Raw genomic sequence first — 72,089 nt, 5'->3', positions numbered from 1 at the left:
AGTGGATACAGCATAGGACTTGCATGTGTAAAACTCTGGGCTTGATCCCCAGTACTGCATATGCTAGAGTGGTACTGTGCACCCCCTCCTCATGAAATAAATATGTCCTTTTACAAAAGTTCTTTAACTTAGTTGACTTAGCAGACATGAATAAAGTCCAACTGTACATCTGCTCAGAGTATGATGCAAATAAGAAACAAACCAGTTCTTGAAATACAGGACATAAAACTGATTATATGGTGTGGTCACAATATTGGTCTGCATATAAGCTCATAAATTCACACACACACATACACACACACACACATACACACACACATACACACACACACACACATACACACACACACACACACACACACACACACACACACACACACACACACCCACCAAGCATATATCATAAACATTCTCACAGACAGATACAACATTGAAAGAAACACAGTAAAATATAAATTCTGGTCACTTCTGGGTGGTTGGATTATGAGTGACTTTATTTTTACTATTCTTTTTATCATTTTCCTTGTCAAACTTTCCCATTCAATCTCTTCAGATGCATCTCTGCTGCTAAAGAATCCTTGATCCTTTTCAGACCCAGTCCAGCCAAGTTTCAAATTGTCCACATTCACCTCTGACTCACTGGGCTCTGAAGCTTTTTCTTACTTCTATTCATGCTTCATTCCTGAATCCCAACTCATAGGGTCAGACTGTTCTTTACCTTATGCTCTATAGAATAGCTTCCTTGTCTGGAATTTAAAAGATTTTAAAATATGACCTCAAAATCCTTAAACACTACTCCTATTGAGTTGTGGCATCTATGCTCCCCCACCTCCACCTCCCCTTGAATATGTCCATTATTTGACAGGCTGCTTCAATCAACTCAGTATCATGGAAATGGCACTGGATAGCTTAGGAAGTGAGACCATGAAAGGCAGTGCAGTTTCTAACTTGTTTTCTGGCATATTCACACTGGGAGCCCTCAGTCACAGTGTTAAGCCTGACAACTTTGAGGTTACTGAACTGTGGGTAAAACTGTCTCAACCTTAGATACATGGAAAGATCATGTGTAGGTGCTAAGCCCACTGATGTGAGTGAATGAATAATTCCAGATCTGTAGGGTTTTCTCTACCTTCAAGTCTTCCTGGTTGAAAGAAAGAACCAGAATCAAGCTGTTTATACTTTGCCCTGTTTGAATTCCTGATAGCAGAATCTGTGAGCTTAATGAATAAAAGGACTTTGGCTGCACCATCAAACTAAATACATAAAGTGCAGAATCTTCAAGAAAAAAATTGTTTTTTTCAGAACCTGGACTGGAGTTGGTGTATTGCACCAAAGTAAAAGACTCTGGGGTGGGTGGGTGGGGGGAAGAGCACAGGTCCTGGAAAAGGATGACAGAGGACCTAGTAGGGGTTGTATTGTTATGTGGAAAACTGAGAAATGCTATGCATGTACAAACTATTGTATTTAATGTCGAATGTAAAACATTATTCCTCCAATAAAGGGGCAAAAAGGAAAAATGCTTTTTTAAAATTTCTATGTTCAATATACATATATTTCTAGGTAAACCAGTGTTTATTTCAATGTATCATCATGGCTAGGGATCCAGCTGCTCAAACAAAATTCTTTCCATCTATGCCCTTTAAGTTCCTCTTCTGAATTGACCTTTATAGTGCTCACACATTATTTAGTGTATATATCAAGACATTTATTTCATTTTTATTTAGTCGCTTGCAGGCAGTGGGGATGGAGTAGTAAATAGGACATGCCAAATATCTGCCTTCTTAGATCTTGCTACAAACAAGCAAACAAATAATTTTTCTTCTTCTTCTTTTCCTTCTTCTTCTTCTTCTTCTTCTTCTTCTTCTTCTTCTTCTTCTTCTTCTTCTTCTTCTTCTTCTCCTTCTCCTTCTCCTTCTCCTTCTCCTTCTCCTTCTCCTCCTCCTCCTCCTCCTTCTCCTTCTCCTTCTCCTTCTCCTCCTCCTCCTCCTCCTCCTTTTCCTTCTCTTTCTCCCCCCTCCATTCCTCCCCCTCCCCAACTTCCTTCTCCTTCTCCTCTTCCTTCTTATCCTTCTTCTTTTTCTTACTTTATTAAGGGGTTAATGGTTTGAGCTATCTCCTGCTGAGATCTGGGCATCATAAACTATCGATACTTTAAGATCTGGGCCAGGAGATAGCTCATCTGCTGGACCTCATGTCTGGTCATGCTGAAGGACCTGAGTTCAAGCTCTGGAACCATATCGGAGCATCATGGACCATACCAGGTGAAGCTCCACAAATAATGCTATTACTCTTGTTTGTCTCTTTCTTTATAGCTCTCAATAAAAAATTAGGCCCCCAAACAGTGAAATAGTGCATGTATGAAATCTACGTGCTGCCAAGAAAACTTGGGGGAATAATTTAGAACTTTTAGGGGAAAAGAAGCATGCTTACAAGGAGTAAATTCATTGATAACAATGGATGGATCTATGAGGACAGTGAGGTTTGTAAAGAAATTAGTGTGTCTAAGAACTGAATGTATGAATTATACACAGGCTGATGATACGTTACTTACATTGCTTTTTTTTTTTTTTTTTACTTTAAGGGAGGGCTAATTATGCTGTTTGAGCTTTTAAGCATGTATATAAAGACTATAAGTGGTCCAGGAGGTGGCTCAGTGGATAAAGCACTGGATTCTCAAGCATGAGTTCCTGAGTTTGATCCCTGGCAGCACATGTACCAGAATGATGTCTGGTTCTTTTTCTCTCTCTCTTCCTACCTTTCTCATAAATAAATAAAATCTTTTTAATAAAACAAAAGACTATAAAATATACTCAAGATGACAGCTTGTGCAAATAATCACATATTCAAACTTAGAGGAGCTCCACCTACACTCTGAAAGTAGAAATGGAGGCCAGAAAAATAAACTCAGAGGTAGAGTGCATATCTAACATGGGAAAGGTCCTGGGTGCGATTGGCAGCACCAGGAATTAAAACAAACTTCAAAAATTATTTTTTAAAAACAAGAAAAAAAAAAAAACAGAAATAGACTCTGGTTTGTAAGGGGAATTTAAACCAGCTACTCTACCAAAGCATATGGAAGCATGGCAACCCTGCACATTTTTTTCCATTTCATCTACTTTACCGCTCAGACTTTGGGAATATTCCCGTAAGCTTGTCTGTGTGACTCAGCCTTGGGTCAGATGACTTCATGCTTCCATCTGACCAAGAGAAAGGAACATGATTATTTAACAAATCCATGATCCCCAGTTAGCATGCCAGGAGCCTTTAAGAGGGTTCATCTTGTGGCTTGGCACTTTGCACTTTTTCTTTTTTCCTTTAAAAAAAAAAATCAGAGCTTACAGTTGGCCTGCTTTCTGGCACTTCTTTTATCCCTTGAGGGTATTTTTAGGTCAGTTTGCTTTGATAGCTCATAAAAGACTATACAAAAGCTTGGCTAGTTTTCCTTATAGAAAGCAAAATAAATCCTGCTCCTACTCTTCTTTCTTTTCTTCAACCTAGGAAAAAATGCTAATGCTTTTTAAATTTACCTTAACCACTTATACTGCTTGGTGGGAATTTTCAGGATAACACTATCATCCAAATGGAGAGGGCATTATTTATTTTTGTTATGATTATTGAATTTGCAGATGCAGCAACTAAGGAGCACAGAGCTTTGTTTCTAATCTAAGGCAATTGAGTTAGCAAATTACTGGCCTCAGTTAGTAAGTCCAAGTTACTGGACTCAAAGAGAACTCTGGGCTCCCTGAAAGTCTAGGACATGCTTTCTATCACGTCTCTAGAAAATAGTCAGTATTCAACAGATAGATGCTTTCCCACCTCCTAGGGGAATTTTAGGCACTGCTGCTGTTGAGACATTCTTTGTTCTCTTATCACACATCTGTAATCTAGAGTGGCTATTTGGGAGGTTAATGGAGAATTCCAGACAATGGAGGTACGTGTTGCAGAGATGATAGTCTTCTCTCTCTTCAATAGGCCATTCATAGAAGGAGACTCTGAGATTGTTTGAAAAATGACACTGAAAGCAATAGTCAAGAGATCAGTTTACTCAGATACCTGCTTTAATATGGACTGTTCTCTACAGCTGAGTATACCACATGAAAAAATAACATGATAAGTAAAAAAGTAGAAAAGTAGAAAAGGCAATAGAAAAGTAAAAGACACACACACACACACACACACACACACACACACACACACACCAACCTATTTGTGCATTTCTTGACTTGAAACTTTTCTCTCTGGCTTACAAAGAAAGATTAGCAAAAACTGCAAGTAAATTCATTTAGCTGAAGGATGGTTTTAAGGAAGAGGTGAGTTTGGGAAAATGAAGCAAATGTTTATTGACTTGGGTGGGGGGAACTTTAGTCAAGGGCTGAGCCAGCTGTTATAAATCTTAAGATAGAGAATTGGGTAATAGAGGAGAGTATTAATAATAAAAACACCAACTGTTAAGACATTTTGTTGGATATTAAGAAGGTGAACACTTACAGCTGGGACAGTGGCTCCATGAACAGAGTAAAGAGCTTGCATGTGTAGGCTTCTGGTAGCCACCTGCTAGAATTGTGCTTTGGTCTCTCAGTTTCACACTCTCTCTGGAAATAATGATCTTGTTCCTCTTTACTGAGGCAATATTGATTTACAGAGTTATTACCACAGGGATACAGTTTCACATCTCCCCAAAATGGGTGTCAGCACTACTCATGCTCTACCCAAACTTTACCCTCCTATAATACAGGACTCTGGATTCCCAGACCCCTTAACAGCACACACCCACACCCCCCACACACACACTCATCTCCTCCTCTGAATCTCTCTATCTGCTGTGAAAGATCCCAATCCATTAAAGTTTTGTCCTGTTTCTCTTTCATCCTTTGTTTTGTTTCTTGGGTCCCACCTCTGTGTGGGATTACCAAGTATTCATCCTTTTCCTGCTGCTTATTTCATTTAACATCATCCTCTTCAGTTTAATTCATGTTAGACAGAAAAAGATTTAGTGATTTCTTATAGCTGAGTAGCTTTCCATTGAGTGTATTTACCTCAACTTCCTTAGCCATTCCTCTGTGGTTGGGCGCTTGGGTGGTTTTTACATTTTAGTTATTAACTATAGTGCTGTCACAAATGTAGGCAAGCATAGGTCTTTTGGATGTGCTCTTTGAATGGGTACCTAGGAGAGAAATTTCTGGATTTTATCATGGATCAGTTTCCAAGGATCTGGGGAGTCTCCAGACTCTTTTACACAGAGGCTGAAACAATCTATATTCCCACCAATAATGAAAACTTAGTCCTTATCTGATTCATGGTGTGCAGATGTCTTCTTTCATTCAGTAGGGCAATTTTTTTGTTGTTGTTGTTTTGGTGATGATTCCTTTTTGCTGTGCAGAAGAGCTTGAGTTTGATGATTTCCTGATGGTTTATTTTTATTTTATTTTTTTTGTTTTCCTTGCTGTTCAACTTGAGTTTTAAAATGTTTCCAAAGCTTGCATGTGTAAGCTTCTGGTAGCCACCTGCTAGAATTGTGCTTTGGTCTCTCAGTTTCACACTCTCTCTGGAAATAATTAAAAATAAATATAATGTAGTTTTCTACTTATGCTTTCTTCTACATGCTTTATGGTTTCCTGTCTTAACTTCTAGGTCTTTGATCCATTTTGAGTTGACTTTTATAGATAGTGAAATGTGGTGCTTTTTCATTGAACTGTCCACTTTTCCTAACACTTTTTATTGAAAAGACTCTTATTTCTCTCTCTTTTTAAAAATATTTGTTGAGGAGTCGGGTGGTAGCACAGCGGGTTAAGCACATGGCCCAAAGCGCAGGAACCAGCGGTAAGGATCCCGGTTTGAGCCCCTGGCTCCCCACCTGCAGGGGAGTCAATTGACAGGCGGTGAAGCAGATCTGCAGGTGTCTTTCTTTCCCCCTTTCTGTATTCCCCTCTTCTCTCCATTTCTTTCTGTCCTATCTAACAACGATGACATCAATAACAACAATAATAACTACAGCAATAATAAAGAAAAACAAGGGCAACAAAAGGGAAAATAAATATATATATTTTAAAATTTGTTAATCATCTTTATTTATTTATTGAATAGAGACAGCCAGAAATTGAGAGGGAATGGGGAGATAGAGAAGGAGAGAGACAGAGAGACACCTGCAGCCCTGCTTTACCACTTGCAAAGCTTTCCCCCTGCAGGTGGGGACTGAGAGCTCAGTCCTATCATACTGAAATGTGTACACTCAACCAGGTGTGCCACCATCTGGCCCCAAGACTCTCCTTTCTCTATTTAATATTCTATGCTTCTTTGGAATAACTTATCTGATGGTTTGTGAAAGGGTTCATATCTGGGTTTTCTATTCTACCTCATTGATCCGTGTGTGTATATATATATATATTAATATTTATTTTATTTATTTATTCCCTTTTGTTGCCCTTGTTATTTTATTGTTGTAGTTATTATTGTTGCTGTCATTGTTGGATAGGACAGAGAGAAATGGAGAGAGGAGGGGAAGACAGAGTGGAGGAGAGAAAGATAGACACCTGCAGACCTGCTTCACCCCCTGTGAAGCGACTCCCCTGCAGGTGGGGAGCCGGGGTTCGAACCAGGATCCTTATGCCGGTCCTTGTGCTTTGTGCCACCTGCGCTTAACCTGCTGCGCTACAGCCCAACTCCCCCATGTGTATATTTTTGTTCCAGTCCCACACAGATGAATAAATACATACTTAAAAAAAAAGTGATCTCTTTGCTTTCTTCTCATTCAATGCCCTCACAATTTATTTACATCCAAGTAAGATCTAATTCTCTCCTCAGTGACTTTTAGAGTAGCATTGTGCTTTGTTTGTAGGCTTGCCAGTTTTCACAAAAATATTAGAAACCCAGCTAAAGGTGATTTTTATGTCCACAATAATTTTGATTGTGCAAGTTACAAATGTTACATAATGCAATGTTTAAACAAAATTCGATGTCTAAAATGCATTTTTTGTTTCTCTTTTTGCTACCTAGATTATCACTGGGGCTGAGTGCCTGCATGATTTCACTGCTCCCAGCAGTCATCTTTTTCCCTTTTATATTTCTTTCCATTTAAATAAAGAGTGAGAAGGGACCAGGTGGTGGTGTTCCTGGTTAAGCGCACACATTACAGTGTGCAAGGACCCAGGTTCAATCTGATCCCCATCTTTAAGGGGAAAGCTTCATGGGTGGTGAGGCAGTGCTGCAGGTGTCTCTTTGTCTCTCACCTTCTCTATCTTCTCCTCCTCTCTCAATTTCTGTCTCTATGCAATAATAAAAATATAAAAATAAGGGAGTCTGGCGGTAGCACAGGGGCTTAAGCGCATGTGGCACAAAGCACAAGGACCAACGCAAGGATCCATGTTTGAGCCCCCGGCTCCTCACCTGTAGGGGAGTCACTTCACAGGTGGTGAAGCAGGTCTGTGGGTGTCTATCTTTCTCTCCCCCTCTCTGTCTTCCCCTCCTCTCTCCATTTCACTCTGTCCTATCTAACAACAATGACATCAATAATGACAACCATAAAACAACAAGGACAACAAAAGAGAATAAATAAATATTTTAAAAAATAATAATAAACAAAGAGTAAGAGACAGAGAGAGGTCATGAAGGAGAGAGAAGTTAGATATTACAGCACTACACTATTGTTTTTGGAACCCCACCCCTGTAAGCTTTCCCATGTGGTGACCTGGGGCTCAAACCCCAATCCTTGCATACAGTACTGTGTGTGCTGTACCACATAAGTCACTTCTTGGTCCCCCTAACATATAAATTTGGGCATCCTGTATTTCTGCTAGCAACCCTATTCACTTGGTTGAGCCTTAGGGAAAAGCAAGAAATTTTATTTTACTAGTTTATAGCAAATTGGTGGAGAGTTTCTTGGAGACTTTCAGACATTAGAAGCCATTCCAAACTTGACCACATAGCAGAATCATCCAAAGAATTCAGAATTTGAAGCTCTATTATTCTAGGGTTCAGTCAGGATGTGGGATTTTCCCAAGCATTTCAGATGAAGCTACCCTGCCATAGTGAGGAAGGTACTAGCGACTGGTGTCCAGAGGTTTTCTTTCTTTCTTTTTTTTTTTTTTTTGCCTTCAAATTATATTTATTTATTTACTATTGGATAGAGACAGAAATTGAGAGGGGGAAGGAGATAGCGAGTGAGAAAGACAAAGAGATACCTGCAGCCCTGCTTCACCACTCATGAAGCTTTCCCCCTGCAGATGGGGACCAGAGGCTTGAACCTGGGTTTTTGCACACTGTAATGTGTGTACCTAACCAGGTGTGCCACTCCCTGGCCCCATATCCAGAGGTTACATTATGTACTACATATAGCAGACAAGCAAGGGACTTTTAAAACTCCCCATACCATTGAATTGGTAACTGAAGAACAGAATCCCTGTGATGCTATTCAGGAGAATCTCCCTGAACTTTTGTTGTTCATCTCTGGTTAAGAACATTATGTTAGAACCTGTGACATAGCTCTCCTGGGAAGGTGCTTACTTCATCATGTATGCAACTCAGGCTCGAGCTCTTGACCCTAATAGTTTGGAAGAAATTTCAGTACTGTTGTCTGTCTTTCTCTGCCTCTCTGTCTCTCTGTCTCTGTCTCTCTCCTTCCCTAACTGAAAAAAAGGATGAAAAAACTGGGCAGGATAGTTAATTTTCCTGTTCATCTTTCTCTTTGGAGGTAACTCATATATAAGGAGCAAATGTATTTCCTTCCTTCCTTTCTTTTTTGCAAAAATAATTAAATAAATTTTTTATCACCAGGACACTACTGTTCTGAGACAACTTTTTTCAGATAAAGACAGAGACAAGAATAGGGAAGCTATTGAGGGAGGGGTTGGATATGAAACTCTGGGGGTGGGCATTATGTATCCTGGGTACATAATCCTTGAACCTGGGTCATACCCATGACATAGAGCACATGCTCTTAGTTCCTCCAGTTTTATAGGGCAAGCTTCCACCAAGAATCTCCCAACTTTACTAATATACGAAGGGTAACTGATCCTATTTCATTCTATATCATTGTGCAAACCTAACTGTTGGCAGCATACTGCACGTCCTGAAAATCCGTCTTCATAAAACCAATCTGTGGTTCCTTCTTGTATCTGTTTCTCAATGGACTTCACCCACAGAATCATCTCTCAAAGCACTAACAATTTAACTGCTGTGTCTTTTTCTCATTTTTAAAATTTCTGATTAATAGTGTGTAGTGTGTAGTACTACAGTGTATAATTCCAAACCACACCTACCACCAGAGTTCTGTGTTCCCACCTTCCCACTTTCCAAAGATAATCGCCAGAGTTCTCAAAAAGTTTTAAGAATTTGCTTTTTGTTTGTCAGTAGATTCCACATGTGTGGAACCATCTGTTACTTGCCTTTCACTTCTTTACTTCTTTCGCTAAGCATCATAACTTTCAGTTCCATTCATTTTCTCCCAGAAACACAATATCCTTTTTTTTTTCCAGAATAGTATTCAATTGAGTATATATCCCATATATATATATATATATATATATTTAGTCAGTCATCTGCTGATGGGCATTTAGGCTGTTTCTACTTTTTGTCTATTGTGAATAATGCAGCTATGAACATTGGGGTGAATATGTCCCGTCTAATGAGTGTTTTTAGTGTCCACTGGATAAATGCCTGATAGTGGTATTGCTGGACCAGAAGGTCCTTCCATTTTTATTGTTTGAGGACCTTCCTTCAGTGTCCTTTTGAAAGTTACAGAGTAGAGTGATACCAATGAGAAAAATAGCACAAACTTTTCCTGATTTCCACATCTAGATAGACAGGTCGGCTGACCATGCCTCAAACATATGACACAAAGATAGGGAGAGGTTATAGGAGATAGGAAGAGATGTACTAACACTACAAATGGAGAGAAAAATAATGGGGGGAAAACATAATAGCAAAATAATTCAAGGGGAAAAAAATAGACACTGAGCATTGCCGGGAATAGTGCTCACAGCTGATGGTCATCCCATCTGCAGATCCCTAAATAAAATTCCCACATCCTTACATCTGTGATCCGTTCATTGTTAATTTCCCAATCAAGAGACTAGAATTCTGTTCAACTACATTAGGTCTCGAAACTTTACATCAGGCTCAACCTGACGCTGTTGACTGGCTACGGAAGAAGGGCAAACGCTAGTAGTAGTAGTAGCTGTATTTCCGTTCCTTTTGAGGTTACTATCCAAAGAGGCATATATCTGACATTCCCTTTTGTACCACACATAGTTTTCCTTCAAATCAGAAAAGCCTACCAAACAATGAATAGCCATTGACCAAAAGTAAATCTACTGCACATATTTTAATAAAGAAATTAACATGTTTCAGGAAGTGGCACAGTGGATAAAATGTTGGAATCTCAAGCATGAACTCCAATGTTTGATTCTAGGCAGTACATGTGCCAGTGATGCTCTGGTTCTCTTTCTTTCTCTATCACTCACATTCTATCTACATAAAAAATAAAATATTTTTTAAAAAAGGAAATTAAACCCAAATTAATGGTGACTACAGAAGATACAAATGTGCCAATTGATGAATAAACACAAACTTTCTTCAGTTACCCATGACATAAACACTAAAACTAAACTAGTAATTAAACTACTCCTTCATAGCAGGTGAAATTATTTTGGTTTGTTGCATCAGTTTTAACAACACACACACACACACACACACACACACACACACACACACACACACACACACACACACACACACACACATTATTTATAAAAAGGAAACATTGACAAAACCATAGGATAAGAGGGGTACAACTCCACACAATTCCCACCACCAGGTCTCCATATCCCATCCCCTCCCCTGATAGCTTTCCTATTCTTTAACCCTCTGGGAGTATGGACCCAAGGTCATTGTGGGTTGCAGAAGGTGGAAGGTCTGGCTTCTGTAATTGCTTCCCCGCTGAACATGGGTGTTGACTGGTCGATCCATACTCCCAGTCTGCCTCTCTCTTTCCCTAGTAGGGTGGGACTCTGGGGAAGTGGAGCTCCAGGACACATTGGTGGGGTTGTCTATCCAGGGAAGTCTGGTCGGCATCTGCTAGCATCTGGAACCTGGTGGTTGACAAGAGAGTTAACATACAAAGCCAAACAAATTGTTGAAAAAATCATGGATCTAAAGGCTGAAATAAAAAAAAAAAAGGCTGGAATAGTGCAGATGAAGTGTTGGGGAGTACTCACTGCAAACTATTGTGTACTTTTGCTTTCAGGTATAATTGTTACTGTTGTAGTTATTATTGTTGTTATTGATGTTGTTGTCATTGTTGGATAGGACAGAGAGAAATTGAGAGAGGAAGGGAAGACAGAGAGAGGGAGAGAAAGATAGTCACCTGCAGACCTACTCACTGCTTGTGAAGTGACGCCCCTGCAGGTGGGGAGCTGGGATCTTTATGCCGGTCTTTGTGCTTTGCGCCATGTGCGCTTAACCTGCTGTGCTACAGCCCAACTCCCTGTTCCACCAATTTATTCTTTTGAAAATTAGAATGTAAAGCAGAGGAGAGTCATGCCATTTTAGCTTTAAAATCCTTTACTTATATTCTAGTATATATATATATATATATATATATATACATATATATGGGGAGAGAGAGGGAGAGAGAGATGGATGGTTGAGAGCGATGATAGCACAGAGCTTTGGTGGTAGGAGTGGTGTGGAATTATATCCGTGTTATCTTATAATCTTGTAAATCACTATTAAATCACTAATAAAATATATTGGTGTTTTAAAAAACAGTTGCTTGGTTGACAGGAATACATCATAGTTTACTAAGAAAATTAATGAGCTAGTGCTGCCCCCTACTGTACACCAACTAGGGGGATTTGCAAAAGTTTTTAGGGGTCATTCCAGTTGTCACACTAACGCTATGTCACACTGGGTGTCTGTTCCTGAATAATGAAGAGTTTTCAAAACTGACTTGTGGGCTAGAGAGATAAATGACCAGGTAGAGTGCGTAAACTGCCAGAGGTGTTACACGCCTCTGTGTGAGTCCTGGCAGCACATAACATAGAAAACTGGAGTGTGGTGATGCTTCTCCCTCTCTATTTCTATTTGAATGGGGGAAATGTGGTCTGCAGCAGTGAAATTGTGCATGTGTGAGGTCTTGGTTACACACATACACACACACACAAACACACTTACACACCTAAAACTGATGTATAAAAAAAGAATTAACATTCAAAGAAACTCTGTTTAATGGCTGTTAAGACATGTTTTTTGAAACTGTCCAAGGAAAGGAGAAATGATTGTTCCAACTATTTTATTAAATTTTATTTATTATTGGAGACAGAGAAACTGAAAGGAGAGGGGGAAACAAAGCTGGGAGAGAGACAGAGAGAGAGAGAGAGAGAGAGGGAGAGAGAGAGAGAGAGACTACTTCATAATAAAATCACGTGGTTTTCTAAAATATAGATCATTTCCATGGCTAGCAATGTTGCCAATGAGATCATCTTAAAACCGTATGTTATAGAGCATACATAAACTCTGGCTAAAGTGCAACCAGGAGGTATTTCAACACAAAATGTAACTCCTAGGAGAATAAAATAATTTTTTTTCTTTTTTTAATTTTTTATTTATAAAATGGAAACACTGACAAGACCATAGGATAAGAGGGGAACAATTCTACACAACTTCCACCACCAGAACTCCGTATCCCATCCCCTCCCCTGATAGCTTTCCTATTCTTTTAACCCTCTGGGAGTATGGACCCAGGGCCATTATGGGGTGCAGAATGTGGCATCTGTAATTGCTTCCCTGCTGAACATGGGAATTGGCAAGTGGATCCATACTCCCATCCTCTCTCTCTCTCTCTCTAGTTGGGCAGAGCTCTGGGGAAGCAGGGCTCCAGGACACTTTGGTGGAATCGTCTGCCCAGGGAGGTCCAGTTGGCATCATGGTAGCATCTGGAACCTGGTGGCTGTATAAGAGTGGGCTTATCTTCTCATTTTTTTAAATCAGTGATGCCTGCAATGCTTTCCATAGCAACAACATGGCACTTCATCTGGAGAGAAGTGTACTTCCATTGTTCATGATGACAGAAGTCTGTACATCTTGGGAAGATTAAACAAGTGGTTTTCTTGTAAGAAAGGAAATGGTTTCCTGACAATACTCGCTGTTTTCTTGTCTTTTGGGTAATAGCCATTTTCACAGATATAAGTAGATGGCCTCACCAATGTGCCCTACGATCTCACCTCACCACCAAGGAAAGATAAAAACAGGTTAGGTGTGTGGGTTGACCTGCCAATATCCATATCCGTGGAGAAGCAATTACAGAAGCCAGATTTTCTACCTTCTTCACCCCATAAAGAATGTTGGTCCATACTCCCAGAGTGAGAAATGTTAGGGGAAGATAACCAGAGGACTCAGAACTCCAATTCTACCAGGAACCAGAGAGAGAAGAGGGGAAAAAAACCCACACCTGTGACCTTGGGAGAACTACTGCAGTTTCCAGTGAAGGGAATGGAAACTCAGAACTCTGGAGATGGGGACGTATGTGGAATTATACCCCTGTTATCCTATAACTTTGTAAATAAATACTAAATCATTATATACATATGTAGATTCTAATTGTAATTGCCAAGTTTTCAGGTGAAATAAAATAATTTTATGAGGTCAAATTCAAGAACTATCTGAAATATTTGACCATAAAGTACAGGTTAGCACTTCAGTGTTTCAGAGATGAAGGAATCACCCATCTTCATGATTAAAGGCTTGAGTTTCACCAAACAAGATGAAGCAGGTTAAGGATTAAACCAAGTCCACACAGACAGTGCCATTAAAACAGGAATCCTCGAAGAAACAGAATCCACTGTAGAGAAGCGAACCAGATGGGGTGAGCAGTGGCCATAAGCATGAATAAGGACCAGGGTTCAAATTCCAGGTTCCCACCTGCACAGATGAAGCTTTGTGAGCTGTGAAGCAGTGTTGCAGGTGTTTCACTTTTTCTTTTTCTCCCTCTCTTCCTCCCCTTCCCACCTCAGTTTCTCTGTGTTCTATTAAAAAAAAAAAAGCTGCCTGGAGCAGTGGATTTTCTGTGCAGGAGCCAAGAACAAGCAATAACCTCAGTGGCAAAAGTAATAAATGAGTGAACTAACCTCCAGTAAGTGTTCCCTAAGAATATATAACTAAGATCATCTCTGAGAGAGGGCTGGGGAAATAGCATAATGGTTATACACAAAACTTTAATGCCTGAGGCTGGAGGTCCCAGGCTTAAACCCCAGCACCACCACAAAAAAAAAAAAAGAGCTGAGCAGTACTCTGGGTCTTCTCTTTTTCTCTCTGTCTATATCTCTCACTAAAAAAATATATATATATATATTAGAGAGAGAATAGAGGAGAGGGAAAGACACCATAGCACCAAAGTTTCATCCAGTGCTGGTGGGCTCCAATCATTTTTGCACATGACAAAAGCAGGCCATTGGGATTCTTACTTCAACCTGTCAACGCCCATGTTCAGCGGGGAAGCAATTACAGAAGCCAGACCTTCCACTTTCTGCACCCCATAATGACGCTGGATACATACTCCCAGAGGGATAAAGAATAGGGAAGCTATCAGGGGAGGGGATGAAATGTAGAGTTCTGATGGTGGGAATTGTGTGGAATTGTACCCCTCTTATCCTATGGTTTTGTTAATGTTTTCTTTTTATATATATATATATATGAGACACGGGCAAAAAACTAAAAAATAACAGAAAAAGTGGTCTTCAGGGTTCAGGGATGTAGTTCAAATATATATTTTATGCTCTTCTGAAGGCTGGAAAGTCAGACAAAAAGGTGCTGGCAGATTTTAAGATCACGTAACTCAACTGTGAGAGTCCCACCCACATGGCATACCATTTTCTGAAAGCCCCAATCCCATAAAAGAACCACATGCTAACCAATTGTGCCACTGGCGCTCCAAACCCCCAATTCCAAATCATTTTGGGGTAAATCATACATTTTGTGGGGGGGAGGGCAGGGAAAGAAAATCCAGCCTACAAAGACTCAATTACAAATCAAAAGACAAAGCGTTATTTTATTATAAACCACATTATATGTTTAATTGCAACAATTATTGTAAAGCAACAAAACATAAATGTTAAAGAATAGCTTGCATTTTCATCAATCCAACCCATTTTACATAATTAAAAACCACTGAGAAATGCAGGAATTACAAAATGAGCTGCTCTAGTATTACAAGGGACACATGACACTATTTTTTAAAATAAAAATTACGACTGTAAGAGACGTGCCAATAATGTGCATAAGATTTTTAATAGAACTTTAAAGTGTCATAGAATGAAAATGCATTTTTTGCATTATGCAGATCTTAGACATACGCAAGTAAAAAAAAAGACACGTTTGTATAAACTTTAAAAAACAGTCAGATGACTACATAAAATTTACCATTAAAAAAATTATATAGGGGCCAGGCAGTAGCGCAGCAAGTTGAGCGCACAAAGTGCAAGGACTGGAGGACTGGCATAAGGTCCCGGTTCGAGCCCCCAGTTCGAGCTCCCAGCAGGGGAGTCCCTTTGTAGCAGTGAAGCAGGTCTGCAGGTGTCTATTTTTCTCTCCCCCATCTCCCCCTCCCCTTTCAATTTTTCTCTGTCCTATCCAATAATAATAAACAACAATGGCAACAAAAGGAAAAACAGCTTCTAGGAGGAGTGAATTCGTAGTGCAGGCACCGAACCCCATCAATAACCCTGGAGGTCAAAAAAAAATAAAAAAAAGAAATTATATATATGTATTTGTGTGTTTGTGGGTGCAGTTACATTTTCATATGTAAGACCATTATTACTGTGGAAAGCAGAAGCTTTTACAGTTTTTTTTTTAAAGTTAGTAGTAATAGTAGTAGTATATGAAAACGAACATTGCAAGAACTGAGTAAAATAATTTTAACCATGAAATAATGAATAGAATCATTTTAAGAGGCATCATCCTTTCCTTTCCCTTTTTCACTGGGAGCAGAGGCCCTCATCTCAGAATAACCATGTCTTCTAAGAATACTCAAGCTGTATTTATTTACAAATGAACTGAAGGGAACTATGTTCTAGTCTTTGTACTGGCTGCGTGAACTAAAAAACAAAAACCCACATGGTCCTTGTCCAGGGAGAAGGCAAAATTAAAGGCAAGTTGATTTATCTATGTATGCTCACAAATATACTTCACTTTTCATTAATTAGTACAAAAATGTGCAATCTATACTTTCACTATGTTGACTCTAGAAAAGTACAGATCACAGAAAAGCAGTATGCTTGCTGTGTTCTGTTATTTTTTGTATGTGTATAGATTTATCTAATCCATCAAGTAAAAAAAAAAAGCAGCAAAGCAGTCTTAGAGCTTTTCATTTTTGCTTTTATAAAGTGCTCCACAGACTGTCACTTCTCAAGGTTTAGAAACAATACTCTAACTCTTGTGCAATTAGAATGGCATGGTGGCTTACCAGGGATCTTATTAGAAAAAACAGTCATCTCCTCTGTGCCACGGCAAATGAGACACTGAGTTTTAATAGGGAACTACAGAGGTCTGCAGATGTGAACAACAGAGGTTAAGTGCAAGATTCTTCCAAGGTCACCAATTTCTCTACATTCCCGGCAGACAGTTCTAGGTTAGCTTTGACCCTGGTTACCTCTTTCCTGAGAATCTGACCCTGTCTTCAGACTGTAGGCAGTTCTTTATTATCCCTTCTAGTGAATGAGGTAACGGATATAGAAAATAAAAACCTCTTAATAAAACAAAGTTCATGTCTTATATTAAAATTAATTTTTCCAACAAAATGTTTATAGATGTTGCAAAATAGATTTTGATACTTGTAACCAAATAAAATTCCCTCAGATGTTTTCAGGTCTGTCTTCCTTTTTGTCTTTAGAGAGGAAGAACATCATTCTCTTCTGCTGGAATCAGATTTGTCTTGGATGAAAAGATGCATCGATGGAAAAAAGATAGGAGAGGAATACAGATGGAAGCTTTACTAGTCTATCTCTACAAAGACTGCTATAGACTGGGGTGATAGCACAATGGTTATGTGTTGTATGCTTTACATTGGGTTCTAGCTCTCCCCCGCCAAGAGAATTGGATCAGTCCTGTTAGTTTCGCGGGCCTGCTTGGCCCCGCCCCGAGGAACCCCAAGAGGGTTCCTGAGTTCAAGAGTAAGAGAGAGTGCTTGCACCGCCGCAAAGAGACAGCAGAGTTCTGCTTGGTGATTAGTTTGTTTTAGTTTATGAATCGTTGTTCCTGAATAAAGAAATACAGCTTCCCTGCCCAGCCGTTGTCTCCTTGTCTCTGTTACCCGCCCGTGAAGCCAGCCCGGCCAGCAAGAGCCCCCGAATTTTAACAACAGTTATGCAAAAACATTCACACTTGAGCACTGATTTGGTTCCTCTCTCTGTCTTTTTCTCTTGTGTCTCTCTCATTAAAAAAAAATAAGATACTAAAAAAGTAAAAATATAAAAATAATAATAATAACCACAAAGATTGCTCTATAAAGTCCAGTATTTCACTGCTATTAGTGTGGGAGTGCTGGAATTCATTTGTTTCCTTATAACATGTTAAGGCATTTAATCTCAGGGTACAATGTCTACATAGTTCATGAAACATAGCTTTCTCAAGGTAACTTCCTTGTCTATCATGTAAACAGACAGTCAAATGAAACCTGCTTTAGACCATGTGGTTGAACTTCAAATCTTGACCTGTGAAATCTAATACACAGGAAAAACAACTGACAGAAGCAGAAAAGCAGATTTTGCAAATCACTGTGCTTGACAGTAAGCCCAATCCAATGTTTGATAATTTTGAAATGAACCAAAATTGCTGATCTTCTGTGTCCACTTAGTTTTATTAATGATGGTGTTGGTGGTTGGGCTGTGCTGCAGATCTTTCAAAATACATGAAATCCTGAAATTAGAAAAAACAATGTTATATATTGACAGAAAATACATAATCACATGTCTATATCAAAAGGTGATAAATAATTAGATGTGACGTGCGCAGTAGTGTCCTTTATAATTACCTCTCTTCCAAGTTAGGAATAGATACATGTAATACAATTTTTTTAAAGTTCTTTTTTTATATATATTTATTTTATTTATTTATTCCCTTTTGTTGCCCTTGTTGTTTTATTGTTGTAGTTATTATTGTTGTTGTCATTGTTGGATAGGACAGAGAGAAATGGAGAGAGGAGGGGAAGACAGAGAGGAGGAGAGAAAGATAGACACCTGCAGACCTGCTTCACTGCCTGTGAAGCGACTCCCCTGCAGGTGGGGAGCCGGGGTTCGAACCGGGATCCTTATGCTGGTCCTTGTGCTTTGCGCCACCTGCGCTTAACCCGCTGTGCTACAGCCCGACTCCCGTAATACAATTTTTATGAAAAAGACCTTATAGAAGAGCAGCAACTACTGTTGGTACCAGTAAGTTTTCCATTTTGCCTGTTAGATAACAAATGTCTTATAAAAGATTGCTGCCAATGCTCATGTTCAGTGGGGAAGCAATTACAGAAGCCAGACCTTCCACCTTCTGCATCCCACAGTGACCCTGGGTCCATCCTCCCAGAGGGAAAGAACAGGAAAGCTATCAGGGGAGGAAGGGATGGGATACGGAGTTCTGGTGGTGGAAATTGCGTGGAGTTGTACCCATCTTATATTATGGTTCTTGTCAGTGTTTCCTTTTTATAAATAAAAATTAAAAAAAAAGATTGCTTCCCCAATTTAAAAAATATACATACATATGGGCTAGGTGATGGCACATTCAGTAGAGTGCACACTAATGCTACCATGTATAAGGACCTGGGCTCAAGCCCCATGTCCCTACCTGTAGGAGGGAAGTTTCATGAGTGGTGGAGCAGTGTTGCATGTGGCTCTTTCTTCCCACCCTCCTCACTACTCTGTCTTTATAAGAAAAGGGAAAAAAAGGCCACTAGGATGATGGAGTTGTTGTGTAGGCACTGAACTCTCTGCTGGAAAAAAGATAAAACAAAGAAAAGAAAAGAATAATTAGAATAATTAGAAATATGATTTTACTGGCCTGAAAGATCTAGCCAACTTCTACAGTATGGTGACTTAAAAAATTTTTTTTTAATTATCTTTATTTATGGGATAGAGACAGTCAGAAATTGAGAGGGTAGGGGGAGATGGGGAGATAGAGACAGAGAGACAGAGAGACATCTGCAGCATTGCTTCACCACTTGTAAAGCTCTCTTCCCACCCCCTGCAGGTGAGGACTGGGGGCTCAAACCCTGTTCCTTGAGCATCGTAACATGTGCCCTCAACCAGTTGCACCACCACCCAGCCCCCAGTATGCTGACATTTTCACATGGTAAGGTAACTGTATAATAAAATGTTCCCTATTTTAAAGATGATAACAAATTAATAATATGTACTAATATATCCTATTTCTCATACTTTCAACAAATGGATCTAGGATCTCTGTTCTACCAAAAAAAAAAAGTTTTCTATTTTAGGTACCAATTCCCCAGATTTTCAATTGTTAAAGGGAGGGGAAAACACTGACAATTATAAGTACACAGATAAAGCAATTGCAAGATGTTAGATTTTCAAAATAAATGTTATCAAGTTAATTTTTCTGCTTTTTATTTTATTTTTCTTATATTTGTTAAGACAGAGAGACACTGAGAGGACAGAGGTGATAGAGAGGAAGAGAGAAACAGAGATACCTGCAGCACTGCTTCACTGCTTGCAAAGCTTCCTTCCTACAGATGGAGACCAGGGGATTGAACCTTGCACATGGAAATATGTGTACTCAACCAAGTGCATCACTGCATGGCCCCTATCAAATTTATTTTTATATTTTATTTTTTTAATACTAAGCATTCATTAGGAATACTTCAGGGGGGCTGTGACTTAATCTAAGGATAGCATACTAATGAGAATACTAACAAACAGGTAGTGCATATTATTTTTTTAAATTTATTTTATTATTTTTTATTTTATTTTATTTATTATTGGAGAGACACAGTGAGAAACTGAGAGGGGAGTTGAAGAGGGGGAGAGAGACAGAGAGACACCTACATCCCTGCTTCCCTACTGCAGGTGGGGACTAGGGGCTTGAACCTAGGTCCTTGTGCACTGTAATATATGCGTTTAATCAGGTGCACCACCACCTGGCCCTGTGTGTATTATTTTTTTCTACTATGCCCCCATTGCATCCTTTTAGAAAGAATAATTCTCTCAGAATAGCTCCAAAGTGAAAAAGACTTACAATGAGGAAACAAGCTCCAAAAATCATGGCTTTCTTCTGCAACTGCAGGTCTAGTGGGAAGTGAATTTCAAAGTGGTCAGCATCTGCCATTGTGGACAACACACCATTCCATTTCCTTACAATGCTGCCGATGTTGGACACACCATCAAGGGAGTTGATCTAGAAAGACAGAAACATGATCGCAAGTTGATAAAAAAAAAATATCATGATACACACACCCATGCAAAAAGATCTGTGTACACATATGTTCTTGGCAGCACAATTTGTAATAGCCAAAACCTGGAAGCAACCCAGGTGTCCAACAACAGATGAGTGTCTGAGCAAGTTGTGATATCTATATATACAATGGAATACTACTCAGCTATAAAAAATGGTGATGTCACCATTTTCAGCAGATCTTGGATGGACCTTGAAATTTTCATGTTAAGTGAAATAAGTCAGAAATAGAAGGATGAATATGGGATGATCTCACTCTCAGGCAGAAGCTGAAAAACAAGATCAGAAGAAAACGCAAGTAGAACCTGAACTGGAATTGGCCTATTGCACCAAAGTAAAAGACTCTGGGGTGGGTGGGTGGAGGGAATATAGGTCCAAGAAGGATGACAGAGGACCTAGTGGGGGTTGTATTGTTATATGGAAAACCGGGAAATCTTATGCATGTACAAACTATTGTATTTACTGTTGAATGTAAAACATTAATTCCCTGATAAAGAAATTAAAAATATATATATTTTTATATATGTACAAAAAATATGATACTAATTGTATTCTATCTACCGCCAGACTCCTGTAATTACATATTTTAAAACAGGAAATCTTGCTGGAAAGGGTTAAGTGCCTTGTGACTGGCTAGTAAGTGAAGTAGGATATGTCTTATAACTCAAGTAGCTACTATTTCTTCATTCTAAGGCCAGTTACTAGAGGAACTTCTCAGAAGAGCTATTTTATGATTAGATTTTGAAATTATTCTCCATATTGCATAGGGTAAGTGTCAGAAACCTGAAGTGTGTCTTCCAGACCAGGGAAACATAGGAGCAAAGGCAGGAGGCAAGGTTGTTTTTTTTAAAAAATTTTTTATTATCTTTATTTATTGATTGGATAGAGACAGTCAGAAATCGAGAGGGAGGTAAGGGATAGAGAGGGTGAAAGACAGAGAGACACCTGTAGCACTGCTTCACCACCTGTGAACCTTTCCCCCTACAGGTGGGGACTGAGGGCTTGAACCCAGGTCTTTGCGCATTGTAACATGTATGCTCAACCAGGTGTGCCACCACCCATCCCCTAGGAGGCAAGGTTTTATGGATGTCACAAATCCATCCCTGAATCACTTGAGAATCTGTGGGCAAAGCTGTACTGTCTTCTTTGCTGAGGTAGAAAACATTCAGAAATGGGTTTTCTTGAGATGCTAAGAAAACATTTTTAGGAATCTCCCATGCAAGATAATATAGGCTAATCTATAAAATTAGTAATTTTGTAGCCATCCAGAAAAGGGTAAAATGGAACAGGGAGATAGTAGAGTGATAGTGCTACTGGTAGTGCCTGAGACATCGAAAGTCCCAGGTTCAATCCCTATAACCACCATAACCACCATAAAGCAGAACTGAGCAGTGCTATGGGTTGGGGGGTGGGGGAAGGCCATGTGTTAGCTTATGAGTTTTAGCTACTAATGCTATACTATTTTTTAAAGATGCAGAAAAACTTCTGTCCTGCAAATAAACAATTTTTGCAACCTCAAGGGTCCTCTGTATTTTAAGATGTCACTTTACTATCAAGACCTATATTCTGATTTGGGAAATCTTTGGAAAGATAAGTTAAATAATGTCAAGAAATGAAATAAATGGATTAGGTCACTATATTTACTCTAGGGTTTGATAATCTTAATGGTTTCCTTTTATCTTGATCAAACACTGAAATTACAAAAAAAAAAAAAACCTCACATTTTGGAAAACATGAAACAATCAACTAAAAACTTAAACATCATTAACATCTATGCACCCAATGAGGGACCATCTAAATACATCAAGCACCTACTGAAAGAAATTCAAAAATACATCAATAGTAATACAATAATAGTGGGAGAATTTAATACCCCACTCTCACACTTAGATCAACAAAACACAGAATCAACAAAGATACAAGAGAACTGAATGAAGAGATTGACAGACTAGACCTCTTGGACATTTTCAGAGTCCTTCACCACAAAAAACTGGAATACACCTTCTTTTCAAATGCACATAACACATACTCAAGGATAGATCACATGTTAGGCCACAAAGACAGCATCAATACATTCAAGAGCATTGAAATCATCCCAAGTATCTTCTCAGACCACAGTGGAGTAAAACTAACATTTAACAAGAAACAGAAAATTATTAAAAGTCACAGAATTTGGAAACTACACAAAATACTCCTTAAGAACCACTGGGTCAGAGAGTCACTCAAGCAGGAAATTCAAATGTTCCTGGAAACTAATGAAAATGAAGACACAACCTATCAAAATATTTGGGACACAACTAAAGCAGTATGGAGAGGGAAACTTATAGCCATACAATCACATATTAAACAACAAGAAAAAGCTCAAATGATTGACCTTACTGCACACCTCAAGGACTTAGAGGAAGAGGAACAAAGGAATGCTAAAGCAACTAGAAGGACAGAAATAACCAAAATTAGAGCAGAAATAAACAACATTAAAAATAAGAGAACCATACAAAAGATCAATGAAGCCAAATGTTGGTTCTTTGAAAGATTAAGCAAAATTGACAAACCCCTAGCCAGACTCACCAAACAAAAAAGAGAGAGGACTCAAATTAATAGAATTGTAAACGGTGGAGGAGATATCAGAACTGACACCACAGAAATCCAGAAAATCATGCGAAACTTCTATGAAGAAATATACGCCACCAAGCTAGAAAATCTGGAAGAAATGGAACAATTCCTAGAAACATATGCCCTTCCAAAACTGAACCAAGAAGAACTACAAAACCTAAATGCACCAATCACAGACAAAGAAATTGAAACTGTTGTTAAGAATCTCCCCAACAACAAAAATCCTGGACCAGATTCCTTCACAAATGAATTCTACAAAACTTTCAGAAAACAGTTAATACCTATACTTGTAAAGCTTTTCCATAAGATCGAAGAAACAGGAACACCCCCTTCCACCATCTATGAAACCAACATTACCCTGATACCAAAAGCAGACAGGAACAGAACAAAAAAGGAAAACTACAGACCAATATCTCTGATGAACATAGATGCCAAAATATTAAAAAAGATCTTGGCCAACTGAATACAGCAGCACATCAAAAAAATTGTCCATCACGACCAAGTGGGATTCATCCCAGGAATGCAAGGCTGGTTCAACATCCATAAGCCAATCAATGTCATTCACCACATCAATAAAAGCAAAGCCAAAAACCACATGATGATCTCAATATATGCAGAAAAAGCCTTTGACAAAATCCAGCACCCATTCATGCTCAAAACTCTACAAAAAATGGGAATAGATGGGAAATTCCTCAAGATAGTGGAATCCATATATAGCAAACTTATAGCCAACATCATACTCAATGGACAGAAGCAGAAAGTATTCCCCCTCAGATCGGGGACTAGACAGGGCTGTCCACTGTCACCACTACACTTCAACATAGTATTGGAAGTTCTTGCCATAGCAATCAGGCAAGAGAAAGAAATGAAAGGAACACAGATTGGAAGGGAAGAAGTCAAGCTCTCACTATTTGCAGATGATATGATAGTATACATAGAAAAATCTAAAGAATTCAGCAGAAAACTACTGGAAGTTATTAAGCAATATAGCAAGGTGTCAGGTTACAAAATCAATGTACAAAAATCAGTGGCATTTCTTTATGCAAACACTAAATTTGAAGAAGACATCCAGAAATCACTCCCATTTACTGTTTCAACAAAATCAATAAAATACCTAGGAATAAAGTTGACCAAAGAAGTGAAAGACTTGTATACTGAAAACTATGAGTCACTACTCAAGGAAATAGAAACTAACACCAAGAAATGGAAAGACATCCCATGCTCATGGATTGGAAGAATAAATTACATCAAAGTGAATATTCTCCCCAGAACCATATACAAATTTAATGTAATACCCATCAAAGTTCCACCAAGCTTCTTTAAGAGAATAGAACAAACACTACAATCATTTATCTGGAACCTGAAAACACCTAGAATTGCCAAAACCATCCTGAGGACAAGAAACAGAAATGGAGGCATCACACTCCCAGATCTCAAACTATATTACAAAGGCATCATCATCAAAACAGCATGGTATTGGAATAAAAATAGGCACACAGAGCAGTGGAACAGAATTGAAAGCCCCAAAATAAATCCCAACACCTATGGACATCTAATCTTTGATAAGGGGGTCCAAAGCATTAAATGGAAGAAGGAGGCTCTTTTCAATAAATGGTGCTGGGAAACCTAGGTTGTAACATACAGAAGAATGAAATTGAACCACTTTATCTCACCAGAAACAAAAATCAACTCCAAATTGACCAAAGACCTGGATGTTAGACCAGAAACAATCAAATACTTAGAGGAAAACCTTGGTAAAACACTTTCCCACCTACACCTCAAGGACATCTTTGATGAAATAAACCCAATTGCAAGAAAGACTAAAGCAGAAACAAAACAGTGGGACTATATCAAATTGAAAAGCTTCTGCACATCCAAAGAAACTATTAAACAAACAAAAAGAACCCTCACAGAATGGGAGAAAATCTTCACATGCCATACATTAGACAAGAAACTAATCACCAAAATATATAAAGAGCTCAGAAAACTTAGCAACAAAAAAGCAAATGACCCCATCCAAAAATGGGCAGAGGATATGAACAAAACATTCACTTTAGAGGAGACCCAAAAGGCTAACAAAAATGAAAAACTGCTCTAGGTCACTGATTGTCAGAGAAATGCAAATTAAGACAACACTAAGATACCACCTCACTCCTGTAAGAATGGCATACATCAAAAAGGACAACAGCAACAAATGCTGGAGAGGCTGTAGGGACAGAGGAACCCTTTTGCATGGCTGGTGGGAATGTAAATTGGTCCAGCCTCTGTGGAGAGCAGTCTGGAAAACTCTCACAAGGCTAGACATGGACCTTCCATATGATCCAGTAATTCCTCTCCTGGGGTTATACCCCAAGGACTCCATAACACCCAACCAAAAAGAGGTGTGTACTCTTATGTTCATAGCAGCACAATTCATAATAGCTAAAACCTGGAAGCAACCCAGGTGCCCAACAACAGATGAGTGGATGAGAAAGCTGTGGTATATATACTCAATGGAATACTATGCAGCTATCAAGAACAATGAACCCACCTTCTCTGACCCATCTTGGACAGAGCTAGAAGGAATTATGTTAAGTGAGCTAAGTCAGAAAGATAAAGATGAGTATGGGATGATCCCACTCATCAACAGAAGTTGAGAAAGAAGATCTGAAAGGGAAACTAAAAGCAGGACCTGATTAAATTGAAAGTAGGGCACCAAAGTAAAATCCCTGTGGTGAGGTGTAGATATGTGGCTTCCTGGGCAGGTGTGGGGTGGAGGTGGGTGGTTTGGATGGCACACAGTCCTTTGGTGGTGGGAATGGTGTTTATGTACACTCCTAGTAAAGTGTAGTCATATAAATCACTAGTTAATTAATATGAGGGGGGGGGGAAATTAATTGTATGTCTCGAAGTTTTTAAAACACAGACTGAGTCTTTTTAATATATAGGCTGTGTATTTGATATGTGGACAAAAGCCTAGACCAAGTAGATCAGAAGCAACCAATGGCACAGCTACATACAAGATACTGGGTACTATACAGCAAACCCTAACAAAAGGACTTTTCAAGGTTAACACAATTACCAAATAATGTGATGATAACATTAACTATCGATTGTCTTTTGGAACCCTAAGACAGCAGGAACCTCACATCTCCACTATAGAGCCTCTACTTCCTCCAGTCCTGGAACCTTTGGATAGGGCCCACTTTCCTGTATGCCTCTCCCAATCCATATCAAATAATTTTGCATCTGCCGATCGCAACCTAATCAACACAACGATTGCCACCTCAACATGCTTCACCTCAGACTGTGTCCAGAGACTTCAGGTGTGGAATGACAATCCTTCAGCTTCATTATTCGGGTGAGACCTTTCCTTACTTAGTATTCTCTAATTGCATCCCAGGTGGTTCACTTTCTAACAAAGTCCCAAACCTAGATATAGACCAGGTTCTGTGATAGAGAGCATATATTTACACGTATCCATAAACTAGTGCAAAATATATACCTGAAAGCAGAAGTACACTAGAGTTTGCAGTGAGTACCCCCCTAACACTTCCTCTCCACTATTCCAAGCTTTGGGTCCATGATTGCTCAACAATTTGTTTGGCTTTGTATGTTAACTCTCTCTTTGTTTAAATTTTTTTTTATTTAAGAAAGGATTAATTAACAAAACCATAGGGTAGGAGGGCTACAACTCCACACAATTCCCACCACCCAATCTCCATATCCCACCCCCTCCCCTGATAGCTTTCCCATTCTCTATCCGTCTGGAAGCATGGACCCAGGGTCATTGAGGGTTGCAGAAGGTAGAAGGTCTGGCTTCTGTAATTGCTTCCCCGCTGACTCTCTTTTTAGCCACCAGGTGCCAGATGCCATCAGGATGCTGCCAGGCTTCCCTGGATTGAAGACCCCACCAATATGTCCTGGAGCTCTGCTTCCCCAGAGACCCACCCTACTAGGGAAAGAGAGAGGCAGACTGGGAGTATGGACTGACCAGTCAATATCCATGTTCAGCAGGGAAGCAATTACAGAAGCCAGACCTCCCACCTTCTGCAACCCACAAGGACCCTGAGTCCATGCTCCCAGAGGGATAGAGAATGGGAAAGCTATCAGGGGAGGGGATGGGATATGGAGATTGGGTGGTGGGAATTGTGTGGAGTTTTGTACCCCTCCTACCCTATGGTTTTGTTAATTTATCCTTTCTTAAAAAAAAAGAAAAAAAATCCCTTTGTGGTCCGGAAGGTGGCGCAGTTATAAAGCTTTGGACTCTCAAGCATGAGGTGCTGTGTTAGATCCCCAGCAGCACATGTGCCAGAATGATGTCTGGTACTTTCTTTCTCCTCCTATTTTTCTCATAAATAAATAAAATCTTTAAAAAAATGTAAAAAAAAATCATATAAAACCTGATCACTCTGAGGTCTCTCAGTACATGCATTAAAGGAAAAAAACAAAAACAAACAAGCAGTGGAGACATTTGTGTATTTATTTACCTGGAATACAGAATCTGAGCCACAGCCGTAAGTTGAGCAAGGTCCACGAACTTTGAGCATACTTTCCCTCTTCTCATTTTGGAGGCTGTAGATTGCCCTGCAGAGGTTCCAATGCTCTGAAACAAAGCCAATGGTGACACCAGGGGGACACTGCACCTCCATCTGAAAAGGAAGAAGTGACAGTCCCCATATGGTCAGAATGCTCAATCACACGCACACAGGCATGTTTGGAGAGGCACACATTAGTGCCGTGTATGCACGCAGGAGCACTGGACCTAGATGTATTCCTAATTCATGCTAAATGGAGGGAATCGTTAATAGAGGAAGATAATCTTTCACTTCAGTGTAGCTATTCCTTAGGGTTTCATTTCAGTAAACAGCCTCCAGGCCTTGCTGGAAAATGGTCATTTCTTTACTGAGCAGCATCTCCATAGACTCATCCAAGGGAGCCTTGTAGAACTGAGGGAGAGAGATACCTAGACGAACAGCTGATTGGTTACTGGCTTTAATAAAAATTCTTTGTCTCTGGGGGCTGAGTGGGGGTGCACCTGGTTGAGGGCACATGCTGCAGTGTGCAAGGACCCGGGTTCAAGCAAGTCCTCACCTGCAGGTGGAAAGTTTCAGTAGCTAACATCCACAGAGCAGTATACTATTATTTGCTGGGGATTGTGCTAAACAGTTGCTTCTTATTTACCACTTAACCCTCAGAACGAGAGACATCACGGAGTGCTTCCCAGGTTCTCAATTCCCTAGGCTCGTTTTTTTTTTTTTCTCTTTATTTGTTTGTATTTAGAAAGGGAAAGAGAAATATAAGAGAGAGGGTGAGACTGAGAGGAAAAACACTACAGCTCTGCTCTTCTATCCATGAACCTTGCCCCAGTGCCAGCCATGGTGCTTACGTGTGGTGCCAAAGCTTGAATCCAATGCCTCATGCACACCAAAGCTTGTGAACTATGAGGTGAGTAATTTCTTGGCTCTATCCTATTAACTCTCTGGGACACTGGGCTGTCCAATTTTCGCATAAGAATACTGAGGTCTAAAGAGTTTCAGGGTGGCTGCGTGGTGGTGCTTCTGTAGTACGAAGCATAAGGAACCCACTCAAGGATCCCAGTTCCAGCCCCCAGCTCCCCACCTGGTGGGGGGGGTCACTTCACAAGTGGTGAAGGTCTACAGCTGTCTATCTTTCTCTCCTCTTTTCTCAATTTTTCTCTGTCCTATCCAACATAAAATGGAAAAGAAAAAGAAAAAAAGGTCGTGAGGAGTAGTGGACTCATAGTGCCAGCATTAAGCCCCAGTGATAACCCTGGAGGCAATAAATAAATATGTACATAAATTTTTTTTAAAAAAAGTTTCAGTAAACTGTCTAAATTGCAGGCAAATAGGGAATTAAAATAGTTTTGAACCTCTCTGTAAAACTGCTTTCCCTGAAGTAAACCTTTGTACAGCTGTACAGGTTAGAATAAAATAATCAACCTATAATTCAGCATGTCTTTTTTTTTTTAAGTTGCGGTGTGATAGCTATCTTTTCTTTCTTTTTTAAACTTTGTATTTACTTACTCTTATTATTGGATAGAGACAGAGAGAAACTGAAATGGGAGTGGGAGATGAGAGTGGGGGAGAGAGAGACAACTGCAGCCCCTGCAGGTGGGGGCCAGGGGCTTCAATGTGTGCACTTAACCAGGTGTGCTACCACCTGGCCCCAGCATGTCTGTTTTCTAGTACCAGAAATGTTACTTTAGAAATGTAATTCTATTGCTAGATACTAAATCTTTTTTAAATATTTATTTATTTATCATTTAGTCCCTTTTGTTGCCCTTGTTGTTTTATTGTTGTAGTTACTGATGGCGTTGTTGTTGGATAGGACAGAGAGAAATGGAGAGAGGAGGGAAGACAGAGAGGGAGAGAGAAAGATAGACGCTTGTTGTCCTGCTTCACTGCTTGTGATGTGACTTCCCTGCAGGTGGGGAGCTGGGAGCTTGAATTGGGATTCTTAAGCTGGTCCTTGTGCTTTGCGCCACCTGTGCTTAACCTGCTGTGCTACTGCCCGACTCCTGACACTAAGTCTTTTTGAGTCACTGTATTTGTAAAGAAAAGTCTGGGTTGTTCAGGGTTGTGTAAAGTCATCTAAAGTCTCCAACTCTGACAGTATATGTCTATGTTTATACCTGGGTATATTTTAATAATGTGTGTGAATACTATTTAAGATGACAGATGTATTTCTAACTCAGACAACACACTAAGAGAAGTATGGTCATTAAGCAACCCTACACTGTGCTTCATCCAACAACCTATATTGGGGGCCAGATGGTGGTGCACAGGTTACCAGGCATAAGGACCTGGGTAGGAGTCTCACAAATGGTTAAGCAGATGCTTCTCTTTGTCTCTCCCTATCTCCTCCTACCCTCTCAATGTCTAACTCTCTTATCTAATAAAAAAAAGGGAGACAAAAAAATAAAAGAGGAGAATTGTTGACAGGAACCTTAGACGCATAGTGCCAACACCTAGCTTCAGCAATAACTTTGGTTACAAGTAAATAAATAACATTTGAAAACATGGGCCCACTAGAAAAACTCCTGTGTGAGGTTCCTTAAGTGAGGCAATTGGCCTTCCTCCAGCCCCAATACCGATATTTTTGGTTTTTTTTTTTGGACTCCAGGGTTATCACTGGGGCTCTGCCTGCACTATGGATCCACTGGTCCTGAAGGCCATTTTTTCCCATTGTTGTTGTTACCATATTGTTGTTGCTGTTGTTATTGTTGGATAGGACAGAGAGAATTTGAGAGAGGATGGGAAGATGAGGTGGGGGGGAGAAAGAAAGATAGACATCTGCAGACCTGCTTCACTGCTTGCGAAGTTATCCTCACCCTGCAGGTGGGGAGCTGGGGGAGCTTGAACTGGGGTCCTTGTGCCGGTCCCTGTGCTTTGCACCATGCCCACTACCTACTTTCATTCTTACTGGCAGGGTCAGTGAGGAAACCCTTTTGTGAGATTCTGGGAGGGGCATAGCCACACCCTGGAGAGCTGGATGGGGAAGACACAGTGGGCGAGACCTCCTTCTCTGACCTCTTGCCTGCAGGAGGAACAACAGAAGCAACAGCAGGTGCATCTGAAAGGTCTCTGCATTGTCATGACTTCTCGGCCCATACAGTCAGTGACCCGGAGGACGAAGGGTCTTAGTGTCCGGTAAGTGTTCCTGGTGTAATCATCTGTGTCTTCAGTCACAAAGTAAACCATCTGGTTCAGGTTGTTTCTAACATCATATCTGTTATTCGTTTCAAAGTTTGTCATCACTAAGAAGCAAAATGAAAAAGCCATGTTATATTAAAAATGGGCCTTAAGAAGTCTTTTTTGGAGTGGGGGTGGGGGGGTAGGGGGAGGTTAGATAGCACAATGGTTATGCACATAGACTCTCATGCCTGAGGGTCCAAAGAAATCCTTTTTGTAACATTTCTCAGGAGCTCAAAGTAAGAGAGATTTAAAAAAAAAAATTCTTGTGGGGGCCGGGTGGTGGTGCACCTTGTTGAGCGTACATGTTATAGTGTGCAAGGACCCAGGTTCGAGTCCCTGGTCCCCACCTGCAGGGGGAAAGTTTTACGAGTGGTGAAGCAGTGCTGCAGGTGTATCTCTCCCTATCTCCCCCTTCCTTCTCAATTTATGGCTATGTCTATCCAATAAATACATAAAGATTATAAAAAGAAAATATTAAGAAACTCTTGTGTATTAAATACACTTGATGAGAATATAAAAATTATCTGTGTGCCCAGCTAGTACTTAATTAATTTTGAAAGCATAAAACACTTCTTTTAAGAAACTGTTTAAAATGGTCTTTTAAACTTTTTTTTTCACATACAAGTAGAGTTTGAAATAATATTCCTGGAGTACCTGAATACAGAAAAGATCAATGAGAAAACCGTGCAGATGAAATTATACATCAGAATATCAAGTAATCAGCTCATGAACTAAGCTAGAAGATGAGGATCATTACTAGGTGGAAATAAGAAAGCACATCAAGAGAATGTAAAGATGGGATGTGGTGGTCAAAGAAATGTCTAGACTTGATGGCATGAGGGTCAGTCTTATGAGGATCAACTCACAGCAGGCATGACATAGACAACTTCTTCCTTTCATAGCAAGAGTGCTGAACTCGCACGCAGTACACTTAAAGTCTGTTTACACTGCACAGCTAACTAACGTGCTACCTTATTAAATTAGTTTCTTGCCTCTTTTTCTTCATCCATGAAAAGTTAATATGAAGAAGTTGGGATGAGTGCAGGACTGGGAGTTGACCAGAATGTAAATTCTTTCCTAGGTAGAGTTGAGCAATGATGTACAAGCTGGTAAGCACATACAAAATAATTCCTCAAACAAAACAAAAAATAACTATCTCTTTTAATACTTCCTTAAAGACAGATTGATAGTCTTTGGTCTTTGAGTGTGTGTGTGTGTGTGTGTGTGTGTGTGTGTTCGTGTATCAATGTATATGAGGAACTAAATGTTAGATAAAGAAGGTTTCTACCTGAATCAAGCACTAATAAACACTACAAAAATTACACTTACTAAAAAAATAAAAAAGTGTACTTACTTTCCAGAGGTTCAAAATGCTGAAGAACATGTATGTTGTCCAACTGTTGGGACAGCCAAATAATTAGAAAGAAAAAAAAACATAAATTAGCACGAGAAAATAAACATAACCATTAAAATATAATCAGTGGCAAAATCCCTTTAAATAAATGAATGGAATAGTGGTCCGGGAGGTGGTGCAATGGATAAAGCACTGGGTTCTCAAGCATGAGGTCCCAAGTTCAATCCCCAGCAACACATGTATCAGAGTGATATCTAGTTCTTTCTCTGTCTTCTCCTTTCTTTTTCATTAATAAATAAATAAAATCTTTAAAAAAGTTTTTTTTTAAAAAATGAATGGAATAAAAAGAAACCTTTGTCCAATGAAGTCAGTCTATCTGTGCCAGCCAGATCAGATGACGAGCAGAGCAATTCTGGTTAGACAACTACTTTCCAGTTCCATACTACAAGACTAAAATATGTGCCTAAAATATCTGAAAAATCACTCACAGGTAGAAGATAGAGAACTGAAACACATGAACTTGGAAAAATTCACATATATATTTATCCATATCCAAGACCTCGGGAGAACTAAAAATGGTTACTGTTGGCAGAGGAGGGTGGGGCCACAGAATTTTGGTGGAAGGAGTGGGTGGTGTAGAACTCTATACTTACTATCTTATATTCGTGTAAATTATTATTAAATAAGTAATAAAAATATAAAACAGAATATATGAAAAATCATATCTTTCATACTGTAATAGCATGTAAAAGAAGCTGTGTTGGTAGAGTTCTTCTAGCAGAATCTGTCCCTAAACACTGGTCTCTCTGACATGTCTGCATGCTGGGAGCTGTTCCACACATTCTGAACCTGAGAAATTTAACCTGGATCAATCATGGAAAAAACAGATGTTCTCAGTGGTCCAAGAAGAGGTAATCAGCTAGGGTGGCTCTTAAAGAAGTGTTGGGTTTTAATATTATTTCACAGGTACTTCTGAGAAATTAGCATACTGATTTCTGATCACCTGTATACCTAAGAGCCAAGTTTTTTTTTTTTTTTTTAAAGGCATGCTCTTTTATAAGGGAAAGGGCCCAAGAAGGCCAGAAGTCTGTGAACAGGACTGGGGCAAAGAAGAGAATATGTTCTGGGATGGAATCCTTTGTTAAAGGATGCTAGGAATATCAAGAGTCCAGTCTCTTACCCATTGTGCCATCTCCCAGGCCAATGCTAGGAATATCATTAGATAAACCCTGACCTTAACCTCACTTATGAATCACTGTAGGCAGTTGGATGGATACATTATCTGTCAGACTTTAGAGCATTCTAGTAGAAGAGAAGAAATTATTTTGAGGATGATTAACCATAGCTATAAAATTTTAGATAATAAATATCACTATGTGTAGTCTGATTAGATAATTGGATCTAAATGTTATATTAGTGATTTTTAAATTATTACTAATCCTTAAACCTTCTAATTAGATCATCCCACCAGGATCATTTCTTTCTTTTCTTTCTTTTTTCTTTTTTTGCCTTCAGGGTTATTGCTGGGGCTTGGTTCCTGCACTACCAATCCACTACTCCTGGAGGGTATTTTTTTCCCTTTTGTTGCCCTTGTTTATCTTCCTAGTTGCTATTGCTATCTTTGTTGTTGGATAGGACAGAGAGAAATGGAGAGGGGAGGGGAAGACAGAGAGGGAGAGAGAAAGATAGACACTTGCAGATCTTCACCACTTGTGAAGTGACCCTCCCTGCTCCTACAGGTGGGGAACAGGGGCTCGAACCGGGATCCTTGGGCTGGCCCTTGCGCTTTGCCACGTGCGCTTAACCTGCTGTGCTACTACTGCCATGCCCTCGGATCAGATCATTTCTTATAATAAAACAGATCATTAGATCATTCCTAACACTGTCTGAAACACCATATTTCACTAAATATTTGTTGAATGCTGGTTAATTAAATGTATATGGATGTAGTAATAAATGAAATAAAAACTAATGGAACATGTCTTTAATATGGTTATAAGAGAATTATAAAGAGGATACAATTCTTCTTTCATTAAAGTTTTTTGGGGGGCTAAAGAAGTAGCTCAAAGATAAAATATGTGCTGATCTACTTGAGGTCCAAGTTTGATCCCTATCACAGGCTACAAAGGTATCTCTCTCCCTCAAATGATAATTTACAATTTAAGAATTTTCCAGTATAAAAACACAATGAGATGAGTGAGTCTAACTGTGTCTTATAAAATATTAAAAGCAGTCAATCATTTAAGTAACTTAGAGTCCCTGTAATATATCCAGGATGTTAAAATCTAGAACAAAAAAGTAAAAATACTCACTGGTTGGTCAAATCATTCACAGCTGAGCAAAATCATCTAAAAAATTATCTTCATTAATGTGGGAGAAACCACCCAATAAAATGATATATATATATTTTTTAAAAAGAGTGTGATTGTGAAGGAGTAGTTCTCGAATTATGAAGTCACTGACCAAACCAATACTTTAGAAAGAATATAATCCTGCCACTTTGAACATTAAGTCATTCTGTTAGTTAGAATTATTCAATCTGCAAATGAAATGACAGCAAAAATACTAAGGTAAAGAAAATGCGGGGTTCCAGGTGGTGGCACACTTGGTTAAGCCTCACACTCACACTACAGTATGCAAGGACCCAGGTTCAAGCCCCTGATCTCCACCTGCAGAGGGAAAACTTCACAAGTGGTAAAGCAGGTCTGCAGGTGTCTGTCTCTCTCTCTCTCTATCTCCTCTTCCCCTTTCAGTTTCTCTCTGTATCTATCCAAATATATATATATGAAAGAAAGAGAGAAAGAAAATACTGAACTCTATCTAGGGTGGGTGGAGGGGAGAGTACAGATCCTAGAAAAGGATGACAGAAGACCTAGTGGGGGTTGTATTATTATGTGGAAAACTGAGAAATGTTATGCATGTGAAAACTATTTTATGTACTGTCAAATGTAAAACATTAATCCCCCAATAAAGGAAAAGTCAAAGAAAAAAAAAAAGAAGAAAGAAAAACAAAATGCTGAACAAAATGAGAAGCTCCATTTCCTCCCATTCACAAAATGTTTCAGCTAGTAACGCAGACACGACTATCATCCACTTGGTGGACCCAGTGAGCCAGAAATATGGGAAGATTATAAATGTTACCTCATCAAAAATTCTTGAAATAAAGTAGATACTGCTAATACTTTCTACCACGCCCTTCAGAGCACTGCTCAGCAATCACTGATAGTGCAGGGGGTTGAATCTGGGATTTGGGAGCATGGGAGTCTCTGGATAACCACTACGCTATCTACTCCTGCCCTGCTGATACTATTTTATAGATAACAAAATTCAAGCATAACAGGTTAGAAGGTGGCCATCTTTTTCTATTTTTGTTGCTGTTGTCGTTATTGGATAGGACAAAGAGCAATTGAGAGAAGAGGGGAAGACAGAAGGGAGGAAAGACACCTGCAGACCTGTTTCATTGCTTGCAAAGTGACTCCCCTGCAGGTGGGGAGCTGGGGGCTAGAACCAGGAACCTTAGTCAGGTCTTTGCTTCGTACTATGTGCGCTCAACTCAGTGTGCTACCGCCCGGCCCCCATTTTTCTTCCTTTTAACTGCCTTTAAAAGAACATCATGCCTGTCTTAAATTTCAACAAAATCTCTTTATGAAAACCATTTTAGTACTCCACCACAAAGATTCGAAAACACTCTTTTCCCTTCACATTTCTGCAATTGGTAAGCACCCTTCATTCCTACAGTCTCACTAACTTAGACACCTGGCATCAGTAACACATCTCCACTACATACTCTATGCAGTTTTTCATCTCTTGTCAGATGCACTGTCATATTTTACATGAAAATAATAAGGAATTGTGTGACATACCTGTGCTAAGTATTCCAGACCGGGAGGGCAGTTTGGCATGGGGGTTGGCAACTGCATCCATGTGACTGGAGGAGGTTGGTTTGGCATCGGATACCTGCCAGGCTGGTACTGAATAGGTTGAGAACCAGTTGCTAGGTGGTACAAGGGAAAGGAACTAGCCTGATGTGGATTATAGTATCCAGTAGGCAAGCCAACTGGGTAGGCAATGGGTGGAGGTATGCCAGGTCCAGGAGGACCTGTGACAGAAACAAAAGAAAGCATTTGATAGCATTCACACTTTAATATGCTAGGACCTAGCACAACTGTTATCATGAAGATAAAGATCATATGGGGAGTCGGGCAGGAGCGCAGCAGGTTAAGCGCACATGGCGCAAAAGAGGACTGGCGTGAGAATCCTGGTTCGAGCCCCCGGCTCCCCACCTGCAGGGGAGTCGCTTCACAGGCAGTGAAGCAGGTCTGCAGGTATCTATCTTTCTCTCCCCGTCTTCCCCTCCTCTCTCCATTTCTCTCTGTCCTATCCAACAACGACGACATCAATAACAACAGTAATAACTACAACAATAAAACAACAGGGGCAACAAAAAGGAAATAAATAAATATTTAAAAAATTCTGGAAAAAAGATGAAGATCACATAACACCTATTTAAAAATAAGAAGACTAGGATGGTACTTGCAGAATGATTGTATAAAAGGCTTTCACACCTGAGGCTAGACATCTCAGATTCTAGCAACACCGCAAGACAGACCAATGCTCCAGTTAAAAACAAAACAAAACAAAAAAGATGTCCCATTTTATGAGTTGTACTCTATGCCAACAAAAAAGGTTATTTACACAGTAACTCAGTTAAATCTCATAAATATTACGGGGGTAGATAGCATAATGGTTATGTAAAGAGACTCTTATGCTTGAGGCTCCAAAGTCCCAGGTTCAAGCCCCCACACTACCATAAGCCAGAGCTGAGCAGTTCTCTGGTAGAAAAAAAAAACAAAACCTCATAAATATTATAATATTTACTTCTAAGTAATAACTAATTTTTAAACATATTTGGAGTAAAAAATATTTCCTGTGGGAACACACCTCCCGTGTGACAGTAAAAATGATATAATTGAATTGAAATTTTTATTTTAAATGATTTATTGACTTTTTAAAATAATTTTTGTTACTAATGGCTTGTTACAAGATTATAATCAAACCAACATCAAAGTTCCATATTCCCACCCTCCAACCCCCTAAAGATAACCACTATAGTTCTCCCAAATCTTGCAGACAGTTTGCTTGTTTTTGTTTTGTTTGGATTTTTTTTTTTTGTCAAGTTCATGTAATCAGATCTGTAGACTCCACATATGAATAAAACCACTTGGTAGTTGGTCTTTCATCTCTTTACTTATTTCACTAAGCATAATCACCTCCAATTCCACCCATTTTGTCCCACAGGACACCATACCATTTTTTTTTTTTTACCACAGAATAATATTCCATGGACTATATATCCCAAACTTCTTTAGCAAGTCATCTGTTGATGGGCATTTAGGCTGCTTCCACTCTGGCTACTGTGTATAATGCAGCTATGAACACAGAGGTGCATATGTCTCTTCTAATTAGTGTTTGAACGTCCACTGGATAAATGCCTAAATGTGTGTGATTTTCCCTGTTGTTGTTGTGTTCCTGCTTCTATTCTAATTCTGATCATCTCATTAAAAGTTGGAATTTCTTTGCTGCTTCTTTTCATGTGGGACTTCTCTCAGTGATTCTTGCAAGGCAGGTTTGGTAGTAGCAAATTCCTCCAGTTTCTGAATGTTCTCAAAGATCTTTATTTTCCCCACATATTTGAAGGATAATTTAGCAGGATATAGAAGTAGTGGCTGGCAACTCTTATCTTTTAATATTTTAAATATGCCATTCATTTCACTCCCTCTTTGCCTCTACGGTTTGTGAAGCCTTCCCCTTGCAGGTGGAAGGTTGAAACCTGGAGGTTTGAACCCAAGTCTTTGTATATGGTAATATATGCACTTAACCAGATGCACCACTGCCTCCCTCCTCTCTTTTTTAAGAGTTCTGTGTTGCCTAAATTTAGACCCAGAAATGGTGGAGCTCAACCAATAATTTCCCAATTTAGTGCCAGCTAACCCTCAGCACCTGTTTTTAGTTCTGGGAATCACTCCTTCACTTCTTTTCTGGCCACAAGCTGCACATGTCTGTCTATACTCATCTGAAGCTTAGGTGGTTTTCTATCTTTTCTTTCTTTCTTTCTTTCTTTTTTCTTTCTTTCTTTCTTTTTCTTTCTGTCATCCTTTCTTCCTTCCTTTTCTTTTTCTTCCTTTCTTTCTTTCTTCCTTTCCTTCCCTCCCTGCCTCCCTCCCTTCTTCCTTCCCTCTCTTTCTTTCTTCTTTCTTTCTTTCTTTCTTTCTTTCTTTCTTTCTTTCTTTCTTTCTTTCTTTCTTTCTTTCTTTCTTCCTTTCTAGTTGTTTCTTTGACTTAGACCTATGCCTCAGCTGTCACTTTCCCAGTTAGGTGTTAACCTTCTCTGAGTACAGCTTTTTAGTACCAGGAATCTCTTTCTCGCCCCATTTCTGTTCATAAACCACGTGTGTCTGTACTCACTGGTAACTTGGTGAGTTTCTGAAGAAACCCTGGTCTTATTTTGTTGACTAGTCAGGTGATTACTATTGCTTTTCCTAGTTGACTGGAGAAAGCAGAACTCAGCTACTGCTACACCATAGCCACACCTCCAAAAGTCCTGACTTATTTCATTAAAGATAATGTGCGGAGAGAACAGAGTGACATTCAGTTCTCTTTTTCAAATAACCATTATTATTACCATTACTTTTAACTACAGCACTGCTCAGTTCTGGATTATGGTGGTGCTAGAGATTGAACCTGGGACCTCAGAACTTCAGACACGAGAGTCTTTTTACGTAACTATTACACTATATCCCTGCATTCACTTCTGTCTTATGTCCTTGCCAGTGATTTTGAGCCTCCTGTTGCTAGGGCCTCAGGCATGAAAATTCTGTGCTCTGATGCTGTACTATCTAATAAACCAATAATTTCACTTAAAGAAATCTTTTAAAATTAATATTTCTTTTTTTTAAAGTGCAGATTTTTAAAAATATTAATTTATTCCCTTTTGTTGCCCTTCTGTTATTGTTGTTATTAATGTTGTCATTGTTGGATAGGACAGAGAGAAATGGGGAGAGGAGGGGAAGAAAGGGGGGGAGAGAAAGATAGACACCTGCAGACCTGCTTCACCGTTTGTGAAGCTACTCCCCAGCAAGTGGGGAGCTGGGGGCTCGAACCGGGATCCTTACACTGGTTCTTATGCTTTGTGCCACCTGCACTTAACCCACTGCGCTACTGCCCGACACCCTAAAGTTAGTATTTCAAGTAGAACATTTAAATTTCTTTAAATGTGAACTGCTCCAGCCATCATAAATACATAAGTCGTTTAGCCACAAGGTGGCTGTCATGGAGAATTTGTTTCTGTATCTCATAAATAAAAATGCATTAGTTGTATGCTCAGAACTATATTTTTAATTTATCTAGTCATTTAATTTAAAGAATGTCTCCACTTAGCTAATTCTTTATTTCTCTTTATTTTTTTTAACAAGGTACAGAACATCTTAATTCTGGCAGAATTTAGGTTCTTACATATTTAGATCATGTTGATAGTTAATGAAGTAAAACAGAAAAATGATCAGGTACTGTGTGTTTATACTGTAGGATTTCAAGACCCTGGATTTAGGAGGTGTTATGATGTGGAAATAGGAAGAGAAAGGAGAAAGGATTAGATCCACACAACATGCACACACCTGGTGTTTATCTGTGTGTCGGGGGCGGGGACTGGGGTGAGAGCTCAAAGTTCTGTAGTTTTTTAAATATTTATTTATTTATTCCCTTTAGTTGCCCTTGTTGTTTTATTGTTGTAGTTATTACTGTTGTTGTTAATGATGTCGTCGTTGTTGGATAGGACAGAGAGAAATGGAGAGAGGAGGGGAAGACAGAGAAGGGGAGAGAAAGACAGACACCTGCAGACCTGCTTCACCTCCTGTGAAGTGACTCCCCTGCAGGTGGGGAGCTGGGGGCTCGAACCAGGATCCTTACGCCGGTTTTTGTGCTTTGTGCCACTTGTGCTTAACCCGTTGTGCTACCACCTGACTCCCAAAGTTCTGTAGTTTTCAGAAAGCCCTGCAGGAAGAAAATCTGAGTTTCACAGATAGCATTTCTAGAGAAAAATATGTCATTTTACCACAATATCATGAATATAGGGATTTCTTCTGCTCTTCCATAGCCTAACATAATGAGTTCCATTTCTAAAAGAAAATTAACCTTAGACATATAGTTAAATACTATACTATATCTTATCAATCATTTTCTTTTTTTTAATTTTTAAAAAAAATTTTATATTTATTTATTTATTTTTTCTCTTTTGTTGCCCTTGTTGTTTTATTGTTGTAGTTATTATTGTTGTTGTTGTTGTTGGATAGGACAGAGAGAAATGGAGAGAGGGAGGGGAAGACAGAGAGGAGGAGAGAAAGATAGACACCTGCAGACCTGCTTCACCGCCTGTGAAGCGACGCCCCTGCAGGTGGGGAGCCGGGGTTCGAACCGGGATCCTTATGCCAGTCTTTGTGCTTTGCGCCACCTGTGCTTAGCCCGTTGTACTACAGCCCGACTCCCATCAATCATTTTCTAACCCATCAGAATGTATCTGACTACAATCCTGGTAAACAATCCTGGTAAAAGATTTTAAACTCATTTAGTTTTTTAAAAATGTATTTTTAGTTGTAAAATGTGGTAGTTTGCCAAATTACTCTCTAAAAAGACTTGAACTTTCACTGACAGTCTGAGTCACTATTTTCCTGAGTCACTGCCAGTACAGTATTTAAAGTCATTAAAAAAAAAAAAAGTGCATCACTCCAAACTCCTTAATCAGTTTTCTAGTCAGATGATCATCATTTCCCTGTATTTTCCTGCCATTTGTCCCTGGCTTGTCTCATACCACAGCCCCATGTCCTCAGGATTTTTGCACATTGTGTTCTTCCTGCCAGATATGGACCCTCCCTTCTCCTTTTTCTTTGTTTTCATTGCTGCCAGGGTTATCCCTGAGGCTCAGTGTCTGCAGGAGAAACCAATCCTCTGCTTCTGGTAGTCATTTTTTAAACTTTTATTCCTTCTCTCTCTCTTTCTCCCTCCCTCCCTTTCTATTAGATGTAACAGAGAGAAGTTGAGAGGGAAGGGGGAAGATAGACTTCTCCACCCCTGCTTCACCACTCACAAAGCAGCCCCCCCCCAACAGCCACAGATGGGGAAGTGGGGCCTTGAACCCAGGCCCTTGTGCATAGTAAAGTGTGTGTGCTCACTGGGTGCACTACTGCTCAATCTCACCCACCCCCAACTGCTCCCCCCAGCTGCCCCTCCCCACTTCCTCTTCTTTCTCTCTTTATTTAATTATTATTTTTTTACCAGAGCACTTTTCAACTCTGGCCTGTAGTGTGTGTGTGTGTGTGTGTGTGTGTGTGTGTGTGTGTGTGTGTAAGGGCGGGGAAGGGGGGGGATAGAACCTAGGACCTCAGAGCCTCAGGCATAAGACTCTCTTTGAGTAACCATTATGCTATCTACCCCTGCCCTTCTTCTTTTTGAATGCGAAATTCTTATTATTGCAGTCAAATCTTGCTACCTCAACTAAGGCTTCCTTGAAATCGCCGGAAATTGGTTGCTGTCTATGCCCGAAAATGTTCTTAACTTTCTTCACTTCCCATGGCTTATGGGAATTGAAGACATGTTTGCACAACTTCCTTCCTTAGTAGCTTACAAATCCCTGAAATATGTTATAATTGGAATCCAGCAATCACTAGGAACCCTGTGAGCATCTAAAATTGACTGGACCACTCTGTTAATCCTTTAATTTTAAAGGCAAACTTAGTTATTAATATGGTTTTCTAGAGAGAAAAAGATCCTTTTTGAATACTTGACATACCAGGTACAAAAGGGGCATTGTAGGCGGGAGGGACATCTTGACCAGGAGATTGTATTTGATTCTCCATCTTATCTGCAGGTTGCTCAGGGGCTGTGGGGTCTGCACCTTCAGGGAGGGAGACAGGACGTGATTTATAATGGGAAAGATAATAGGATAACATAATATATTCATTTTTTTCTGCTTGCTATGCATTAACAAATGTAAGAAATCTGAAACATTTTTTCTCTTTTTTTTGCCTCCAGGGTTATTGCTGGGGCTCAGTGCCTGTACCATGAATCCACTGCTCCTGGAGGCCATTTTCCCCCCCTTTGTTACCCTTTATTTATTTATTTTTTATCATTGTTGTGGTTATTATTGTTATTGTTATTGATGTCATTGTTGTTGGTTAGGACAGAGAGAAATCAGGAGAGGACAGGAAGACAGAGAGAGGGAGAGATAGATACCTGCAGACCTGCTTCACTGCCTGTGAAGTGACCCCCCCTGCAGGAGGGTAGCCAGGGGCTCGAACCCGGATCCTTACGCCTTGGCTTTGCACCATGTGCGCTTAACTCGCTGCGCTACCGCCAGACCCCTTCTAATTTCTTTTTAAAAGATTATTTATTTATTTTTATCGGATAGAGAGAGAGAAATTGAGAAGGTTGGGGGAGATAGAGAGGGTGAGAGACAAAGAGACACCTGTAGCTCTATCTCACCACTCATGAAGCTTTCTCCCTGCAGGTGGGGACTAAGGGCTTGAACCTGTGTCTTTGTGTACTGCAATGTGTGCACTTAACCAGATACACCACCACCTGCCCCAGACTCTGATTTCTTACAAGGAAACTAAGCACATGCCATTAATGTATTTGATACACTTTCAGGATGAATACAGATTAAGAAATAAGTTTGAACAATTATACTGCATGATTAAAGCAATGAGATTATGCATAGTAACTGAGCTAATCAGCTGCTGATTCCTGTCTACAGAATTTCCTTAGCTTGTAGAGAAAAATATTTTTCTTGTTAACTCATATGGAGTAAACAGTCACATGAAGAGTTAATCTGACTTTTCCTTAATCTTCTTTTTTGGTGAGTGTCTGTGTCTCAATAAACCGTATAGCAAACACTTGATAAATACAATATAAGACATGCTAAGTAGTAGTTGAAAAGTCAGTGGTGTTACAACCAAGTCAAGGAGAGATGGTTTAGTCAGCAGTTCCAAAGGTTCTATTATTATTATTATGGTATTTTTCCTAAAAAACAACCTAGGTCACTGCCATTACTGCCTAAAAGTCACTTTTCATGATGTGGTATCTTGTTTTTTGTTAAAATTAAAGCGACTTCTCTCTGGTATCACTGTAAGAAAAAGTTTTGAATATCTTAACTGGTTGGTTTTTATTTCATTAAAATCACTCTCCCCCTTCAAAAAAAAGGGTGGGGGTATGCTATCTCTTTTTATAATCTCCTGCATTTCTTTGGAAATACAAGACCTAGGTTTGAGGTTCAAGAAAGGCTGTGGCTGCCGGTTTTAAATAACTACTTCCTCTTCACAGATTTACTTTGCTATCTGTATTTTCTCCTTACCAAGTTCCCTCCCTGCATAGTTTAGAAATCTTCCAGTATTTATGTTTCAAAATAAATTCCTTTGAATCATTTTCTGTCAAAATTGGACAGAACTGTTCACATATATAAATGTATAAACATGCATAGATATTAATGCATATGTAATCTTCATAGTAAAATGCTATAAGATAAACTTTTTTTTAAAGTTAAACTCTATTTTATTATTATTTTTACTGTTGCTGTGTCTGGGACTTCACCATTCTGGATTGACTTTTTTCAGACAGAAACACTGAAGCTTCCCCTTGTGTTGCTTGCAGGAAATGACAGATTAGGTATCTCCCCAGGTGAGCTACCTGTCAGTCTTAAATTCCAACTTTCAAGGAAAGTAACCACACAATTCACACTGGAAAATAAAACATATAAAATTCATTCACAAAAAGTTACCTGACATTTTGAGGAATTACAATCCTGAAATAAAAAAAAAATTAAGGTTAGAAAATAAATATACAGACACAATAAATAGTTACTATTATTATCTAGTAATACATGTTCTGTGATCTTATTTTACTTTATTATTATTATTTTGGCTAGCACCTCTATAAGCCAGAGATGTGCAGTGCTCTGGTCTTTCTATCTCCCTTTCACTATTTGTAAATAATTTTCTTTAAAAAGATAAGTACATATATATATATATATATATATACATATATGCACATTGTATAACTCAGAAGTAAGCTAAACTCAGAGGTTTGAAACAAAGAGTGAAGTTGGGGACAAGAAGTTTTTATAACTTACTTAAGAAAAAGGAAATTATCAGGGAAAACAATTTTTTTCTTGGTATTTCTGAGTTCTGCATGATGGCAAAGAACAAAGAAAACACCACAAGACAAGGACTTTGAATGCTTATCAAATATAGGTAAGTGGTGGGACACCTTTTGCATATCACCTCAGATTATGTATTATTTCCTAATTCATAAGTAATCAATCTTGCTAAAATCAAATTATTCTAACCCTGATGTCCTTCCAATGTGTCATTCTATTTCTCAAGTGTACAGAATGTAGCCATTTGTGTTGTTTGCTTAGAGAGTCATTGATGGGTGCTGGACAGTGGCGCAGCTGGTTGAGTGTACATGTTGTCATGAGCAAGGACCAGGTTTCAAGCCCCCAACCCCTAACTGCAGGAGTGGGGGAGATTCAGGAGTAGTGAAGCAGTACCACTATAGGTGTCTCTCTTTCTCCCTCTCTACCTCCCCCTACTCTCTTGATTTCTCGGTCTCTATCCAGTAAATAAATAAAATATTTTTTAAAAATGAAGTCATTGATAAGAGACATTGAAACTGAATGAGCAGTGAACACTAATACTGAGTTGATCCAGAGAATGTCACCACGATATAAGTCAATACATAGATTTCACTTACTGTCTTGTCAAGCATATGTCAGAATTCTATCCATCTTGCACCATTTATTTCCTCTTACTTAAGGAGCTGGTGTTAGCTATACCATGTGATGTGCATCTTAAAAAAGTAATGTTCAGTCACTAGCCCACAGATGAATGGTGTTCCTGAGAATACTGTACTTTGATCAGGAACAGGAATAATATATGGTAGTTTCTATAAGACATTTGTGTATGTGTTTAAATATGCACATTTACATACATGACATTGTTCCACACATATAAAAAGATGCATGTGGGGGGTTGGGCGGTGGTGCAGCAGGGTAAGTGCACATTTCTCCAATGCACAGGGACTCGCATAAGGATCCAAGTTTGAATCCCCGGCTCCCCACCTGCTGGGGTGTTGCTTCAGGGGTGGTGAAGCAGGTCTACAGGTGTCTTTCTCTCCTCCTCTCTTTGTCTTCTCCTTCTCTCCTGATTTCTCCCTGTCCTATCCAACAATGACAGCAATAACAACAACAATAATAACAACGATGAACAGGGGCAACAGAAGGTGAAAAATAATGGCCTCCAGGAGCAGTGGATTCATAGTGTGGGCAATAACCTGGAGGCAAAAGAAGAAAAAAAAATGCGTGTGACAGGGACAAGTTGCTTATAATTATTTAACTAAAGTTGTTCCTCTCTACATTAAGCCAGGGATTATAAACCATTAAGGAACTGTCATGAGAACTAATTAAAACAGGTCAAGCATTTCTATGAAAAAGAGTCAAATTCTTAATCTATCATCCATCTCGCATGTTCTCAACTATCTGCGGTGGCAAATGGTATATAGCATGATGCAAACAGGGTACTTTTGATAATTGCTGAATCTAAATAAAGGCAAATTTTAATTTTTTTTTTTTTTACTAGAGCACTGTTCAGCTCTGGCTTATGGTGGTGCAGGGGACTGAACCTGGGACTTTGGAGCCTCAGGCATGAGAATCTGTTTGCATAACCAAGATTTGAATATTTTTGTGTGCGAAATACAAACTGGAAGGAAAAAAATAGACTTCTGGACCCCAAACATAAATTGAAATGTTTGGCATCTAATACTGAAAGCCTGTATTATTTATTTATCTAGTTAGTTCATAGGCAGTTGTCCTTATAATCTAAGCATATTTTGAGACTGATTATAAAAAGTATCAGTTCTCCTGTTCTGACCATGCACTGGAGAAATTAGAATTGAAATCTGATTCAAGTGGCTAAATGACTACTTGAAAAAAATGAACCAAAGTTGGGGGCTGGGTGGTGGTGCACCAGATTAAATGCACACAGTACAAAGCACAAGGACTTGTGCAAAGATCCCAGTTCAAGCCCCTGGCTCCCCACTTGCAGGGGGTCACTTCACAAATTGTGAAGCATGTCTGCAGGTGTCTCTGTCTATCTCCCTTTCCCCTCTCAATTTCTCTCTGTCCAGTGAAAAAAAGAAAGAAAGAAAGAAAGAAAGAAAGAAAGAAAGAAAGAAAAAAAAAAAAAAAGAAAAGTGGCCACAGGAGCAGTAGATTCGTAGTGCAGGCACCGAGTCCCAATGATAACCTTGCAGGAAATAAATAAATACATAAATAAATAAATAAATCCTCCCAAACAAAAACAAAACCAGGGTCAGTGAGATAGTTCACCCAGGAGTATGTCTACTTTGTCATGCAGGCAACCCAAGTTCTATCAACAGCTGTTCCCCACCACCCTGGTGGAAGCTTCAGTGCTGTGGTTGGTGTCTTTGCCCCTTCCACTCTGTATTTGTCTTTTTGTCCAAGAAAGTTGGTTTGGACTGATGGAGTCTTAGGAATGACAAGAAAACAATAGAAATTAAATAAATCTTGCAAAGAAAATTTAGACCTGTAATTTCAAACAGAAGTGAACAAGCCAATCAACCAGAGCATTGTCCAGCTCTATGGTATTGTAATCTCGGGGATTGAAATTGGGCCCTCTGAGCCTCAGCCATGAATTTTTTTTGTATAACCATTATGCTATCTGCATAACAAAAAAAATGCCTTCTTAAATGAAATAATACCAAAGAATTTCAGTAGATATATATTTACATGTTGCCTTACAAGCTGCATTCCAAACTGACACCAGTAATAATCATATTTTACTTCTGGTAAGCATGGTTCTAGTACTATGACTTTATAAGTTTTGTTTATAGTAAGCTTCAAATTGAAAAGTTTTAGAAGGAAAATGAAGACACACTGGAAAGTCTTCCTATTTGCAGCTGAATAAAAGATAAGTTAGAGTACAGCCTAAGAGAGGAAGGGCTTTGCTTTTAGATGGTGATATTATTTATTCAGATAAATAAACTGATCTAGTAATAGACTTTAAGGAAGAGCATGAAATTAAAAATATATTTAAAGACATCTTTGAGAAATTGAAAGAATGTATTCATTATATCTTCAAGATACACATACTAAATGTATTTTTTTAATTATCTTGAATTATTGAAGACAGATATTTATTTAGAGTACTTCATGGTAAAAAAAAAAATTCAGGAGAAAATTCATTTAGAATTTAAAAAACAGGGGGCCGGGTGGTGGTGTACCTGGTTGAGTGCACATTACAGTGCACAAGGACCCAAGTTCACGCCCCTGGTCCCCACCTGCAGGAGGAATGCTTCGCAAGTGGTAAAGCAGAGCTGCAGGTCTCTCTCTCTGTCCCTCTCTCCCTCTCTATCACCCCCTTCCTTCTTGATTTCTGGCTGTCTCTCTCCAGTAAATAAAATAAAGATAATTAAAAAAATTAAAAGAACACTGAAGTTGGCTTATTAGAAAGCCTTAACAAAGCTCTTAGTATATGGAAATACTGGTATTTTCCAAATCTTCAAGTTTCATAAAGCTCATCATTTCACAAGGGTCCATACTCAATGTACACAATTCATGTGCTAACAGGCTAGCAATACATATATATATTGCTGAACCAGGAAATAACTTCATCCTTTGACAATAGCTCTTGTGTCATTTTTATTTCCATTGCAGTGATAGCTACTCAAATTTACTTGTTACATGAAACTTAGTGGCTATATAATAAAGCATCTAACCACTGCCCCAGACTCTGGGGAGGCAACTTCCTAACCTGCAGAACTTCTAAGTGAATAGACGGAATGTCTTTACTACTCATGCTGGCCATACCTGAGGTTATGCTAAGTAGTCACAGGGTGGGGACCGAATTTTCCAGGAAGATTAAGAGGTTTGGGGCTTGCATCATACGGTATTTAACTAACCTATGGCCTTCTGGAGAAATGTAGGGTAGGTTGGGTGGCTGGAGGTGGCCATTAGCAGCAGATAAAGTGAACAGGAAGTATACAGCAGTGAGAATAACTTGAGAGGCTTGCCTTGTTTGTTTTGTTTATTTTTGTCTGTTTGTTTTGGGGGTGCTGGAGCTTGAACTCAGCCTCAGACTTAAGAAGCATGTGTTCCTATAGCATGTGCCCCAACATTCCCAGCCCTTAATTGAAACTTGAAACTTTTAATCTAATATATATATACATATAGATATATATTTATCTCTGGAGTATTTTTTAATACTCTGTCACATAATTCCAACATCTTGTAATCTTGACACCTGACAATTTCAGAATTAAAAGATGTAAATATCCTAAAGATTCAGTGTGGGCAGCAAAATAACTCAGTCGGATAGTGTGCTGCTTTGACATATAAGTGATGCAGGGTTGATGCTTGTACCCCACTGTATTGAAGGAAGATTCGGTGCTATGGTATTTTTCATTCTCTATCACTATCTTTAAAAATAATATTAATAACCACATGGGAGATAACATAATGTTTATGCAAAATATTTCCATGCTCAAGGCTCCAAGGTCTCAAATTCAATTCTCAGAACTATTATAAACCGGAGCTAAGCAGGGCTCTACTTAAAAAAAAAAGGGGGGGGGTGTGGGAGCTGTTAGCATAATGGTTATGCAAAGAGACTCTCATGCTTGAGGCTCCAAAGTCCCAGGTTCAATCCCCCACACCACCATAAACCAGAGCTAAGCAGTGCTCTGGTTAAAAAAAAAAAAAAAAAAAAAAAAAAAAAAAAAAAACACCTCAATAGAGAAATGAAAATAACACAAAAAGTTTGAAGACACATCACAGGAGTTGTCTGGACTCTGAAACATGGAAAAACAATTTTAAGAAATAAAAAAAATAGTCAACCCCTAGGAATATGTAAAATGCCAGATTCACTGCCAATGTATGGAAAATTATTCTACATAGGAACACATATTGTAGGAATTATGGAAATTTACTTGTAAGTAAATCCAAAGATGCTGGTTTAAAATAGCTTTTACAGTTTTGAAATTAGAAAATTAAAGTTTTTTTTTTTTATTTAAGAAAGGATTAATTAACAAAACCATACGGTAGGAGGGGTACAACTCTACACAATTCCCACCACCCAATCTCCATTTCCCACCCGAAAATTAAAGTTTTAAGGGTCAGTTCTTTTTTTTTTTTTTTTAATTGCCACCATGGTTAATGCTGGGGGCTTAGTGCCGGCATTACAAATCCACTGCTCCTGGCAGCCATTTTTTTTTCTACTTTATTTTTATTTGACAGAGACAAATTGAGAGGAAAGGGGAAACAGGAAGGGAGAATTTCAGACACCTACAGACCCTGCTTCACTGCTCATGAAGCATCTTCCCTGTAGGTGAGTAGTGGAGGCTCGAACCCGGATCCTTGTGTATGGTTTATGTGTATTCAACCCAGTAGACCACCACTGGCTCCCAGGGTCAGATCTTAACAATGTATCTTAAGCAGCTTAATAGTCTACTTAGAAAACAATTACATGCTATCAAAATCAGTTCATGCACTTCATATTTTTTTTATTGCCACCAGATTTATTGCTGGGGTTTACGAATCCACTGCTCCTAACAGCCTCCCCTCCCCCCTTTTTTATTTTATAGGACAGATAGAAACTGAGAGTGGAGGAGCTTGGTAGAGAAGGAATGACAAAGATACCCAAAGACCTGCTTTACCTTGTGAAGCTTCTGCCTTGCCAGTGATATTGGACTGAGACAGAGAGAAATTGAGAAGGGAGAGGGAGATAGGATGAGAGACAGAAAGACATCTGCATCCCTGCTTCATCACTTGTGAAGCTTGCAGGTGCAGACCAGGGTCTTGAACTTGGGCCCTTGTGTACTATAATGTGAGTTCGTACCTTGCCACCTGGCCCCAGTACTTGAACCTGGATCCTTACACTGGTCCTTGTGCTTTGTGCCACCTGCGCTTAACCCGCTGCGCTACCACCTGACTCCCAGCAACGGATTTTTTTAAACATTTATTTATTTATTCCCTTTTTGTTGCCCTTATTGTTTTATTGTTGTAGTTATTATTGTTGTTATTGATGTCGTCCTTGTTGGATAGGTCAGAGAGAAATGGAGAGAGGGGAAGACAGAAAGGGAGAGAAAGATAGACACCTGCAGACCTGCTTCATCGCTTGTGAAGTGACTCCCCTGCAGGTGGAGAGCTGGGGGCTTGAACTGGGATCCTTATGCTGATCCTTGTGCTTTGCGCCACCTGCGCTTAACCCGCTGTGCTACCACCCGACTTACAGCATTGGATTCTTAACCATGAGGTCCTGAGTTGGATCCTTAGCAGCACATGCACCAGAGTGATGTCTGGTCCTTTTTCTCCTATCTCTCTCATGAATAAATAAATAAATAAATATACATATGTATATATATTTTAATTTAGGGAGAAAGGCACTTGCAGACCTGCTTCACTACTTGTGAAGCTTCCCTCCCCTGCAGGTGGGGAGTGGGGATCATATTTTTCCATTTTGTTGTTATTATTATTATTTTTTTTTTTAGAAACAGTGCATCCTGAAGGTGGAAGTGGAAAATGTGATATAATTTTTGGAGATATCACCACAATGACTGGGCCTGGTCAAATGTCATAACTGAGTGTGGCTCTCCCCTACCCCATCCCTGATCACAAGGGGATACAGCAATCCTGGAAAACTTGTGATCTGAAGATTCTCAGACCTAAGAAAAGAATAAAATCTTTTGGCTGCCCTCAAGAGCTACTGACTGGATGGAGTGCTTCCTTTTATAAATCGTTTCTTTTGTTTGATGATTGTCTTGGGGCCCATGCACAGTTCTGCTTCAAGGATTTTGACACAGTTGGTAAACTGGACTATTCTGTTCTCAGGGCTGAGAGGCTGGTTCTTTGGAATTATTGAGTTAATGAGCTTTTGAATTTTGGAGCTTCTTGATAGCTACCATAGGTGGGAATAAAAATCTGTCACTCTTACCTGTTTCAAAATTGGTCTTTAGCAAAAAATGTTGATAGACTAGAAGGGGCCCTGAATGCAGAAAGTAGACTGTCTTTAAGTTAAGAGTGTCTCAAAAAGTAGGAATACAGAACTTTAGTGGTGGGTGTGGTGTGGAACTATATATTGTAATCTTACAATCTTGTAACAGACTATCAATAACAAATTTGTAAAATTATGTAAAGAAAAGATAAGGTGTCTGAGAGAAGAGCTAATTAATGGAAAAGGGAGACTTGTCTTTACCTAAGTGTCGTGTGTGTGTGTGTGTGTGTGTGTGTGTGTGCGCGTGTATGTGTGTGTATGTGTGTGTGTTGTGTCTCTTCCCAAAGCCTTCTACACTAAGAAATTTATTTTTATTTATTAAATTAATTTTTATTTTATTGGATAGAAACACAAGTTGAGGAGGAAACAGAAGAGAGAGATAACTGAGGAGGATGTGAGTGGAGGTGCACCTGGGTTGAGCACATGTTATAATGCACAAGAACCAGGGTTCAAGCCCCCAGTCCCTATCTGCAGGGGAAAGCTTTGCAAATGGTGAAGCAGTGCTGCAGGTTATCTCTGTCTCTCTCTCTCTCTATCTCCCCCTTCCTTATTGATTTCTGATTGTTTCTATCTAATAAATAAGTAAAGGTAATAATAAGTAAAAGATAAGGTAAAGGTAAGTAAAGGTAATAAGTAAAGGTAATAATAAGTAAAAGAGAGAGAAAGACCTGCAGCAGCACAAGGGCAACAACAAAGGCAAAAAAAATTGGAAAAATGGCCTCCAGGAGTAGTGGATTCGCAGTGCAAGCATCCAGCTCCAGCAATAACCCTAGAGGCAAATAAATGAATGAATGAATAAATAAATAAATAATGAGCCACGTTGTAAGTTACTCAGAATTTCTGGGTCTTTCCCATATGTGCAGGAAGTGTCCATGTTACTATTTTTTTGCATTTTTATCAGTGCAAGTATTTTATCAGTGCAAGTATTATTTTATACTAAGAGTATAAAATAATAGGGATATAGTTCTGCAACACTCCCACCACCAAAGTTCTGTGCCCCTACTCCCAACAATGACAACCATAGTTCTCCCAAGCACTTAGATATGGGCTAAATAACTATATATATATATATATATATATATATATATATATATATTTCAAGTTCTTGTATTTCAAATCTCTATAAACCGTATATGAATGAAATCATCTGAGTAGCTTTCCTTCACTTCCTAACTTACATCATTAATGCAAGGACCTGTACAAGTTAAGTATATATTTCTTTTTTCTTTAAAAGTGCTTTTAGGGATTACTTGACTTAGAGACATTTTCAAGCTGTTATTAATAGAATAGGCAATACTTCTGAAATGATTTTCCAAATATTATTCTACCATTAGTCTAGTAAATTCTCAAGTAAGTATCTGAGGTTTTAAATTAGTAAAGTCATGGGCCCCTTGAATATACCTAAAATAGATCTACTTGCTTTTTCCAAAATGGAGAGGCCAAATCTTATCTGCTATATTCTTGCCTTTAGGTTTCTGATAACTTAAGACAAATTGTTCTGCTTTATATCTTAATACTTTTACAGCCACCAAGTTCCAGATGCTATGAAGATGCCAACCTGATTTCCCTGGGCAGATGATCTCACCAGTGTACCCTGGACCCCCACTTCTCCAGGACCTTGCAATACCAGGGAAAGATAGGGACAGGCTGGGACTATGGATCAACCTGCCAATGCCTATGTTCAGCGGAGAAGCAATTACAGAAGCCAGACCTGCCAATTCTGCACCTCATAATGACCCTGGGTCCATGCTCCCAGAGGGATAAAGAATAGGAAAACTTTCAAAGGAGGGGATGGGATACAGAACTCTGGTGGTTGAAATGTCTGGAATTGTACCCCTCTTATCCTATGGTCTTGTCGATATTTTTATTTTATAAATAAATTTAAAAAATCTTTCCCAGGTTATTTTGATATACCCCTCATAACCTTCCATACACATATCCTTAATTACTACTGTCAAATAAAATGTACCTTCTTTTCTTTCTTTCTCACCACTCTTCCTTTCTTTATTTTTCCCAGATAACTGAACAGCTCTGGCTTATGGTGGTGTGGGAGATTGAATTTGCGATTTCAGAACTTCAGGCATGAAAGTCTTAGGCATAACCAGTGTGTGATCTCCCTTGCCTCAAAATCCATCTCCTAAACTAATCATGTCTTAGTAAGCATAATCCATTCACAGTACTGGGTGGTGGCTCATCTGGTAAAGTGCATACTAGTTACCATGCTTGAGGATCTGGGTTCAAGCCCCTGTGCCTCACCTACAGGGAAGCTTTATGAGCAGTTGAACAGTGTTACTGGTGCCTTGCTTCATTGTCTCTCTCCCTCTCACTCTTTATAAATATATGGCTGCTGGGAACAGTGGAGTTATGAGCCCAAGATATGGCCGAAATAAATAGATAAAAATATAGGCTGAAAATAGAAGCAGTTTTAAACTACACAGACTTCTAGCAGAATGTTAAGAAAATTATAGTGAAACTTAAATAATATATCTATCGTTCAAGTTTTACTTTCTGGCATGTAGTGGTGCCAGGGATTGAACCTGAGACCTCAGGTGTGCAAGTCTGATGCACTGCCAATGTACATCTTCCCAGCTCCAAACAATATTCCTTTAAAAACATGGCCACAAAAGTTTTCTGCATATAACCTAGATACTTATAATGTGGATTTGTCTTTTTAAGAGTATGAGAGTCTAGAGTGAATATTCTAACATATAAACAGTATTTAATTTTTAATTTTTTTATTTTAATGTATTTATTTATAAAGTGGAAACACTGACAAGACAATAGGATAAGAGAGGTACAATTCCCACCACCGGAGCTCTGTATCCCATCCCCTTCCCTGATAGCTTCCCTATTCTTTATCCCTCTGGGAGTATGGACCCAGGGTCACCAAGGGGTGCAGAAGGTGGAAGGTCTGGCTTCTGTAATTGCTTCCCCACTAAACATGGGCATTGACAGGTCGATCCACACTCCCAGCCTGCCTCTCTCTATCCCTAGTGGGGTAGGGCTCTCAGGAAGCAGAGCTCCAGGACACATTGGTGGGGTTATCTGTGAGAGGAACTCTGTTTGACATCATGGTAGTATCTGGAACCTGGTGGCCCAGGCAAGACCAAGGCCCTGATTAGTCAGGCATTCTATCAGTCACAGAGTTCAAACAGTATTTTATATTCAAAGTTTCTGCAAGAAATTTATAATGGATTTGACAATCTGAATACATCGAATAAAAGATAACATATGTAACTAAAAAAAAAAAGGAATTTCCTAAAGACAAACAGTTTTACACACATTTCCTTGTATAATTCTCTTCACTGAACTTAAGCTTAATTCTTGGCTCTTGTGTTGTACTGAACTGATCAGTTTTATTATTTCTTGGTTGCCAGGTAACCAGATAGTTGAATGGACTCAATATAAATGGTTTAAAGGTTAATGACTACAAAAAGCTCAATCATTTCTGTTCCTCATTTTAGAAACTTAATAGGCTGCTGTCTTCTGGGCTATAATTAAACAGCTCTCTTGTAAAAATAAAGCAGGTATAGAGATTTGCATGAACAAACTAAACCCATTTCTGTTACTATCTATTAGTAGGACTGTTGTCTATCTTTACTCTATTATCTGTAGTAGAAATAGCTGAGAGATAGAAAGACTTTCACTAACTATTATAAATATTGACTTATGTCTTTACAGGAAACAAATCCTTTAAGAAACTGATTTAGTTTAAAATGCATATAATAAACTTGATAAAATTAATCAATTTTTATTGATTGATTTTGTAATAAATAGAATGTTTTTTGTTAAAATCACACTATAAGTCTTTCTAAACAGGTCTATGATTGGATATTTCTCTCTTTTTAGAAAGTGCTAAGAATCTTGAAATTGGGGAGCTGCGTGGTAGCGCAGCAAATTAAGTGCACATGACGCGAAGTGCAAGGACCCCCGAAGGGTCCCATTGGAGCCCCCGCTCCTCACCTGCATGGGAACTGCTTCACAGATGCTTAAGCAGGTCTGCCGGTGTCTATCTTTCTGTCCCCTTCTCTCTTCCCCTCCTCTCTCTATTTCTCTCTGTCCTGTCCAACAATAATGACAGCAATAACAACGACGATAAACAACAAGAGCAACAACAACAAAAACCTGAAAAAGGGAGCTGGGCGGTAACACAGTGGGTTAAGCGCACATGGCGCAAAGTGCAAGGGATCCCAGTTGGAGCCCCCAGCTCCCCACTTGCAGAGGGGTCTCTTCGCAAGCGGTGAAGCAGGTCTGCAGGTGTCTATCTTTCTCTCCTCCTCTCTGTCTTCCCCATCTCTCTCGATTTCTTTCTGTCCTATCGAATAACAACATCAGCTATGACAATAACAGCTACAACAAGGGCAACAAAATGGGGGAAATGGCCTCCAGGAGCAGTGGATTCGTAGTGCAGACAGTGAGCTCCAGCGATAACCCTGGAGGCAAAAAAAAAACAACAAACCCCAAACCTGAAAAAGATGGCCTCCAGGAGTGGTGGCATTCTTAGTGAAGGGCAATAACCCTGGAGCAAAAAAAAAAAAAAAAAACCTTGAAGTTGGTTGGCTGTCTTCCTTTTAAAATCAAAGAATGAGATTAGATCATAGCAAAAATGATAGCCAGATTTCATAGATAGCTTTCATCAGGCATATTAAATCAGTTTAAAGAAAATACCAGATCTCTCCATTTTGGCTTTCAAGGGGGAAATGTTTCTGTTATCATGATGTTTGTGCCAAACATTTAAGAAAACACTGCTTTGCAAATTGTGACATCTGGAAACTTACCAGATAATTCCTTATCACATCATCTTCTGGCTAGCTTTCAAGTATTAATTTTTATCAAAGCAGCATGTTATATGACTTACAAATAAATTATTTTAATAGGAAATCTTACATTTGTAGAAGCAGATATTTAAAAGCAGGTTCTGTGGCCACGGGTGTAAGCATAGGGGGTGTGGTGGTGGTGGTGGTGAGGTGCAGTGGTAAGTGCAGGGACTGTGGCATGATCCTTGGCACCAAATATTCCAGAACGATGCTTTTGTTTGCTCACTTACTGATAAATAGATCTTTAAAAAATAAAATAGTAACAATAGGTCTTACCTGGAAACACTATAAGAAATCACTGAGGCTATATAGAGATATATAATGAAAAATAAAAATTCTTCTTACCTAGACCCCAATTTTCTTTCTTTCTTTCTTTCTTTCTTTCTTTCTTTTTTCCTTTCTTTCTTTTTTTATTATTTTATTTATTAGAAAGATAGGAGGAGAGAGAGAAAGAACCAGACATCACTCTGGTACATGTGCTGCTGGGATTTAACTCAGGACCTCATGCTTGAGAGTCCAGTGCTTTATCCACTGCGCCACCTCCCGGACCACAGCCCCAATTTTCTATTTCAAAAGACAACTACAAATAAAAGGTAATTTTATCTGCCAATATTTTTCTAGACATATGCAAACTATACAGTGTAATTTTAAATATAAACTAGTTTTCTCTGTGAATTTTTGTATTTCTTTTTCATTTATTAAAAATGATGGAACAGATTACATTTATGTTTGCATAGCCTTTCCTTTCTTTTTTTGCCTCCAGTGTTATCATAGGGCTCAGTGCCTGAACTATGAATTCACTGCTCCTCAAGATTTTTTTCCTTTTTTTAAAAAAAATACGATAGGACAGAGAGAAATTGAGAGGGGAGGGGAACACAGAAAGAGGGAAAGAAAGACACCTGCAGACCTCCTTCTTCGATTATGAAGCGACTCCCCCATCCCCGCAAGTGGGGAGTCGGGGGCTCAAACTGGGATTCTTGCATAGGTCCTTGCCCTTCCTCTTATGTGCGCTTAACCCGTTGCACTACTGCCAGGGCCCTAATAGCCATATTTTCCTTTTTTTAATTTTTTAAAAATATATTTATTTATTTTCCCTTTTGCTGCCCTTGTTTTACTGTTGTAGTTATTTTATTTATTTTTTAATATTTATTTCCTTTGTTGCCCTTGTTGTTTATTGTTATTATTATTGCTGTTGTTGTTGATATCGTCGTCGTTGGATAGGACAGAGAGAAATGGAGAGAAGAGGGGAAAACAGAGAGGGGGAGAGAAGGATAGACAACTGCAGACCTGCATCACTACTTGTGAAGCGACTCCCCTACAGGTGGGGAGCTGGGGGCTTGAACCAAGATCCTTATGCTGTATTGTTGTAGTTATTATTGTTGTACTTGATATCATCATTGTTAGATAGGACAGAGAGAAATGGAGAGAGGAGGGGAAGAAAGAGAGGGGGAGAGAAATATAGACACCTGCAGACCTGTTTCACTGCCTGTGAAGCGACTCCCGTGCAGGTGGGGTGCCCCGGGCTTAAACCCGGATCCTTATGGGGGTCCTTGCACTTCGTACCACGTGTGCTTAACCCGCTGCACTACCGCCGGACTCCCAGTCATATTTTTCTAATGGCAGCACTACTATTCATTTAACTGATTACTTATTGGTGAAACTTTAAATTGTCCCTGAATGTTTGTTAGTGCAAAAATGTTGAAATAAAGTCAGATCTATTTCTTTTTAAAAAATTTTTATTTATAAAATGGAAATACTGACAAAGACTATCAGATCTATTTCTTTGGGTAACTCTATATTAAACTCCTAGAAACAGAATTGCTGGATCAAAGTTATGTGCATATTTAGTCTGATATGAACTATCAAACTGTATACCAAATAATTTGAATCTGTTCATATACCACACAAAAATACTTTAATTCCAAATGTAATGGTTTTATAAAAACATTTGTCATTGCCAGTCTAAAAGATTAAAAATACTGGGTTACTTTACTTTCCACAGCTTCCAGTGAAAATGTTGGGAAGCTTTTAATCATGTAGGAAGGTCACTTGCCTCTCTATTTCTATTAACTGGCTGTCATTTTATTTTTTTGTCTGCTAGTTTTTTTAATATATATATATATGTATATATATATATTAGAATATTCAGAACTACCAAATATTTTAAACTATGTATTATTCCACCTCTGGACCTTAGGATGAAATGTAAACTATGTAACTGAATCCCCTCAACAATGGTTATAGAATTATGTGTATTACTATATATTGTATAAACATAACTCAAGATGTTATGTTATATATAGTAGTTACAAAATCTATAAACAGACATTGTATATAATTGTATACATACATGTCCCTCTCTTTAAAAATAGAGTTTTCAAAAATTGTGCGGTAGCACAGCAAATTAAGGGCAGGTGGTGCAAAGCAAAGCGCAGGGACCAGCGTACGGACCACCAGTTCGAGCCCCCAGCTTCCCACCTGCATGGGTGTCGCTTCACAGGCGGTGAAGCAGGTCTGCAGGTGTCTATCTTTCTCTCCTCCTGTCTTCCCCTACTCTCTCCATTTCTCTCTGTCCTATCTAACAACAATGACATCAATAATAAAACGACAAGGGCAACAAAAGGGAATAAACAATTTTTTTTTAAATAAGGTTTTCAATTTTGTATTATTTCATGCTAAATTGAATATCTCATTTTGTTCTACTGCATTTTCTAATTTATGTAATTGATGTCAATTGGTTTCTACAAATTGGGACTAGATGTAGTTGGGCACTACTAGAATCTTTTATTTTTCTCTGTTTTTTCAGTTGTTTCTTGAGAACATTCATGGTGTAAAAAAATCACATGTATGGGGGTCTGGCGGTAGCACAGTGCTGGGGAATTACGCAGACGCGGTCACATCTGCCAAGCTGTTCCCTCAGGCTTTGCCACTTCCCGCTATATTCTCACAATGCCTTTTTCAACCAATCCTGTCCCAACACGTCACTCCTGGTTGTTGCCCTATAAAGCCCTTCTTCTTCTGCCCCTCCTCTCTCTTGCTCGCTTTTCACTTCGGCAAATGGACAAGGTATGGTGCTACTGGTAGCAGGAGGCGGCCATTTTTGCTACCTCCTCATGGCCTGAACCACTGCGCTCTCACCCAACTCTGATGTGCCCGTGCGAGTAAAGATTTGTGTTCCCTCTTAGCTCCGGATCGCCTCTCTCTCTTTTCCATGGCACAGCCGGACACCACAGCAGGTTAAGCGCACATGGCATGAAGCACAAGGACCAGTGCAAGGTTCCCGATTGGAAACCCGGCTCCCCACCTGCAGGGGAGGGTGGTCACTTCATGAGTGGTGAAGCAGGTCTGCAGGTGTCTATCTTTCTCTCCCCATCTTTGTCTTCCCCTCCTCTCTATACTTCTCTCTGTTCTATCCAACAACAATGACATCAATAACAATAATAACCACAGCAATAAAACAATGAGGGCAACAAAAGGGAAAAAATAGCCTCCAGGTGCAGTGGATATACTTAGCCCCAGCAATAACCCTGGAGGCAAGAAAAAAAAAATCACATGTGTAAAAAATGATAATTTTGTGTCTTCTAAGTAGAAGACTAATGTTTTTTAAGGTCACTGACCAATATGATTCACAATGCTACACAGGTGATGAGGGGCATTCTTTACTTTTTCATTTATTTATTATTTTAATTTTTTTAGGAAGTGATGTTACCACCCTGACTCAGCAAAGGAAGAAGGACTTGCTTTTTTCCTTAGAAATGGCCTCTCTAAAAGGGGTTACTTGGAGTCGGGCGGTAACACAGTGGGTTAAGCGCACGTGGGGAAAAGTGCAGGGACCAGCATAAGGATCCCAGTTCTAACCCCCGGCTCCCCACCTGCAGGGGAGTCGATTCACAAGCGGTGGGTGAAGCAGATCTGTAAGTATCTCTTTCCCCCTTTCTGTCTTCCCCTCCTCTCTCCATTTCTCTCTCTCCTATCCAACAACAACGACAACAATAACTACAACAATAAAACAACAAGGGCAACAAAAGGGAATAAATAAATAAATAATTTTTTAAAATATTTAAAAAAAAAGGGGGTTACTGGCATTGATTCAAGGAAAATGCACGTATGCTTCACCATGACACTGCCTTTTCCAAACTGCCTCTTTGTTGTTCTTTCCAAGTAATTCATTTTTTTGTTGGTGAAATAACTGATTGTTTTTTGTTTTGTTTGAGGTTAATGTACTTGGTGGTCCACACTGGGATCCAGATAAAGCCATTCATCAACACCAAGGCTGGTGGAAAAACAGTCCATTGATTGATTGCCTTTTCCTTGACCATGGACTCTCTAGGTAAGTAGTCTGAACCTGGGATCTGCTTCTTAACATCTGAACCCTCTAGGGCTTATCTGGAAGATATTCTCTTTGTTGAAGGTCCTGTTTTCTTTCCATGTGCCTGTGGAACTTCAGCCTTGTGCACATGGAAAAATCAAGCCATCCTGGGGCTGGGCAGTGGCACACCTGGTTAACCACATACATTATAATGCACAAGGACCCAATTCCTTGTAGTGACTAAAGATGGAACCCTTAATCCCGTGCCAAATGAAGGTCTCTATATTAACTAAAAACCTTATATTTCTCCTGAACCTTTTTTTATCCCCCAGACAGAGATATAGATCAGGGGTGGGGGTAGATAGCACAGTGGTTATGCAAAGAGACTCTTATGCCTGAGACTCCAAAGTCCCAGATTCAATTCCCCCTGCACCACATAAGCCAGATGAGCAGTACTCTGATTAAAAGAAACAAACAAAAAAAGTAAATGCATAAAGACCAGAGACCAGAGCATCAAAGCTTCCTTAAATGTGGTAGGGGCCAGGCTTGAACCTGAGTCACATATATGGCAAAGTAGCACACTATGCAAGTAAGCTATTTTGCCAGTTCAACTTCTCCTTTTAGAGAGTAGAGCCACTAAAGGAAAGATGGCCTTAGGCATTTCCAGTGCCCAGTCTTCCAGTCTTTCCAATGTCCTAATTTCCAGTGTCAGGACTCTAAGGAATTATAGGTGCTTTTCTCAATCCTCCTTAATTTACACAACCCTCCAGATTGGAAATAAATCTGTTAGAGTAGTAACACTTTTTAAAATTTTATTTATTGATTCCTTTTTGTTGCCCTTGTTTTATTGTTGTATTTATTATTGTTGTTATTGATGTCGTCGTTGTTGGATAGGACAGAGAGAAATGGAGAGAGGAGGGAAAGACAGATACCTGCAGGCCTGCTTCACACTTGTGAAGCAACCCCCTGCAGGTGGGGATCCTTATGCCTCACCCTTGTACTTAACCCGCTGTGCTACTGCCAGACTCCCGAGTACTAACACTTTTGATGATCAACCCCACTGTTTAAAAGTAAGCCTGTGCCACAAAGTATCTATTTAGTATGAATTCCTAATAAACTTGCAAAGCGTTCTGTCTCCACACCTACCTTTTTTGATAGTATTCTGTGAGATGTCCTCATGTTTTTCCCCAGTTCTTTTATCCTTTATGTTAGGTCCAGATTTCATAGAAAAGTATCATGATTTGGATTGTTTCTCACAAAAGGGTTAGATATTTTTAGAATTTGAAAGTAACAATCAAAATAGCCCATAAAACTCAATGATGTTGCCTTTAGTTTATCTTTCATTTGCCCGAGCTCTCACAATAATGTTTACTCCAGAGACACTGATCATTTGTATTTACTGAACCAGATTTCACCCTTATGGGCAAATCCTACCAGATGTTGACAAAACCTCTCTGTGTTTTATTAAAAAAAAAAAAAATAGCACTGAGGGGGCTGGGCAGTGGAGCATCCAGTTAAGCACACGTATCACCATGTGCAAGGCCCTGGATTCAAGTCCTGGCTCCCCACCTACAGGAGGAATACTTCACTAGCAGTGAAGCAGGTCTGCAGGTGTATGTCTTTCTCTGTCCCTCTCAGTCTCTCCTCCCCTTTCAATTTCTCTTTGTTCTGTCAAATAAAATAGAAAGAAAAAAAAAAAGGAAAAATGGCTACTGAGAGTGGTAGATTCATAGTATTGGCACTAAGCAATAACCCTGGTATCAATAAAATAAATAAAAACAAAACAAAATGAACAAAATCCCAGAAGCAGTGACTAAATTCTATAGGAAAAACATATCAACATGGTCATTAAGGCCTTACAAGGGTTTGTTAAGTACACCTACCACTGGCTATTCCAATTATCAGTTTCTCTCTCTCTCTCTCCCTCTCCCTCTCTGATATAAAATGGAAGAGAATGCCCCAGATGCCTCATCCAAAAATATGGGTATGACCATCCACATCTGGAGTAACAGAGTCAGCAACCAGACATTGTGGTATAAGGATATCACTTCCTCCTTTCTCAGTTACTGCTGCCAATACCCTTTCTGATAAGATCACTAAGGAAGTCCTTTTGCTTAACTCCCTATAAAACTTTCTCATACTGTAAAACTCTTTTTTTATATTTATTTTCCTTTTTGTTGCCCTTATTTTTTATTGCTGCTGCAGTTACTGTTATTAATGCCATCATGTCATCACTGTTAGATAGGACAGAGAGAAATGGAGAGAGGAAGGGAAGACAGAGAGGGGGATAGAAAGAATGACACCTGTAGACCTGCTTCACCGCTTGTGAAGCAACCCCCCTGCAGGTGGGGAGCCGGGGGATCGAACCGGGATCCTTACACGGGTCCTTGCGCTTTGCACAACGTGTGCTTAACCTGTTGCACTACCGTGCAACCCCCACTCTAAAACTCTTAATCCTGTTTCCCTCTTCCCTCTCAACACAAAGTCCCTCATGCCAGCTTGACACTAATGAATCACCTCCTAACTCCTCATGATGACCTGCAAGAATCTCCCCTGGTTAATGCTAGCTTCTTGTTGCTTATAGATGCTTCATGTATCAAAGGTTCTGTGATGACTATCGGGCTGGTTACGCAACATCAGTACCCTGAGGTAACTGAAGCAGTACTTGTAAACTTGGCTGTTACAGCTCAACAAGTCTAATTACAGGCACTCGAGTGAGCCTACACCATGGCCCCAGACAAATGTGCCCATGTTCATAAGAGGGTAATATGCTTTCAGAAGAGCTCATAATTTGGGAACCTGGTGGATACAATGTGGCTTCATTACTTCTGGTGGAGACAAAATTATAAACAGTCCTTAGGTTCAGAAATTACTGGATGTTCAACTTTTACTTGCTGCTTAAGTAGTTACTGAAAATTTAGAGCTTTTTTTTTTTTTTTTTTAAATTGACACTGGAAACTAATGGAAGCCATGCTGATGATACATCCACAAGTATAGTCTTTTAATGGAACCAATAGCTATCAAACTTCTGTCATGCTACTAAGGGATATTTATTTAAATGATAAGTTGGAGAGAAAATAGCTTGGAAAGCTTAAGAATTAGCTCTAGAAAAGGTGACACAAGATTGGAAAGTCAGCAATTGTGGGTATGACAAAAAGAAAAAAAATCCTACTGGAGGCTGTAAATTTTCCACTGCTAGCCACTAGTGAAAAGATGACTAATACACCTGAGCCCCTCTCACCACCTGTAGGGAGAGAAGCTTCACGAGTGGTGAAGCAGGTCTGCAGATGTCTACCTTTCTCCCTCTTTACCTCTCTCAATTTCTCTCTGTCCTGTTGAATAAAATAAAAAAAGAAAGAAAGAAAGAAGGAAAAAGAAAGGAAGGAAGAAAGAAAGAAAGAGAAAGAAAGAAAGAAAAAGAAAGAAAGAAAAAGTGGCTGCCAGGAATGGTGGATTCATACCACCAAGTTCCGACAATAACTCTGGAGGCCAAAAGAAAGTCAGTTTGAGCAATCTTTCCATGCAGTGTTCTAAGGAGACTAAACCTTAAGTGATACACCCCGTAACCTGGAGATTTTGTGTTTTAGAAAAGATACCTCCTGGACAGGAAAGATAAATTAGCAATGGTGTACAGGACTTGAACGCCTCAGGCCACAGGAAGAGCTAAATGAGACTCTGATGTCTCTCTTTCTCATAAAATAAGAAAGTCTAAAAAAAAAAAAAAAAACAGAAGACTAACAATGAAGACTAACATGAAGACTAACAAGCCCTTGTACAACTGTACTTCAGGGAAAGTACTTTTCAAATCACATGACATATGTAAAGAAAGTATCAAATCCACATGGGACCTTTACATTCTCAGGTATCCTTAAGGTTCCAATTTATGTACTGCCCCTTTCATGGGACATGACACTAAAGGACCATGCTGGCATTGTGAGACCGAAAAGCCAAGAATCCAAGATATATTTTTAGAGATGGTTATGGGTACTGATCCAGAGGGGACAACATGAAAAGAAATACAGAGAAGCCCTATTTAAATAAGATCTGGAGACTGGACAAGTATCACTATGCATGTTCAGCCAGTAAACCAAAGGACTCAACAAGTCTTGCATCTCTAACAGAAAGTGATCTTGCTACCCTGCACCTCACTGTAGAGTAACATTCCACAGGTTAGGTAAGGGGTAATGTTGGCTTTGATTCAAGGAAAGTGTATTTGCGAGCTACCCTTTTGTTTATGCCAAATAAACCCATTTTGTTGTTATCATTGATGGTGGTGGAAAAATAACTTAAAAAAATATTTTTATTTATTTATTTGATAGATAAATTGAGGAGGGAGAGATAAAGAGGGGGAGAGACAGAGAGACACTGGCAGCTCCGCTTCACCACTTGTGAAGCTTCCCCCTGTACAAGGTGGGGACCTTGTACACTGTAATGTACACGCTTCACCGTGTGAGCCACCCTCCTGGCCACATGAACCACCGCCTGGCCCCAAACTAACTATTTATTTAAGAACAATAGTTCTTTCCTGTAATTGGACTGGTGACAGCACACCCACTTCTTTCCCACTCCTAAATGTATAAGTTATTACTGACAGGAGAGAGCTATAAAGATGGAGTCTCTCCTGCTAAGATGATGTTATTTAGTCCAATAGAGGGTAATGGAATAGTCATCAATCAAAACTGCCAGGGTTCAGAAGAATACATTGTTTATGAGTCCGGTGGTAGCACAGGGGTTTAAGTGCACATGGCACGAAGCTCAAGGACTGACATAAGGATCCCGGTTTGAGCTCCCAGCTCCCCACCTGCAGTGGAGCCGCTTCACAGGCAGTGAAGCAGGTCTGCAGGTCTGTCTTTCTCTCTCCCTCTCTGTCTTCCCCTCCTCTCACCATTTCTCTCTGTCCTATCCAACAACAACGACATCAATAACAACAACAAAAATTACAACAATAAAACAACAATGGCAACAAAAGGAAATAAATAAAAATTTAAAAAAAGAATAATACGTTGGCTGACACCACCAACAATGATCCTCACAGAGAAAACAGACAAATAATTTCTTAAATACAGTCAATAATTCTGAGAAACTGGGGAGAGATGAGAGACCTTTATCAACTTCTGCAAATAAATAAGCCCTTGCTGGTGGTTCCATTTCCAACTATATCTATAGATATATTTATTTTGCCTAGAGGCAGAAACAGAGAGGGAAAAAGAGATAGAGAGACACCTGTAGCATAGCAGTTTCACCACTTGTGAAACTTTCCCCTTGCTGGTGGGGACCTGGGGCTTGAACCCGAGTCCTTGAGCACTATAATGTGTTTGCTCAACCAGGCATGCCAACAACTGGCCCCTCCATCTTAAAAACAATGTACAGCAACTGGTAAGTGGCTTACCCAGTAGAGCACACATTACAATGGGCAAGGACCAGGGTTCAAACCGTAAACCACCACGTAGGAGGGTCTGTAGGGTGGACCCTTGCTCTATGTGTCCCTATCCTAAGGCGGGAAAAAAAGCCCCTGGAGGGTGGAGATATGCAGGCGTGAAGTCCCTGCAATAACGCTGGTGTGGGGGAAATTTTGAAATTCAGATTTAAATGTCAACCAACTATAATTCTTGACAAGTAACTTCTGTGCTAGACAGTTTCCTCTGTGCTTGCTTCTGCTCTAAAAACCCCCTTTTACAGCAGCTCCAAATCACAGGGTTTGGAGTCAATCCATGGTAGCATGGCTTCCTTAGCTGTGGCTCCCCAAGAAAAGTTCTGTTTTTCTTCCCTTATATCTAGATCTGAATTTTATCTTAGATAAATGTATGATCCCTCTCAAAGGTGAATAAACTCCACCTAAATCCAGGAGAGCTGCAGGGAAAAGACAATGCCTGTGAGAGGTGCAAGAGAAGTCCAGTTAACAAGAGACTATCTAGGATGAGGATGGCTCCCTACCCCCCCAACTACCCCTTCTGCCAACAGGATCCGCTTGGCCAGGCAGCACAGCGCCAAGCCCCACCGCCAGGGACTACTTCCTTCCAACCTCTCAGAACTGGGTCTCCAATAGTCCTGTCAATCTACGGGCTGTTGCGCCCACTGTAAGCTCCCGGGCGGCCTGGACCCCAAGCTGGCACTGCAATCAACTCCCCTTGTTTTCGTGGCAGGCGAGTGCCAAGCGCCTCAAACTTAGGCAAGGACCTGAGGATGCAGCGGGGCGAAGTGGGCCTGGAGACTAGGAGCCCAGGAAGCTGCGCTTTCTTCCTCGGGCCTCTCCTAGAGGATTTCGGGGTCCCGGGTTTCGAGCCTTGTACCCGGGACCCCGCTCGGTGCCCTCCCGCGCGTCCCACTCACCGCCAGGTCCCGCTCGGTCCACTCCCTGGTGTAGAGCCTGGAGGCTACTTTCTTCCGCCTGGAAAACGGGACGGGTGGGGATTGCTCAAATTGAAAACAAAATACAACATACAGGCGTGGCTCTCGGGGCGTGGTCCCTGGGGGCGGACCCTCCCACTCAGTCCTCTTGACCCATTGCCCCACCCCTAGGACCGCCTCCAGCCCTCTCACCACCCCCCACCCCCCCCCCCAACACACACACACACACACACACACACACACACTCGCCCTCACTTCTGGGAATCCTTGCCCCGGTCCCCTAGGCTTGGCTCCCACGCCCATTCCGGGAAAATGGGGGATAATCAAGAATGAAGACTTTCCTCTATCATAGCTCTAAAATTTGGTAAAGAGAAAAATATCCATGTTGCGGTTGAGCCAAAAACGTAAAATACTCCCGCCTGTCAGGACAGGTTGGTCGGGAGGATGCCAGAGGGGAAAAACAAGAGAAAAGGAAAAAATACTAGGGCTTTAGTTTGCATCTGTCCCAGTCCTGGCTGGAGCTGTGAATTTGGCAGAGAGCAGTGGTGGCAGGAAGCCCTGGGCGCTGGGCCAAGAGTTGTGCTTTCTCTTACTTGGGATGCGGAGTCTCTTTTCCATCTTTCTAGTTGGGGGGTCGAGGATGGAGATAGTTCTTTTTGATGGATAGGGATGACCTTTTGACTTATCTATTTATATAATTTACTGAGAGAGAGAGAAGGAGGAGAGGAGCAAGGTGTGTCTCGCGTTTTTCTGAGTAGGAGAAAAATCATGTGTCCGCACAAGCTTGTCTCAGTAGGGTTCAGGTTAGCATTGGCCCAGAGGAAAAGCAGAGAGAAAGCCCTGGATGGGTAAGTTTAAATGTTCCAGATCTTGTGAAGCATCATAATTGGATAGAAATAAATTTTTCTGAAAAGCAGTCATCAGTGCTCCATGCTGGTGCAAGTTTGGGTAGGGGAAGGAAGACTTAGTGGGGTGAAATTCTATTATTTTCCTTTTTAGTCTTAAGGATCCCTGTTCCAGCCCCTGGTTCCCCACTGGCAGGGGGTTGCTTCACAAGCCCTGAAGCAGCTTTGTAAGTGTCTTTCTCTCCCCTTCTCTGTCTTCCTCTCTTCTCTCTCTCGATTTCTCTCTGTCTTGTTCAACAATGACAACAAAGGTAACAAAAATGGTAAAAATGGCCTCTAGAAGCAGTGGATTCATAGTGCAGACACTGAGCCCCAGTGATAACCCTGGAAGCAATAAATAAATAAATAAATAAATAAGAAAGAAATTCAAAAGCTCTCTGGGCACATAACCTCACTAATGTGTCCTGGAATCCCTCACCAGAGCCCTACACCACTAGGGAAAGATAAAAATAGGCGGGGATTATGGATCCACCTGCCAACTCCAGCAGAGAAGCAATTACAGAAGCCAGACCTGCCACCTTTTGCATCCCATAATAGTCTTTGATCCATACTCCCAGAGGGATAAAGAATAGGGAAACTTCCTTCTACAGACCTCCACTCTATCAGCTGAGCTATTGAAGAGTGCTCAAGAATAAGGAAACTGCCAATGGACAGGAGAGGATATGGAACTCTGGTGGTGGGAATTGTACCTCTCTTATACCACAATCTTGCCAATCATTATTAAATCACTAATAAAAAATTATAAAAAAATTCAAAAGCTAAGTATGTCTCATCAAACACTGTTTGGAGGCAAAGGATAAGCAAATAGTTGAAAATGTACTATAAATCCCAAATCAAAGATTCCGAGTGGAAAGCATGATTCACATCAATGCCTGTCTGATATTCTTGACCTCATAATTTTCCATCCTGGTAAATTCAGGCAATGGAGAATGTATATAGTTGTAAGCTAATCCCATTTCAGTTGCTCTCTATTTCCTTAGCTATATCTCTTTGCATTATTTTTGAACAACTTGTGGCACTTAAAGGACAGGGCTGTCTGGCAAAGCCCTGAAGGAGGGAGGAAGTGACTTGAAATTGAAAGGATTTGACTTTGTAAGATGGCAACTGCCATGCTTTAACAGCAATTACTGCACTATGTTATATACTATATCATATTATGTTACTATGAATTTGTAAAATAAGAGCAGATACTCCTCCCCCAATCTACTCTCTACCCCTTTCTTGTCCCTTTCCTTTTTAAAATAAGAATCACCAAGACCTGCCAGAGGTTTGTTTTAGTAGGAAATTCACAGGAAGTCCATCAGCAGCCATGAAACTATAATCCAGGAGGCTGGAGAACCTGATGGCCTCAAGTTCCCTTCCTGCTTGCACCTGAACCCAGCTCTCGGTATTCCAGCTTTCTCTGCCTTTCTAGCAGTGTAAACACTCTAAAATTCACTGAGGGAACAGGATGTTGATTTAGTATCCCTCAGATTTCCATTGTGGGTTCAGATGGCAATAAAAGTTTTTTTTTTTCATTTCCTTTTTGCAAACACTGGTATGTGATAGTGTTTGGCTCTCTGTGGTACAGAATCTCCTATTTTTTTTTTAAGCATTCAACGTACTTATTGGTTTTTATTAGCAGAAATTATATATATGTATATATTAATATCTTTTTTAAATATTTATTTATTTCCCTTTTGTTGCTAAGGTTTTCTTTTTATTGTTGTTATTGATGTCATCATTGTTAGATAGGACAGCGAGAAATGGAGAGAGGAAGGGAAGACGGGGAGAGAAAGACAGACACCTGCAGACCTACTTCACCGCCCGTGAAGCGACTCCTTTGCAGGTGGGGAGCTTGAACTGGGATCCTTCTGCTGGTCCTTGCACTTTGCACCACGTGCGCTTAACCCGCTGTGCTACCGCCCGACTCCCATATTAATTTCTTTACTGGAGGATTAATGGTCTACAGTCGACAGTAAAATACAACAGTTGGTACATACATAACGCTTCCCAGTTTTCACACAACAATTCAACCCCCACGAGGTCCTTCTCTGCTATCATGTTCCAGAACCCTCCCCCAACCCCAGAGTCTTTTACTTTGGAGCAATAAAGCACAGAATGTTTTCTTTTAACCTGTTGTTCTTATGTTAACATAAATAAATATTAGCATTCACATGTACTTCTTTACATAAAATAAAAATATTATCACCAGTATTTTTCACTTTCCTTTTGTTATCACCATCATGTCTTACATGCATATAGACACCATCTGGACCCTAAAATTTTTTTTTATTTTAAAAATTTATTTAATTTGATAGGACAGAGAAATTGAGAGAGAAGGAGGTTAGAGAGAAATAGAGAAATACCTGAAGACCTGCTTTGTCACTTGTGAAACTTTCTACCTGCAGGTGGGTACTGAGGGTTTGAACCCTGGTCCCTGCACACGGTAATAGGTACACTTAACCGGGTGTACCATCGCCTGGCCCCCACCTTTGTACAAGTCATACTATTTGCTATGTCTTTGGTTATATATAGTGATTGTTTTTTGTTATGTAAAAGGTATTGTAAATATGAAATTTCTACCTTTTTCTTCTGAGCTGGATTAATTATTATCTGACAAGCAGTTGGAAGCTGATCAGATTTAACTTTTGGAGCCTTTGTCTCATATTTTGTTAAGGGATGTCTATCAAATGCCTAAAGCTTCTCCCACCCCTAGCCCCAAGATCACTAATCCTTAGAAGTCCTTGGCAACACTCCAGGTCTACTCTATTTAAATTTATGTCCAGTTCTTTCAGCTGTTATACTCTGTTGGCACCATCGGTGCCATATCTGCAACACATGTATAAATCAGACATCAATCAATGGGCTATCTAGAGCTAGAGAGGGATATCTTTTCTCCTGTGTCAGCCTACTTTCTGAGATTACATTCAATGAAGAACCCCTATAACAGCTTGGAATGTCTTTACTGACACCACAAACCTACATAAGACAGCAGTGGTTGGCTTGACTTCTAATTTCTCTACATCTAGCTCATGAGGAATGTCCACAGAAGAGTGTCTGTCAAAACATGGCTCTCACCCAAGTTAATTATAATGCCCACTTACTATTGGTCTATTGAAAAACTGCACTGGGGTTTTCTCAGTGCTAGGCAGCAGAGTTTTGTTCATGTCTCTGGGCTGAGGAATAAACTTCATTACACCATTAGTAGTGGGAGAAAAGACAGGATATGAAGTGGCAGGCACAAGGTGTGCGTCTCACAATGAGGTTCTGCTTCATTCTCTGCCGGATGTCTCCACAGCATCTCTATAATCTCCCAAGTGGGTTCACTGTCCCTCTACTTATTGGGTATATATTCTTACAGCTATGTCAGGAATAAAAACCTTAAGGGTATACATAAATAAAAATTTCTTAAGGATAGACATAAACCCCTTTAGAGCATGCATAATTGAATGATCTCTCTCCTAGTATATAAACTACTCTATATCTGACTGATTACCTCCACTTTTAGTGATTATATTAAATTCTTTAAAAAAATTTATTCCTTTTTAAATATTTTGTTATCTTTATTGTATAGAAACAGCCAGAAATAGAGAGGGAAGGAGGAGATAGAGAAAAAGAGAGACACAGAGACACCTGAAGCTTGTTCACCACTTGCAAAGCTTCCCCCCTGCAGGTGGGGACTGGGAGCTTGAACCTGGACCCTTGTGCATTGTAACATGTACACTGAACCAGGTATGCCACCACTGGGCCCCAGTTATATCTTTTTTTTTTTTTTTTGCTTTAAACTGCTTTGTTTTATTGCTTTAACCATTATGTTCTTAGTACTACTGAGACTTTTTGATTATTTTATTTATTTTTTATTTTTATTTATAAAAAGGAAACACTGGAAAAAACCATAAGATAATAGGGGTACAACTCCACACAGTTCCCATCACCAGAACTCCGTATCCCATCCCCTCTGCTGATAATTATATCAAATTTTATGTTTAGTCTGCAAATCTTGATCTTACCCCAAGGAAGCAGGCATAGTTCAGGGATTTCAGATAAGGCCTCTGTTAGCCTGAAGGTTTTTTGACCTGTTATCTGTGTTTACCCCAATATTAGCCAAACATCCTTGGACACTGGAGACAGAACTATAGAGATACCAAGGAATTTATGACATGTCTGGTATAATACATAGCTGATAATAATTAAGGAAAAGTAGTTCAGTAGAGAAATAATAGGCATTATAATTCAGGGGGTTATAAAAAAACAGGGTTCTCCAATATTGATACAATTGCCTATAGCTTCTATCTGCTTTTGACTGCTCTCTAAAGTGTTCAAATTGTTTTCATCTTTTCTTCAAGTTTATTGCTACTTATGGAAGAATTATTACAATACAAGTGAATTTACTATAAATGGATTTCTGTCAGTAGCTCTCACAAGCTATGGTTTAAATCTGTTCATTGTTTGACAAAATGGACTGTTTGAATATTTTTTTATTAAACAAACCATATAAGCAAAAGAAATCCTTCGT

At 39.6% G+C, this 72,089-nt stretch overlaps 1 protein-coding gene across 3 annotated transcripts; it reads right to left on the bottom strand.

The window, feature by feature from the left end:
- Positions 1 to 17,821: 17,821 nt before the first annotated feature.
- PLSCR4 (phospholipid scramblase 4) lies at positions 17,822 to 66,801 on the bottom strand. 3 transcript variants are annotated; one of them, XM_007518071.3, is made up of 9 exons: positions 66,669 to 66,801; positions 43,928 to 43,951; positions 41,945 to 42,049; positions 35,967 to 36,202; positions 32,104 to 32,146; positions 30,585 to 30,811; positions 27,522 to 27,683; positions 20,224 to 20,382; positions 17,822 to 17,904 (listed from the first exon to the last, which is right to left on the bottom strand). In XM_007518071.3, exons 2-9 carry the CDS (start codon positions 43,932 to 43,934, stop codon positions 17,848 to 17,850), a joined length of 996 nt encoding a protein of 331 aa, XP_007518133.2. In that variant the 5' UTR covers positions 43,935 to 43,951; positions 66,669 to 66,801; the 3' UTR covers positions 17,822 to 17,847. The 3 variants fall into 3 exon arrangements, with proteins under 3 accessions (XP_007518133.2, XP_060053532.1, XP_060053533.1); XM_060197549.1 differs by lacking the exon at positions 66,669 to 66,801 and adding an exon at positions 48,035 to 48,167; XM_060197550.1 differs by lacking the exon at positions 35,967 to 36,202.
- Positions 66,802 to 72,089: the final 5,288 nt, after the last annotated feature.

Source organism: Erinaceus europaeus, chromosome 9 (assembly GCF_950295315.1).
Source record: "Erinaceus europaeus chromosome 9, mEriEur2.1, whole genome shotgun sequence".
Lineage (NCBI taxonomy): Eukaryota > Metazoa > Chordata > Mammalia > Eulipotyphla > Erinaceidae > Erinaceus > Erinaceus europaeus.
Note: the sequence above shows the minus strand (reverse complement) of the source record. Positions and strands in the feature narration are given on the sequence as shown.

Excerpts from the sequence above, each read along its gene's own strand:
- PLSCR4 (XM_007518071.3), bottom strand. Across the intron at positions 30,812-32,103 it reads GCATTTTGAACCTCTGGAAA|TGATGACAAACTTTGAAACG; the intron begins GTAAGTACACTT and ends TTTGCTTCTTAG. Across the intron at positions 20,383-27,521 it reads GCTCAGATTCTGTATTCCAG|ATCAACTCCCTTGATGGTGT; the intron begins GTAAATAAATAC and ends CTGTCTTTCTAG.